Raw genomic sequence first — 58,715 nt, forward strand, 5'->3', positions numbered from 1 at the left:
CTTCAAGGTGCTTCCAAGCTAATCATGGAGATGGACAGATACAAAAAAGGTAAAGTCTGTGAGTTCAAAAAATAAACAGATGGTACCAAAGACTAAAGTGGACTTATTTCCTCTCAAAAATTTATTTGTTTTTACTTTGTTCATTTTTTAAATTTCCCACTTCTCTGTTCTGGATTAAAATGGAGTTCAGTTTTAGAAACAGTAAGACTTTGAGGCCCAGAGTGAAAAGTGAGCAGGAATAAATAAAGTGTGCTTGAAATGTGAGACTAAGGTGCCAGAGCATGAGATACAGATTGGAGAGTCACATGGAAAGAGGTGGCAGATGATACTTTAGGTCTGCAGAGGATGCTTTAGTCAGCAGAAGATTCTGAGCATCACCAGCCAACAGCAGGGAAGCAGCAGCCAGGGAAGGATGAGAATGAGAGTGATGTCGGCTCCCCCACAGGAAAGGGTTGCTGGAGGCAAAAGGGGTCAGGGCTGACTACGATGAGTACTTGAAGGGACCGCCTCCACGAACACATAAGGGCCATGCAGATGGGCACCATTCTGGTCCTGCCCACTCCTGGGCCTGCACAGCCCGGGCACAGAGTAGGCACTCACAACTCACTGTGCAATTAGAGAAGGTCATTGGGATTCAGACGTAGGCTCAAAGCTTCCATTCAAAGAAAGGGGAAAATATACCTGAGCAGTTGGCCTTCTCAAGAGAAATGTGTTTCATCCTACACAAAGACAATAGTTAAATACACTGATAAGTAAGAAGGGAATTTTTAATTCAGAGTAGTCTTGACTTATCTGAGGTATACTTTTAAAAAGAGAGACAGAATTTTCACAGACTCTAAATACAAAAACCAATCTCACTGTCTCCTCAAAGGTGTTGAGGAAACTCTAAATTTGGAAAGCACATAAGGGGATAAAGTGAGCCAGGGAAGGCTACAAGTCTTTGATTTTGCCCTCTGTGAAAAGTGGAATTTGGACTGTCAAAGTGGAGAAAGAGGGTCCTTCCAGAGGGGAAACTAGATGACAGGGTGGGGACAGGGCATCGGAAGGCAAACTTCAAGGAGGTCAGCATAAGCAAAGGGCAAGAGGTCCATCCGAGAGGCATAGGGTCAATCCTCACAGAGGTAAGGAGGCTTCAGATCTGCATCCCAGCCCTAGCTTAGCATATCCAAGTCATGTGTAAAAACCTCACAAAACCCAAGCTTCTAATCTGATAAGTGATGATTATATTAGATATTAAGGGAATGTGAGGATAAAGTGAGACCATGTGTGCAAAACAGCATTTTTCTAGTGCTGTTAAACCCTTGATAGATATTTGTCATGTGACAGTTACTGAGCTGAGAGAGGAATGGTTGTTTGTGAGGAACTGGTTGTTGCCTTATCCTACATCACTGTGGTTTCTGGTCTTTAGCACTATTCACAACATGGAAAGCAGAGAGTAAAGTCTATTTTGAGTGAGAACTAGACTAATCAACAAGGAAAGGAAGGCCAAATAGAGAGACACGATCCTAGGACATGAAGGAGAGCCAAGGCTAGGGAAGAACAGGGGGACACTTCTTGCTCAGTCCAATGCTCATATTGCTAATCATGCCACAAAGAGATCAATGTGAATGGGGACATGAGTCCTAGGAAGGAGAACAAAGGAGGAGGTGGGAAAGTTGGATGTGGGAAAATATGAATAAAAGGCTAGACAAGGTGTAGATCCTTCCAGAAAAAAAAAGTCTCCATTTAAATCACTGTATGTTTTGGACTGCCCTTAGGTGTATACAAAAGTTTCAGATTGGTTTTCTATCAAAAGCAGCATGTGGCAAACTATCTCATTCACCAAAAAAAAAAAAAAAAGAAAGAAAGAAAGAAAAAAGAAGAAAGAAAAAGCCAGGGGATATCATGCTATTGTCCAAAGTCCACAGGCCTTATCAAGACAAACCTTGGTACCTTGCAATGTTACATTTGATCAAGCTATACCTCTTTATATGAATCGGAAAAGTTATTCTTTCCTTATAGATGGAGGTATGAAGAGTAAATGAGATAATGTATGTAAAGGAGTTTGACACACTACAAATGCTCAATTAACTAGTGTGAGTTGGTTTAAAAAGGGAGCACATTATTAAGTGCAGGAAGCAATTGCTTTGGTTCAAATCCCGGCTGTACAATTTTCTGGATGTCTAGTGCAAGACATCATTAATTACTTGGGACTTTGGTTATTTCGCCTACATAGTGGGCATCATATGAAACTTACCTCACAGGAATTTTATGAGCACTAAAATGCAATCATACTTATAAAGCTTTTAACATAAGAGGCAATGATTTGTTAGATGCCAGATCTCAGCGAACTTAAACTTTTTTTGAGATGAGGAAAAAGTAAGACATACAAGGCAGATTATGTGGAACAGAACTGTAAAACACATTTCCCCACAATAAAAATTTTACAAGGCAGAGATTCACGAGGGGGGAATTCATGAACATTTATGGTCACATTATTCTGATTGGTTGAGGGAAACAGCAGGCCTCTAGCCAATTTCCTTTCTGTTCACAGAAATAAAAGCTCAGTGTGTTTCAAAATGAACTAAGTTTTGTGGGGTTTTTTGCCTTTTCTTTTTCTTGATACGGAAAATTTATTTATGTAGTCAAGGTAAACTTATTTTTGCTAAGTGAAAATTTGGCATCACCAGGCATAATACTAAGCTAAATAGAAACTGGATAAAAATGCTTGTTGTAAAATTGTTGAGTTTGTTGATTTTCCTATATTTTTTTATCTAATATCAATGGAGATGGAGAGATGCTCAAAAAATGATGCAACTGACAAAATAATGTTATAAGTAGAGGTAAAGTTGGTTTGTTTTCTTCTGTATGAAATCAAACAACTGGATTGATGGGTGGCTTCCCCGAGCTAGCTACATTCTTGTCACCCCTTATGTCCTACTGATGGTGAATCAATATCAAGGGTGCTTTGGGGAAGCATAGACTTTCACACTTACTGAATTAGAATCTGATATTTTTTTTTATTACCAGGGATTGAACCTAGGACCTTTGCATTAACCTGCTTTTCCAGCGGCCTCCTCCTCTGCATGCTTTTAAGTTTGTTTGTTTGTTTGTTTGTTTTGGTACCAGGGATCAAACTCAGGTTCTTCCGCTTGTGAGGCAAGCGGCAGAACCACTGAGCTAAATCCCCAGCCCTGAATGCTTTTAGTTTTTATTTTGAGGCAGGGTCTTGTTGAGTTGCTAAGATGCCCATGCTGGGTTTGAGCTTGTGATTCTCTTGCTTCAGCCTTCCAAAGAGAGAACTGGGATTACAGGCATGTGTCACTGAGCCTAGCCAGGATATGAATTTTAATACTACCACTAGGTGATTTACATCTATCTTGGGGCTTGAAAGTCAACAAATTAGAATGTATAGTTATTGCCAGGCCACTTTATACTGTCTTTGTTTTCATCCACTTTGCTTGGCTATATATAAACCATGAATTTTACAAAGGAAGATGGGCATAAACAAAAAAGTTTCTTCCTCAATAGAATTACTCAGTGCAATGAAGAGTTGGTGTAGCTCACTGCATTATGACCTTAATAAAGCCTGTAATTTAAGAACATAAAATGATAAAATTATACTGTTAGTCAACAGGAAACCACGTGTTCAACAAAACAACAGCTGTGTCTTGTACTTCCATAGAAGGCACATATCTTGATCATAAGGCTACTAATCATTGTTAAGGAGGAAGTAGGTTCAGCACAGGCTTTAGAAGTTCACCTCTGCAGTTCATCCAATCACTGTGTGACCTTGGCAAGTCATTACAAGTTTCTGTTCTGTAAAACAGGATGTCAACAACAGCAAAGAAGGCACATGTATCCATGCCAGTATATATGCACTGAAAGTTATAAATGATATCTATAATATCTAACTCCTTAAACTTTCCTTTCAACATGTTTTCAAGGACTAAATAACAATGAATTTTGAAGAAATTTAAAAATATATTCTGATAAACCCTTTGGATGTCTTGCCAGGTCAAGGAATGCCTTCTTAAGTGTCTTTTCTTGGTGTGGAGCCTGCTATAAAAATCTCACACTTTTTCTCAGTTTCCTATGATCAGGGAGTCAGGCTGCCTCATTATTCCTGTTGCTGGGATGAAGAACTCTCCAGATCCAAGTTTGTGTAGGGTATGGGGGGAGGCCTCAAGTGATAAAAAGCCTCTTCATACATGGGTGGGGAGAGTTGCTATCACCCCACAATACCAGTTCTGTTTACAAGTAAAATTCTTTGCACAATGGGTGATGAGAAAGTACTTATCAAACTACAGAAAGCTGTAAATCAGGGAAAATTCCTAATCACTAGAAGGTATTTTAAAGTAGAATAAACTGCCTTGGGAAGTGGTAGGTACCAGTGTTGGAAGGATGGGATTAGTGGGTTTATAAGAAGAGACCCATGCCTGCATGCTCCTGCTGTCTTGGCGTAGGATGCCCTCTGCCTTTCTATGGCATGGCAGGAACAGTGAAGACTTGGATCTTGGACTTCCCAGCTTTCAGAACTGTAAGAAAGAAATTTATTTTCTTTTTGAATTATCCAGTCTGTGATATTTTGTAACAGCAACATAAAATATAAAAAGACAATTTGTTTTCCAGAAAGCTTAAAACATATAATTCTCTGTGTGGAGGACCCAACATAAAGGTCTTCAGTCAAAGCTTGTGCTTGCTAAGCTTGTACAGAGGGAAGCAGGGCAGGTACAGGTAGGCACAAGAGTACTGATGTGGGTAACTATGGTCAGGCCTACATAAATTGCCACCTATAAGAGGTATTGGTGGTCCACATTGTCTTGAGAGGGCTATTTGCAAATTGCAACAATAAATAAAATTACAAAATGCAAGACAAATTCCTATGCAAATCATTGTTGCAAAGGTCTATTTATATGTACCAGGTGAGAAAGCTGAGGCTCAGACAGATTAAATATTATATAGTTTTGTACAACTAGTGAAGTAACTGAACTATGATTTAAACCCTGGGGTAGCTCCCTCTCAAGACTAGTTGTTAATGTGGGATATTCTCAGGGAGGGGAAAATGTCTCTCACATCAGGTGTACAGATGATCTATCCAAACCAAAGCTCTCTTTCTCCTTTCTCTCCTTGCCCAGTTTTTGGATAGCAATATCACTCTCTGCGTTACTTGACTGAAGCTGCTTTCTACAGAAAACCACTGACCTCTCCTTTTCACCCAAGTGCTCTAACTGTGCCTTTCATGATCTCTCTCTGACTCTGCAGGACTTGTTGTGGTTCTCCCACCTTGCTCAACATCATCTCCCTCAGGCTCTTCTAACAGGAAAGGCTGCCCAGGTAGAGGTGACCCCATCCCAATCCACTGGCACTAGATAGGGTTTGAGAGCAAAGCAACTTCACCCTCTGCTGCTCTGACATCTTACTTTGTCTTTTTTAAATCAACTTCCTCCAGTCTCTTGGGGGAGGGCAATTGGGGATATGGAAAAGACTAAAGCAAAGAGAAGGCACTACCAATCTTTCTGGAACTATAATGCCCTGGTGGTGGTTTGGGAAACAAGTTTTACTGGTATGCAGGCAAATATTTTTTTTCAATAGTTTTGCATTTATCTTTACAGATACGTTTTATTTTGGGCAAGGAATGTTGATTCTCCATTTATGGTTGTAATGCAATGTTTTATTTTAAAAATAAAATGATTGATGCAACAAAGTTGATTTTAAAAATACATATTACTTAGAGATATATTTAATATATACAAGTGAGTCACAGAAAAGCAAAAGGATGACTGAAGTTTATGAAACATTGTCTTCAGCTACCCTACTCAGGACTAAATCTCATCTGCTCCAGATCAACACTTCTTGAAAACTGGTCCCTATCTCTGGTCACCTACACAATCATGGAATATCTATGTTTTCAGTGTACTCCTATATGGAGAAACAGTGAGGGAGGTGTGCTCACTTGGTTGATAAAACTAGGGCCTGTTGAATAGCTATTTTCTCTACCACTGAACCCACTGCTGACCTAAATCAGATCTGCATCCTAATTTATACATCGTCTTTTTCAGGTGATTGCTCAAGAGGTAGGTAAGTTAGCATACCACCAGTTTCCTGGAGGCACAAATTGGAAGATACCATAGCCTGCTCCACATTGCTGTGGCCACTTATTTCGGCCATGGTCAGCCAGGCTCCAAGGCACTTTTCCCTGAGCTAGGCTATCCTTGGGGCACAGGAACGTGCTTATATAGGAGGCAGCTTAGGAAAGAGGTTATGAGCCACTTACCTTTCCTTTCTTTCTATATGAACTGTGACCAGAAATTAACAACTTATCCAGTGAAGGTACCTAATTAGGAAGAGCAGTGTGAAAACAGTAACTAGTATTTAATGAGTGTGCTAAGTGCTTTGCACACATTTCTTTAACCCTTAAACATAAATAATATATTCTCTCCGAGATGAAAATGTCCATATGATCATGATCACAGATTATTTATTAAATCAAAGCCCTGCCTTCTCTTTCTTCCTTTTCCAAAAACCTAAATATATTGCTACTAATTACTAGAAAATTCCATTTCTTTAGTCAATATGGGTTCTGATGCCCTCTAGTGACAGAAAAATTTTTAGTAAGACTAATGTCCCTACATAGTCACTGTCTATTTAAGTCTGTGTAGGCAATTATTCTCATTTGAACTTAAAACTAAACTAGCTAACTTGTAGCAATTAATTTTGCTATCAAAGAATTTTTCTAATGCTGATCATAAGTTCTGACTGAAGCAGGAAACAGGACCCTGGCACAGATAATTCTTTAACATGAAGATAGGAGCAAAAAGTGGCTTTTAATCATGCTGGTGGCTCAGAGAGTGGCTCCTGTGAATCTCCAGAGTCCCGAATAGAAGTCTGCGGTTCCTTATATATACCTCTTTTTAAGTCTACGAGGCTTAATTCCGTTAGGGTTTCCCTGGAAATATAGTAAGCAGGATTCACACAAAGCAGTGGAGAAGGGGAGAGGAAAGAATTCTGTCAGGACTTTCTTGAGTCCGTTATGCTCCTTTGGTGCCAGATTATACAAGTTGTCATGATGGTTCAGATGCATTCTACAAAAAGCATTTGTAGTTAACTCATAGTTGCCTAATGACATAGTTAATTCATAGTTGCCCAACTCCATATGGAGGGGAGGTCTCCTCTCTCATAATGATGCACCAGCTGAGATCCTTTTAATTGTAAGAATTTGGATTAATCAAAAACTGAGAATTCAATAAATTGGGCATTCCAAGTTTCAGTTTCAGTACCACAGCTACCCAGGAGTCAGGCAAGGCTCCATCTCTCCCGTGGCTTCCTCTCAGGGTGAATAGACTTTGCTTCTAGCCCTGGCAAATCTACCAGCTCCCTTCATAACCAACTACATCAGTTCCATATCTCACACATATATTTCTCCTTCAAATTCAGTGGAGAGGAAAAGGGTTCATGTCCCAGTGTCTCTAGCAAAGGTCCCAAGATTTACTCCAACCTGAATATTGGCCCTGTCCCCTTTTCCCAGCCCACATACATATCCAAAGCTCTGAGACATCATGGATTAAGACATTTGTTTAAATTAAATTAACCCAGAATTTTCTAAAACCATTTGATTATGAAACACTTTTATATATAAAATACAACTGCCTATTTCATTGAACTTGCTGGGTAATCAGGTGTGGGTGGGAGGGGAGGGGAAGTAGAGAGAGCAAAGCCCAGAGAACATGAATATCTATTTCAATTCCAGACTCTGCTATTTATTAATTAGCCAATTTTGCCAATGTTGCTTAAACTGTTTTTGACTACAGTTCTTCTTTTTTAATTTTTAAATTAATTTTATTGGTACATTTTAGGTATACAATTCATTTACATTTATCATTGGGTGCTTGTACCTGTACATGATGCATCTTGATTCTTCTTTTTTTCCCCATTACCTGTGTGCCCTTCACCCCCTCCACTCTTCCCTATTGACATAGATTTCATTTCCATTTTTTTTTCTTTTCTCATAGTTTTTCCTTTCCCTCTTTTCCTTTCCTCCTCCCATCCCTTCACGCCTTTGTCTTTGGACCTTTTTTCCTATTTCAAATTATCAATTATTAATTTTTATCATTTTAACTCTTGTTTACACTATCAGTTTCTCACACTAAAGAAACTATTCGGTATTTACACATGTGTGTCCTATTTATTTCACTTAAGAGTATGGCCTCGATATGCACCCATTTAGCTATAAATGACTCGTTTTTCATTCTTTATGGCTGAGTAGTACTCCATTTTATAAGAAAACCCACATTTTCTTTATTCAGTTTCCAGTTGATGGGCACTTGGGCTGCTTCCAAGCTTTAGCTATTACAAACTGTGCCACTATGAACATGGGTGCACATATATCACTGTGGTATGATTCTTTTAATTCTTTTGGGAAGATACCCAGCAGGGGAATAGATGGTCAAATGGGACCTCTAGTCCTAGTTCTTTGAGGTATCTCCATACTGACTGCCACAGTGGTTGCACCAGTCTGCTCTCCCACCAACAATGGAGAAGTAACCCACAACCCCACCAGCATTTGTTATTGGTTGATTTCTTGATAGCAGCCATTCTTTCTGGGGTGAGGTGGAATCTCAGTGTTGTTTTCATCTGCATCTCTCAAATGACGAATGATGTTGAACATTTTTTCATGTATTTGTTTGCTGCTTTTACTTCTTTGTCTGAGAAATGTCTTTTTATTTCAGATGCCAGTTTTGAATTGGGTCTTTGAATTTGGGGGTTCTGATATTTTTCAATTCTTTATATATTCTAGATAGTATTGACTACAGTTCTTTATCTGTAAAGTTAACAACTGTTCTCTTGGCCATATGACTAGCATTAAGTAAGGATGATCCATTTGTGAAAGTTCTGGCTCATAATTCATCTTTAAGAGATGTTGATTTTGTCAACTGCCATTTCTTTCTGTCTCTCTTCCCTTTCCCCCTTTCCTCCCATTCCTTCCCTCTTTTCAGGTATGTTAACATTCAAATGGACTTGTCACTTTTGAACTAGTTTTAGATTTATAGAAAAGTTAAGAAGGTAATACAGAGGGTGCCATGTACCATCCTCTCTTTCCCACTCTTTGTGCAGATTACATCCCCAGGCTGTGAATAAGGTGGTCACAGCCAGGCTCTTCTCCCTGGCTCTTCTCCCTGGCTCTTCCCTGGAAGGGAAGCCAGGAACAAGTAAATCAATGTGTTCAAGCCTGGGTGGTAAGTACAGTGACAGATGCAAAACCTAGGGTGAGTGAAACCACTAAGGAGGGGGACCTACCCCAAATTTGTGGGCCTGAACAGACTTCCACAAGGCAATGCCTGAAGAATGGAGTGGGCCAGGGGCTGGTGAGTGGGGAGGGGAAGGGGGTGGGGTTGCTTAATGAGTTGTGTCCAACTCTGAGGGAGCCAGGCAGAAGTGGGAGGTGCAGAGCGTGGTGGACAATGCACAGAAATACTGAAGTCAACAATGGTGGAGTCAACAAACTGCCTCCAGACTCAGGCTTATTGCTGATATTATCATAAAAACTCACCTTCTGTAACAGGCATGCAAAACTATCTAAAGCGATACCTATCTTTCGAAAACAATAGTGGCTTTCAGCAGTACTGAGAATTATAAGATTTTTTTTTCAAAGAAAAATAGTCAGGAAATAGTGAGTAACAAAGGAAAGGAAGTAATTGTGACCGTTTAATACAGCTGGGACTTTTTGATTTGTCATAAGTAGCTTTGTTCTCTTTTTGAGAAACATAATCTGACAGGATCTCCCTCTTCAGAATCTCATGGCTCATATGTACAGGTACAAATTCCCTATGATGAATGTAATCAGTATGTAGGACAAATACATGCTACTAAAAAAAATAAAATAAAAAAAGAATCTCATGGCACTATGCCTTGCCTTTCTATAAGAGGATTGCTGCTTCATACACTATTGAGGGGTTCCTGTGAGCATTTCCTGTCACAGCCACAGGCCAGGGAGCCCAGTGAAGGAGCGGGCTTCCTCTTAATGTGTCCAGCGACTGGCCCAGGCTCTGCACTCCGCAGGACATTTGGGCTCTGAGCACCAGGGCTGGGTCCAAGCCCTGCCCAGCCTTCCCTGGTTGAACTGCAGCCGCCGCAGAGGAAGGACAGCAATCCGCCCGCCTCTCAGGATCCTCACCCAATCCAAGCGTGGCAGCAGCCGCCTGCAGAAGGGGAATGCCCCTTGTGCAGCAAACCCTGACTCCTTCCCCACCCCTCCTCCCCTGAGCTGGCCAAGTTGCTGAATCAAGGGAGCCCTCCCCACCCCGGCGTTCCCCGCAAAGCTTCCTCCTGAGCCTGGGGCTTTTGGTGAAGTCAATAAGGTCTCTGGGCAGAGCACACTGGTATTTCAAAGACGCGTCTGCAGAGAGAGGGAAGCGTTTGAAAATAAACTTTGCATGAGTCCAGGTGTTGGCCTGGCAGAAGACACACCAAGGAGCTGGAGGTGTGGCCGGCGGGTGACACTTCTCCCGGGGTGAGTCACTCGGCTCAGAGTTGGAGAGGCTCTTTCATCTCCGCGGGTTGCTCCACAGCCATGCCCAGGACCTGGGTTCTTCTTCTTGGGGTGAGCCCTCTAACGCCCGGGGAGCCAAGGAGACGTCTCCCTGCCTCACTCGGGCCACAGGCGGTGGGGGCGGCCGCGGGACGAGCTCCGGGCTGCTGCGGGGACCGGCGCTGCGGGTGTTGGACACACAGGCTCCAGACGGAGGGCAGAGGAGACTTTCTCTCCGGCGTGGGGGAGAAGTGGCTTTGCTCGGGGCTTGATGCGAAGTGCTGACCCGGCGGGGCAGGGGGCAGAGCCAGCTCTCTGGAGACCAGAGTGCGCTAGGAGTGGGTGGGTGCAGGAGCAACCAGGGACTGCGGGCCGGGCCTGGGAAGCTTTGGGGTCGCTGGAGGACCCCAGCCCGAGACGGAAGCGGCTCTTCTGCACTTGTCCTAGCAGGTCAAGCCAAAGATCCGCCGTGGGGGTGTGGGTGGTTGGGGGTGGGGTGAGCCCGCGAGGCCGGGGGTGGGGGCCGAGGAAACCCTCGTCTTGGAGTCCTTGCTGTTTGCCACAGTTCTCCAACGAAGTCAGCCCTAGGCGGTTGTTATACCCAGACTGCGCGAGACAGCCTTTCTTTCTTCTTTTTCAAAGTTATCTTGGGCCCAATGCTCCCCCTGGATGTTTGTTTACTTTCTTAAACCAGCACAGAAAAAGAAACTATGTGCTTGCCTTCCGGGAATTCCTCTCCTTAAGACACTAGTCGCTGTCTCAGTGGGATTGTGTTTTGTTTTTGTTTTTCCGTCCGTGTTCTTCGCTTGTTCGTCTTGTCTTGGTTAGCACTCTGGCCACCGAAATTTGTGAACGCCGGGCGGGAGGAAGCCTTGGCCTTAGGATTCCGCGCAGGGGTCCGTGCCCGCGGCCCCCAGACCCAACGCCCGCTCGGGCAGAGGCCGCAGCCACCTCTCCTGGAGAGTCTCTCGCTGAGAAATTCCAGCTTGGCGACCACTGACAAGGGGGACGTGGCCCCACAGGTCCTTCTGCATTCTGAGAATCCACTGGTTCTTATTTTATTGGCCCCAGTGGGGTGCCAGGCACAGTGCTAACAGTATGTGCAGGTGTGACCCCGGTTCTCAGAGGAGCCATGTGGTGGGAAGACATCCTCACCTCCATTTTACGGAGGGCGAAATGAGGTCCCGAGCGCTTAGATCGCACAGCTAATAAAGGGCGGAGCTGGGCTTGGATTCCAATCTGTTTCCAAGGCCCCGGGGCGGTTTTGCGGATTGCACCTCATTTTCAGAACACACCAAGAGTACAAAGGAAAAGACTATGCTGTCTTGAACCATTTTATGATGGGAAAACCAAAATTATCTCTGTTTCTTTCAGAAAAAAATGTGCAATCGTTTTCCTTAGCGAAAACTCAAGATTCGAAATTGAGAAAACAAAACAAAACAAAGCAACAACCTCAAAGCACTCTCTTTTTAAACATCACCCACTCCACTAATTGAGTGTGCCTTGCTTTGAAAATACCACTCAGCTCTAGGACAGCAGGATTAGCAATGTGTAATAAAACAGTCAAGGCCTGGAGCTATGATTGCTTAAATTATGTACAATTGTATCTTTACCAGAGGATGCGTGCTTAAAGCACCTGGAAACTGCTTTTCTAAAGGAATGCACACACCCACACATAGGCAAATACATTTATATTATGATTATTATATATGATACTAAAATTAAATATAATTTATTGTATGTATTATAATTACTGTACATATGGCCTAGGAAAGTTGAGGCTTATTAATGTTATAAATGTGAAATTTAAAAATCAGATGTAACTCTATCACCTAAATAATCACTATTTACACATTGTAGTAAATTTTCCATTTCCCCTTTAAGTGTAACTCTTAAATTTAGTTACATAGACCTGGGGTTTGCGCCTATCATTTGCCCAATACCAACCTCTGTGTGAGCAAAACTTCCCCACTGTTGTGTCCCTTTGTGTGTTTCCAGAAAATACTTATTTTTAGCCTTCACACTTGGTTGTACATCCTTAGTAATAAATAAAGTGGAGCCAGACTGCTGATTACATAGAACACAGAAGCAAATTTTGTGTATTTATGTCAGAGAGTTGGGAGTAGGTGGGATCTGTTTTAGATACCCTTTCCCTCTTTCCTTAGGCTTCTTGTCTTTAGATAGATACAGCATCATTTGCTTTGCTTCTTTTCCCTGCCTCTACCCACTTGGAAATAGTTGTCTCTCCCCTAGTCTCTGGGGCATTTTCCCCATGCTACCCAGCAATAAATAAGTTTGAAATCCCAAAACATTCACAGATTTCTGTGGGAGTAGTAAAGAGTCTAATTTAATTTATTTAAAAATTGTTTTTTGGAAATACCTGTGGATACTGCTTTTTATTTGTTTGTATTTGTTTTGTTAAATAGTGTATGAACATTATTAGTTTTATGTTGTTCTGTTTAGGAGTGTGGCCAGTCAGTAGGTAGGCTGTTTCTTCCAAATTTCTTACATCAGTTGTTTCAAAATTATGGTTGAAGGAAAGGAGATGGAATTTGTAGAAGAAACAAATAATTTCAGGTAAGCATACAGAATAGTTTCCAGAACAATTGCTTAATTTATAATTTATTTTCATTAAAACAGTCCCAGAAACATGAAATGAGTTGCAATGCATTTCCCTCTATTTTTATTTTTAATAAGCTTTACTTACTTTATAAAACTGGAAAAGTTTTATAAATATAATAAAATAATAAATTGTAAATTAAAACATTAAGTACCAAGAGGGAAAACACAAATTTCTAAATGATGGCACAATTAATGGGAGAAAATTAAATTGATATTCAGAGATCACCAAGAGCCCTGCTACCAGCACAGTTAGACAAATGAAAAGGTTTCTATTGTCCATGTCTGAGGTACAATTATCACACTTAGAGGCAAATTAGAGTTTAATTTGGATAGAGAAATTTAATTTTTATACTGGTTTGGAGGGGAGTGATAGAGCCAAAGAAGAACCGGGATTCAGGATTCAGGTAGTGTCTCTGAGTAAGTCTCTTGGAGACAGTGGCTAAGTAATTTAGTTGTAGATCGTCTTAGAGTAAAAAGTGCCAAAGTTGCAAAGGAATCTCTGACAGCTATGGAATGCTTTCAAAGCCAACCCCTGTAACAGGATTGCCAATTGGAGAAAAATCACCGTTTTCTGAGATAATCAGAAACCAGAAAAAGGAAATCCCCCCCCCCTTGAAAGCCCCTGATCACTTAAGTGCTTTTATTTTGAATTATCTTGAGGCCCAAAAGTCCCTTACTGAGCACATGTTTTGTAATAGGTCTTAAAGACCTACTTAAAAAATGATAAAAGAACATAATTTAAAGTGTGATCCACACGGTAGCCACATGAATACAGACTTCAGACAGTTCAAGTCATTTTTTTCTTCTTTTTAAGTAAGTAAATATAGAAAATCTGACCAGATGAAATAAAACAAAAAATAAATACTGAAAAATAGTCACAAATTATTTATCACTCTAATAGAAGTTTTTGAATTTTACTTATAGCATTGTCTATGTATATATAGATATATATATAATTGCGTATTTTATCAGTGCTATTTATAGTCTACATTTTGTCACTTTGCATATACACAAACATATTTATATTTTGATATTTTGTTATCTTATTTGATATGCTATAGAGGAGGCATTTATTAAACAGAATGAGATTCCCATAAATATTATTTGTTTTAATTTTATTTATTGCTCATTTTATAATTTATTATAAATAAAATATTTCTTAGACACATACACACACATTTATTTATTTATTTATTTATTTATTTTATTTTTCCCCATTAACTTTATTGGTACATTTTAGGTATGCAATACAGTTACATTCATCATTGGGATCTTGTACCATTACTTGGTTCTTATTTTTTTTACCCTTCCCTTGCCCTCCCTTCACCCCCTCCACCCTTCCCTATTTGCAAAGATCTTGTTTCCATTTTTTTCCTCTTCTCATAATTTTTTCCTTTCCCTTTTTTCCCTTCCCCTACCCCTCCCAATTCCCCTGCTCTTTTAGGCCTTTTCTTCCTGTTACACAATATCAGTTATACATTTTTTAAATTGCAATATTAAGATCTAGGAGACATTACCACAGATTTTACAGAATTAAAAAGGATATAGAAAGCATATTGCAAAAATCTGTTTTGAAATAAACTTGACAACTTCTAAGAAGTAACTTAGAAGACAAATTAATGCAACTAACTCTGGAGGAAATATAAAATTTGAATAACACCTATTAAAGAAAGTATATTCCTAGCTTGAAAACCTACATGACAACAGCAGGCTCATAAACATTTTAACTGATAAATTATATCAAACAATTAAAGCAGAAAAAAGAAGGAACACTTCTCCCCTCATTTTAGGAAATCAACATTGTGCTAATCCTAAACCTGGATAAAGATAATAGAAGAAAAAGTATGAACAGAGATAGAAATTTGTTTAACAAAACAAACTATTAGAAGTCAGATCTGGCAGGATGTAGAAAGTGGTTTTGTTATAGGGATGGCAGTGTTGGTTCAGCATTGGAAGATCCACCCCCAAAAGTCATCATTTAAACAGAGGAAAGGAAATAGCCATATGATCCTGTCACTAGTTGGAGAAAAAGTATTGGAGCAAATTCTACAGCTGTTCATGGTAAAAGCTATCAGGAGCCTAGAAGTAGAACAGAACCTTCTCAACAGATCAAAGACATGTACTCCATACTTTCAACAAAAACTCCTTCTATGAATGGAGATGATACAATGCTTTCTCCCTAAAGTGGGGAACAAGGGCAGATATGCCTACTCTTCATCTGTCCATTAGACTTTGAAACACAGGCCCAAACCAAAATAGTCTGGCAATAAAGTGACACAACTAGGATAGGATTGGCACAGCAGAAGCAAAATCTTTATATGTAGATGAAATGATCATCTACAGAGAAAATACTGAGAAATCTCTAGGAGCCCCTAGAACTTGTACTTGAATTTAGCAGGATTAGAAAACACAAGGTATATATAAAAATTCAGGTCTGTGTATACGTGCCATAAATGAAGAACTGGATATTGAAGTTTAAAAGTTATGTAGGAGTACAAAGGACCCAGAAAAGCCAAAAACAAAAACAAAAACAGTGTTGGAAGACGTTTAGCACCCAATTTTAACACTTCTTCTAAAGCTACAGTAATCAAGGCAGATACAGACATATATTTAAAACATTTTTTTTAAGTTCTGGGAATTAAACTAAGGGCCTTCCCACTGAACTACATCTCCAGACCATTTTCAGTTTTGAGCCAGGTTCTTCTTAAATTGCTAAATTGCCTAGACTGGGCTTGAACTTGGACCCACCTCGCTCCGCCTCCAAGAGTGCTGGGATTATAGCCACCACAGCCAGCTATAAACTTTTCCTTATTATGAAACGATCATGTACATCTTGAAATGTCTACATTTTGTCTAGTTTATTAATGATAATTGAGTTCCTTCAATGTATAATTTCAGCTCTGTTTACAAATTAAAATTCATTTGGAAAATGAAAAAAAAGAATTACATGTAGAATCCTTGTAAATTACTTAGGGTATAATTTTGTAATCTTTGGCTATGAGTGTGTGTGTCTGTGTATATACATAAAAGTAGGAAAACAACATTTAACTAAACAATAAATCTCTTTCATTTATTTAAACTTTGCTTTAAAAAATAAAATATCTAACTTTTTATACAGTTGGATTGTTTTCTAACACCAACTAGGTGTCTCCAATTCAGCCATTTTAATGGGATCAAATCATTCAGCTTACTTGTCTGCCTCTATTTTCTTTGAATAGACAGTGTGTAGGCTTTGTAGGCTGTGTTAAACTGTGAACTGGGAAAAACTTGCAAAATTAGAATAAACTTAGTATTGGATTCGCTGAAGACAGGCTACCATTTGGTCTAGTTATACAGTGTTATATATTTATTCACCTCTGGTATGTGAGACCATAAAAATATAAGATGTGTAAAACATTAGCACTTTTGATTTCTGATGGTAGAGACCTTACACATAGATAAAGAGAGAATGAGCTCAGGGTATGTAACTAAATCCCCAACTTCTTGCTGAAGATTGAGCTTTGGTGTTTAGCCATCCTTACAAGGGAGTCTTTGGTCCTAGTCAATTTATTTTTTTTTACATAAATATCTGTAAGGAGTTAGGCCTGATTTAATAAATAGGGCCTATTCTTTACTGACAGAAAGACAAAGGCCACCTGATCTCATGTGTGAAATTTTAAATATGTGAATTCCTAGCCCTCAGAGGGCTGCTCTGGTCTCATAAGTCTCTTCCTTTCTTTATTGTCTATTACACCTGACTGCTTTACTCTTGTGTCCTCTCCAGGTATTGGAGGGCACTGGGGCTCTAGTTTAGTAAAATATTCCTCATATTACCCATTTCTTCCATCAAAAATGACTTTTTTCAGGGTTATTTTTGTTGAGTAATTATTTCCCATAAAAAACTAAATTCTGATTTGCAAGTGTAGAACACAGATGCTATTAGTTTACATTGCTTTAGTTATCTCACATGTAAAGATAGTAGGCTGCTAACTTCAGATTTTGCTTCCTCTAGCCCAGTTGTTTTCCAACTGTGGTGAGCATGAAAATCAGCAAGGGTATTTGTTAAAGATAATTTTGGGGAGGGCCCTATTCTTGGAGACCCTGAGTCCCTGGGTCTGTAGTGACCCTAATCATTTCTTTCTTTTTAAAAAAAATATCACCATTGCATAACTCTGGTATCTATTGGGGTTTTAATGCATTAGTGTATGACTCCAAAGTCTGTCAGGATTTTAAGAATGATTTTTCTAACTCTAGCATTAGACTCAAAAGTCTAATCCCAGGTGGAATTTCATAAACTTCTTCATTTCTTTTTTTGCTTTTTTTGATACCAGGGATAGAACTCGGGATCTTGTGCTTGTGAGGCAGGTGGAGGAACCACTGAGCTAAATACCCAGCCCTTCATTTTGTTTTATTACTTGGTCAGTCATAGACCTAACTCCTGCTGCCTCAACTTGTCTCTCTCAGACTTTCCCAAAACTGGAGTTTAATAAAAAGAAGACATCCCTGGTATAAGATTAATTTGTGTATTTTTATTTATATGTTTTGAAAAAGAAAAGAATGGAATTTTCACTTATCTCTTTCATATAGAAAAATTTCTTTTTTATTTCAGTTTTTCAATAATATAGTAATATCAAATGGCATTATTGTTTCTTTTTTACACAAATCTATTAAAGATGTGTTAAAATCTTCCTAAAACCCACATATGTGCTTTCTTAGGATTTCATTTCTTCTCAAATATTAATAAGTAACTAAAAGTCTAACCAAAATTAGAGAGTGGAATTTCACCTCTTGCTTCATTTCTGTTTTTTGCAGTTGAGGATGGTGAGATTTCAACCCAGTCTAGCAGGTCCAAAACATCTGGGAAGGAGTAGTTCTGAAACATATGGGTCCTGATGATTTTAGCTGTAAGGACCAGGGGAAATCCTCTTATCTGCTTAGTTCAGTAATATTCAAGATGAGAAATCTTTGGGCTCCTCTATGCAGGACCCCGTTTGTACATATCACTGACGTCCTTCAGTCACATTTCCAAGGGAACATGGAGGCCGTGGTGTGGCCTTTGTGTAGGGTGCTAGGGCTGCCCTAAGCATGTACGGCAGGATGGACGATGAACGATGGCGATGTATTTTCTCACAGTTCTGGAGGCTTGAGGTCTGAGATCAAGGTGTCCAGATTAATTTCTTCTGAGACTCTGAAGGAGAAGTCTACCAGGCCTCTCTCCTTGCTTTACAGATGGCCTCTTTCTGCTTAGTGTTTACGTTATCTTCTGTCTCTGTGTGTCCAGATTTCCTCTTAACAGGCCACCAAGCATATTGGATTGGGGCTCACCCTACTGACATTTTTAACTTCATCAGCTCTGTAAAGACCTTATCTCCAAGTACAGTCCCACTTTGAGGTTCTGGGGGTCAGGACATCACCATGTGACTTTGGGAGTGGGGCACAGTGCACCCCATAACAGTGGTGACTGTCTTGAGTTTGCTGCAGCACCTGGGCCAGGCACTTAGCCAGCTTGAAGCACTGCTTCCTCCATCAGAGAAGGGGCTTGATTTCGGTCACCTTTCCCATTCTTTCTGCCCTATCATGGTAACCACAATGAGATACCAAATTTTGGTTCAAATATTGACCATCTTAAGAATTAGGTGGAGGCTTTGCTGGTGGCAACTTTTTTTTTTTTTTTTTTAATTTCTCACTTTCTGTTTGTACCTTTCACCCAAGGGTCCCCGGTCATCTTTTATCTCTCAGCTGAATTCTGAAAGACAATTTGTGTAGTGAACTTTATAACTCACCTGTTCTCATCAGTCTATCCAAAGTTCAGAGTCAGGGGTTAAAAATGTTCACTTTTGATTTGACATGTCAGCCTTTCAAATGTTAACATACATTTTTAAAGGACTTTTAAACTAAGTATTTTATTTTTATTATACTTGCACATTAGGGCAGCTATTATTTTTCTATAATAAGGTACTTTTTAAAAAACATAGCATTCAAATTTAAATTAATATTCCTGATATTCTAAAAAACCCAAGTAGAACTTATACTGTAAATGAATGTTTTCTATACTTCCTGCTTCCAGTATCCTCTATGGGTGGCTAAACAACACTGCATTATTAGATTTTTTTTTCTTTTTTCAGTCAGTTTAAAAACCACACAAAAAAGTTAGCCTCTCTATAGAAAACAGTTTTTAAATAATGTATTTATTTACATTTTGATAATAGTACAAATGCTAAATTATAAGGTACTTTTTGTTTCTCTTATTGTTTCATTAGCAGCCCAGCAACTGGAGTGTTGGATTTTCAATTTAGGAATCCATTAGGATGTGATTAATAGGCATTCTTTTCTCAAAGTATTAAGAAAACAAAAACCCAAATTCATTAGATATAGAATTTACTGCAAACTAGAGTTATATTTAAGGTGATTTGTATAACCAAACTTTCAATTTCCTATATTAAACTGGTCCCTCTAGTATGATATAGCTTTATGTCTTATAATTTTTCTTCAAAAACATTTTTATTCATCATCAAACAGAACTGTTATTGGGAATGATTTATAGTATTAGTGGACTAAAATGAAATAAAATAGCCCTAATGACACTAATTTAAGGAAATTTGTTCAATTAAAGAAAGATTAATATTAATATTTGATTTAGTGAAATTATATGACTGCCAAAGAAACCTAGAAAACAAACAAAGAAAAAAGATATATGGCCAGACATTCTGGCACATACCTGTAGTCCTACTACTCTGGGAAGCTGAGGCAGGAGGATGACAAGTGTGAGCCCAGTATGGGCAATTTAGTGAATTAATGAGAGCCTGTTTCAAAGTAAACAAACAAAACAAACTTTTTAGAAAGGACTGAAGATATAGCTCAATGCAAATTCCCTGGGTTCAATCCCTAGTACCCCACCACACATACATGCCCACAAAAAATATAAACCCATATGTGTGACATGTATCTTATGTATATGAAAGATTAAATAATACTGATTCAAATATTTGGAATTACCTTTCAAATACTAAGTAAGCAGTTATCCAGATTTTTAATCTTCTTTAAAAAATACAAATGATAAATCAATACAGATATTTAGCCTTAACACAATCCTGTGACTAGTAAATTTGCACCTTTTGATTTTTGTTAAAATACAATGGATGGGCCAGGGTTTTAGCTCACTGTTTCCGCCGCCTGCCTTGAAAGTGCAAGGGCCAGAGTTCAATCTCCCAAACAACAACAACAACAACAACAACAAAAATGGACACTGTCCATAGAAAAAACATAAAACAGAAGAGTTCAGCAAAATGAAGTCATTCATAGTCTCCATAAAAGATGATTAAATGCCAATGTTGGGTTGGGGATTTAGCTCAGTGGTTCCGCTGCCTTCCTCGCAAGCACAAGGTCCCAAGTTCGATCCCCAGTACCAAAAAAAAAAGTCACTGTGCAAAAGATAATTTCCCAGCTGGGTGTAGTGGTGTATGCCTGTAATCCCAGTTTATGAGGCCAGCCTGGGTGACAAGTGAGCTCAAAGCCAAGCTGAATCACATAGGTAGACCCTGGCTAAAAGAAAATTTTAAAAATTCCTGCTGAGACTTTTTTTCTTGAAATATCCTTTTATCCCCCCACCATTTTTTTAGTTCTTAACCTTCTAATGTTGAAATGTCTGGATCACTGTTAAAATCCCTCCTCAAGAGAGCACTTTTCTGCAGTAGTTGAGCATTGTATATTAGGGTCTTATTGCAGCAGCTGCTTTGTGGGTTTTGGATAGAAGTGAAACCTCTTCACTGTGACTGCCTTAGAGCTTGCTGCTGCCTCACTGAGATGCCACATCCCCTTGCAGTCAGTGTGATGCCTGAGCTCAGTATTGAAAATCTTACTGACTGCCAGGCATCTGTCGACTCATTCTTGCCATTTGGAGGGCAGACATTTGTAACCACTCAACATTTTGTGTGTGTGCGTGTGTGTGTGTGTGTGTGTGTGTGTATTGCTTTGTAAGTCTTTTCCTGTTTGTTTTGAGCTTCAATAAGAAAAGACAAAAATGATTTTCATTTCACTTCCTGTTCAAATCCTAGATCATCCCTCAAGGCCAATTGCCACACTGTCTTTGGAGTGACCTTTAACAGGAGTCTCAGTGTGATCAGTTTGCTTTAGTCCCTGAGATGTCACTCTGCTTGTAATGGTAATGATAGCAACAATCCATAAATATGGAGTGTGCTGCTCCCCTGAGTGCCTGATCATTTGAAGTGGGAATCCTGGACCTGCTCACAATACTGTCTCTCAGATATTGGGTGAAATTTGCATACCAAGAAAGACAGTGGTCTCTCCCTATAGGGGACACATGTACGCACACAACTGGGCATCAACCTTAAGTAGTTTTGACTTCAATTTGGGCTCGTCCTTGTACATTGTATTCCTTTGAATTTAAATCCGTGTAATTTTCTTGTTTCTGATGAGAAACCAGACTTGGAAAAGAAGGAAAGCAAGTCATATCTCAGCATTAACTTTGGTTTTTCTGTTTTTTTGTTTTGTTTTGTTTTGTTTTTCAGTACTGGGGACTGAACTCAGGGCCTTCACACTGAGCTACATCCCTAGCCCTTTAAAAGAAAGAAATTTTTTTTTCTAAATTTTGTGATAGGGTCCTACTAAGTTGCTAAATCACCTGGGCTGGGTTCAACTTGGAATTCTCCTGTCCAGGCTTCCCAGAGTACTGGAATAACGATCATGTACAACCACCCTGGCTGAGTGTCTTAGTTACTTTTCTTTCAATGCTGAGACAAAATACCTGATGCCCCAAGTTAAAGGGGAAAGGTTTATTTGGCTTATAGTTTGTAGAGGTTTCAGTTCATAATGGGCTGGCTCCATGGCAGAGGGGTGTCACAGAGGAGAAAGGGTTCATGGCACCCACAAAGTAGCAAAAGCAACAAGGGACCTTGACAGCATCTTTCTGTCCTTTTTATCTTATTCAGACTACTTAGAACAGGTAGGATTCACACCCTTCATCCTAGTGCCCTTGGGCCAAGCCCCATCATGAGTCAATCACACTGGATTAAGCCACTTCTGAGAAAGCATGAGCCTTTGGGAGGACATTTAAACACAAGCCATAACACTGGGGTTAAGAATTTTCATGTGATGGCAATGTCTGGAATGCTAAACAGTTATATAATTAATTCCTCACTGACAAATAGAGCTTTGAGGTAGTTGTAAAGAGTCCTAAAAATATGAACAACTTTCATTATCCTATCTTAGCAATTAACCTTTTATTATACTTCAAATCAAATTGCTATTTCCTAGAGCACCCAATTCTATTACCATTCACTACTATTGATTCTGTGATATAAAAAAGGATGAATATTAACGAGATGAGATCATGACCTTTTGTTGCAGACAAAGAAGTGAGAACTGTTATCATGAAAATAGAAATTGATGCCAATAATGATATTTTATTCAAGGCTACATGTTGTATCTTAGAGAAAAGATCATAGATTTGAATGTGTTTAAAAAAGCAAAAGCCATGGGCTGGAGGTATAGTTTATTGGTAGCTCAACTAGAATGCATGAGCTCTGGGGTTCTGCTTTTGGAAATTTAACATTAATTTCCTGTTACAATCAATGTTACTTATCTTTGTATTCAGAACTTGGCTCAATAACTGCCTGCTGGATTGAACTGGCAGTTGTTTTGTAGTGAAGCAAGTGTATTCAGGCAGAATTCTCCTCATCTATATATTAGTTCAATTGTTCCTTACATAGAATTGTTCACCAGCAGAATGTAAACTAAATTCTATGCTAAGTTCATCCATTTCTGGGTGTAGGGAAAAGACAATTATAATAGGAGTTAGGAGACTTAGACAAGTTTTAGCTTTTACATTTGGCTAGTGAGTGACCATGGACAAAACAAACATTTTCTTGATATTTTGGTGTTATTTTCCCTCTTGTAATTCTGGAGGTTAGAAATGCATCTTAACATGTATGGGAAAAAAAGAGTTGAGATTAATTTTTTATGTACAGATACCAGGTGTTCTAGTGTCGTTTGCTGAAAACACTTCCTCGGCTCTTGAATTCAGTTTATATTCTATAAAATGCTAATGTTAAATAATCTTTCAAAACTCAGTGGACCATATATGTGTGATTCTATTTCTAGATTCTCTGTTTTATTCAAATGATCTATATGTTGTCCCTTACACCAACACTGCCTTGATTACTGTAGCTTTAGAAGAAGTCTTAAAATTAGGTACTATAAACATCTTCCAACACTGTTTTTGTTTTTGTTTTTAACTTTTCTAGGTCCTTTGTATTCCTACATAACTTTTAAATTTCAATATCCAATTCTTCATTTATAGCAAGTATACACAGACCTGAATTTTTATATATACCTTGTGTTTTCTAATCCTGCTAAATTCAAGTACAAGTTCTAGGGGCTCCTAGAGATTTCTTAGTATTTTCTCTGTAGATGATCATTCATCTACATATAAAGATTTTGCTTCTGCCGTGCCAATCCTATCCTAGTTGTGTCACTTTATTGCCAGACTATTTTGGTTTGGGCCTGTGTTTCAAAGTCTAATGGACAGATGAAGAGTAAGCATATCTGCCCTTGTTCCCCTCCTTAAGGAGAAAGTATTGCATCTTCTCCATTTATATAAGGCATTCTCGCTGGAAGTATGGAGTACATGTCTTTAATCTGTTGAGAAGGTTCTGTTCTACTTCTAGTCTCCTGATAGCTTTTACCATGAACAGCTGTAGAATTTAGTCCAATACTTTTTCTCCAACTAGTGACAGGATCATATGGCTATTTCCTTTCCTCTGTTTAAATGATGACTTTTGGGGGTGGATCTTCCAATGCTGAACCAACACTGCCATCCCTATAACAAAACCACTTTCTACATCCTGCCAGATCTGCCTTCTAATAGTTTGTTTTGTTAAACGAATTTCTATCTATGTTCATACTTTTTTCTTCTATTATCTTTATCCAGGTTTAGGATTAGCACAATGTTGATTTCCTAAAATGAGGGGAGAAGTGTTCCTTCTTTTTTCTGCTTTAATTGTTTGATATAATTTATCAGTTCAAGTGTTTATGAGCCTGCTGTTGTCATATAGGTAGGTTTTCAAGCTAGAATATACTTTCTTTAATAGGTGCTATTCAAATTTTATATTTCCTCCAGAGTTAGTTGCATTAATTTGTCTTCCAAGGTACTTCTTAGAAGCTGTCAAATTTATTTCAAAAAAGATTTTTGCAATATGCTTTCTATATCCTTTTAAATTCTGTAAAATCTGTGATAATGTCTCCTAGATCTTAATATTGTAATTTAAAAAATGTATAACTGATATTGTGTAACAGGAAGAAAAGGTCTAAAAGAGCAGGGGAATTGGGAGGGGTAGGGGAAGGGAAAAAAGGGAAAGGAAAAAATATGAGAAGAGGAAAAAAAAATGGAAACAAGGTCTTTGCAAACAGGGAAAGGTGGAGGGGGTGAAGGGAGGGCAAGGGAAGGGGGAAAAAAAATAAGAACCAAGATACTCATGTAAAGGTACAAGATCCCAATGATGAATGTAACTGTATTTTATACCGAAAATGTACCAATAAACTTAATGGGGAAAAAAAAAAGAAAGAAATGCATCTTAAGACACAAAATACTTCCATCCTAGGAAGAAAAGTGGACCACTATACCTCTTATCCCTCCTTTCTAATTAGAGGTCCCATGGTGTCCTGGGATCCAAAGGGGATAACCAGCTTTGACAATAAAGAGGGAAGGCTGAAATGGAAGTAGAGACTTCTGTGGCCATAACTTATGTATGTAGAGTATTTAGTTCTCCTGATTCATCAGATAACAGTGTTATAGCTGTACTATATATGTATTAGAAGGATTAAAAAATTAAGACATAACAAGAAAGCTATAAAAAATGCCTTGAGTAAACAAAGTTCAGAACTAATAACTTTAAAATTTGATGATTAGTTATATAATTTACATATTATTATATGAATGATTATTTTAATTTACCTTTAGAGAGATAAAAAATACTTAGGAAACCCAACAAAATGACTCAACCAGGTTACATCCAAATGTGTCCATACTTTTTGTTTGCTTTTTGTTCATTTTCCTAAGGAACTTCATTTAGCCAAAATAAATTTCATACAAGATCACTTGGAGTTTTGCTGAAGAAAAGTATCAAAAGTAAATTAAAGATTGGCTATGTATAAGGAAGAGTCCATTTTTCCTGGACATAGGTGAAGAAAATCCTATGGGATTTAGTAAGATGTTTATTGTATGCTGGCATAACACTGAAGATTTAATAAGAATTGTTGGTTCTGTGATTTGGATATACAAAGGGGGAAGGAGGTACGCTGTAAGCTTAGTAACAGGTTTGATGGAAATTACCATTTTTAAATCCTCATAACAGCCCTTTACTGTAGAAAATATTATTCTCAATTAGCAGATGAAGAAATTGAAGTTCTGAGAGGCTTTATATCTTCCCTAGAGACTCAGTGTTGGTAGCAAAATTGAAATTCAAACCACAGGCTTGTTTTTTTACATTTTTTCCTACTCCACAATACTGCCTCTCACTGGACCTTTATGATATTACTATTAGTACTACTTACCAGGCACCTATTTGTTATGTACCTGGTACTGTTCTGAGCTATTCAAGTGCATGACTCTATTTAATTTTTACAACAGAACTACGAAGAAGAGGTTATTTCTGCTGTACAGATAAAGAAACTGACAGTTGGAGGATTTAAGTGCCTTCACCCCCAGATGCAGGGCAGCAAGTGGGAACCAACTTAACTTTGAGCAGAACCCTGGCTCCTGCCTTGCACGATGCGGTTTCTAGTGTGACTTAGAGCAACTGCTGTGCGGTGAGCTGCTCTGCTCTAGGCAACTAGTCAGCTTGGGAAGGAGCCCCTGCAGTGCCTTTGCCTGTGCACAGCACATACAACTACTCTGGGCAGGTGATACCTGTTTTCCAAGTTTCTTGTTTCAGAAGTCAATAACATTTTCCTCATGCTTTGTTTTTACAGGTATTTACCTTCATTGCTGGGCCACTGTCTAAAACTGTTAATGCTCGAGTGACTGATATCAACTCCAAAGGGTTGGAATTGAGGAATAAAGTTATTAAAAGAGAAGCCCAGTGCTCAGAAGGCTTGTATCGAGCGGGCCAATTCTGCTGTCAGCCATGTCCTCCTGGTAGGTTACTCAAAACATTCAGAATAAAAATCAGGTTGAGGAGTAGCATATACCAATAATAAATACAATGTTTTTATTGTTTTTGGTTCTCCTATAGTAAATAGTATTACTGGAAGAAAAACAACTATGCAATTATTTTCCAAAGACCAGTTTTATTAATCTTTATCACACTTGTTTGATGTGATTATGAATAAGTATAATTTACAAATGACATGTACCTCTAAAATGGGAAAGTTTGTCTATTTAGCTCCATTTCTCATGAGCCAAAAAGAGACTCATTTGTGGGTGTTACAGCTTGTCATCTCAAAACTGACTTGGATATGTCAAAATAATAGTAGTGGTCTGGAAGCCAGGGACTTCTACTATTAAAGAATACATCTAAACACCTTCCTTCAATCAGGTCTTGAAGAAAGCTGTCCTTCCACTGAAGCCTGCAAAGTATATTTGCATTTTGCAGCTGAATATCTAGATGAACTAAGAAAGCAATGAACAAAAACCCAACATTTTAAAAAATCAGTACATTTAGATGCGAACTAATTTCAAATTGGAAATCCTTCAAACACTAGCAAATTAGGAACTAAGAAAAATACAATTGTGCAAACTTTTTTTTCCAAAGGAATTTATCAGTGTTGCATGGGATATAGATCTCTTTCAACTTTTTGTGAAGACAGGAAGATAAAGGAAATAACACAAAGGTTTATATGATAGTTATGCAATAGATTAATAGACACAAAAAGGACTTCAGTAAGTTTCAGATTTGCCTCCCAGGCTTCCAGCCCTCAAAGTGCAACCAAGTCATGTGTACAAAAAATATTCTAATAGTCCCCCTTGGCCTCCTGTCCAGATTTTAATAAACTTCATAGAAAAATCTGTAACATAAACCCTTTTCCATTTACAGTTTTCCAGGCAGCAATAGAGAAAGGGTTCTTGACTTTTTAAAAATAACTTGCCAAATAGTGTTTGCCCTATGAATTGAAATCTTTGTTCATGTATTTAAAATCTAAAACATAATTTATTTGATTTTTAAAAAGAATTTCTTTGTCTTATTTTCATTTAAGAATTGATAATAGCACTGGTGAATTTACTAATGAAATAAGAACTCTCATATACCACTATAAGGATGAAAACAGTTATATATTTTTAAGAAAGAAATTTGGATGTGAGTCAAAGCCTTGAAAATATTTATGCCTACTGAAACAGTAGTTGATTTATAGGAAAATGCCTAGAGAAAATTATAAAAAGTATTGTATGCATGGTATTTCATTGTGATAACTAGTAGTGTGGGATTGCTTAGGTGAATTCTGGAGTAATTAAAGGCTGGACTAGTATGTATCAATCAAAGTCACAGTGTATCAAAGTTGCTTATATGTTTCTAATATAATCTTCAATCATTATTCTTATTTTTTTAAGACAGAGTCTTAGTATCTAGTTCAGGCTGACACTGCACTCAGTATGTAGCCTAGGCTGGCTTTGAACTCATGACAATCCTCCTGCCCAAGTGCTGTGTGCACCACCATACCTGCCTACAATCTTCAATTATATAAATCCCCTTTAGTGATTTCCACCTGGTTTGCTGGGTGGAGTAGCTACTTTTCTATGTTTCCCTAATATGCCCTGTATGGCATCCAGTGAAAGATACCTCCTACTTTTACTCTCGCTTGTTAAATTTTAGGCTTACCAATATTCAAGTTAATTTAATCTGTTTATACTGTTGTTGTTGTGATATTAATATACGATTTAATTAACTATTGTATAAATCAACAGAATATAAGTGAGAAAAGATAAGTTGTACTTCTACAAAACGAAGCTGAATATTTTAAGGAATTTGAGCCATTCAGACTTGATGTCTTTAAGCCTTTTTTAATCAAAAAGAAAGGAAAGAAGAATGGGTGGAAGAAGAGCAAGTAAAAAGGAAGAAAGGAGACACATAAATACAAAATCATAGGTGATATGTTATGGATGTAAGTTTTATAACAAAGAATCTGAAATTCTAATAACTTGGTTCCATGCCACTGACAAATGATCATATAGTGATTGTTTATTAAAATAAAATACACTACTTTCAATAATTCCATATGTGAACTGAATTTTGATTACTCAGAAGTCTTTACCACATCACTATATTCAATAAGGATTCTACAGTATATTGATACACTATATATGTGTATATATCTCTGCATATACATATACTCATATGAGTACATATATCTCTGTGTATGTATGCTTAGCATTGTAACAAAATAATAGGAAATAAATATCTCAAGTTATTTAATGTATATTTTAATATTTTCTTCTCTTTTCCAAATTTTCTACAGTAAGTAGATATGTTGCTATAATAAAAAAATCTTAAAATTTTATTTTCGTGAAAACATCACTCTTTTTCATATTTTAATAAATGTAGTTTGTATACTTCAGAGAAAAAAAGAACCTGTACCTGATTGTATCTCTGTCATGCTGTGTGTGTTGTGTTAAGCATATTCTGCAAGGTATTTCATTAAAGAGGTCAGTTCATTTGAAAACCAGTATAAGACCACTAGCAAGAAATACAGTTGTTCTTTTGCTCTGTTTTCGTTAAAATACTGCTACAATGTTATATAGCCTTGGTACCCTATGACTGAATTTGCTTCTGGTTTCCATGGGTTGTTTATATTTTTCTTTTGACAGATTGTCTTTGTTTACTAAAATATCATATATATACATATATATATTTCATAATTTCCTTATGTAGTAAATGTTATCAAAAAGAATATTAGGTTATTAAGAAAGTCATATACCTACCAAACACAATAGGCATTTAATAAGTGCTTGTTAAATACATGAATTTTCCAGAAGAAACTCTATAATGCTTAATGATAGCAATACAGTGAATTACTTTATTTTTAAAAGTAAATTAAATCAAACCTGAATATTATTTAAAACCGAACGATTAAGATAGTAGATCTGGTAATAAATTTTGTTATAAATATGTTTATGCATGCCCATCAAAACACACTTTGTTCCCAGATGGAAAAAGAATAGAAAGAAAAGAGACAGAAGAGGGAATTGCGAGCATTTAGCAGGCGAGGTGTGCACAGTTCTAATGGCAATGCAAGGGGCAAGTACTTGAAGTCATCTCCATCGTGTGCATGACAAAATTTTGGCTGAGAGAGACTTTGTGCTTTGTTAAAACTTTTATAGCTAGTAAAGATATGACCAAGGTCATTAGGACATCAAATGTTTTCTTTTCTCCAGCTACCCACTTGTTAGGATTTGTAGACTTTAGAAAGTAAAATCAGAAATCGTATTGTTAGTCATCCTATTTCTTCAGGAATATTCCTGCATTCTTTTAGTTTTTGTCTTGGAAGGCTTCCTGGCTCTTGACATGATTTTTACAATAACATTCTTCCCAATCGTATTTATATATCATTAGCCTAACATCCATCTCACTCCACTCCCAATTTTAAGAGGTTTTTTTTTAACCATTCTTGGTTATGTCTTATGCTGTTATATGCCAGCTTGCCTTCAAGTACTTGCCCCCTTTTTTTTTTTGGACAGGCAAAAGAAAAGCTGCTGACTGCAAATTTGATGAAGGTGAACCAGAGTGTGTGTTCTGCAAAGAAGGGGAAGAGTACACAGACAAGGAACATTATTCCCCTAAGTGCAGACGATGTTCATTTTGTGATGGAGGACATGGTGAGTATCTTCAAAAGCAATGGAAAGAAACTAATCATAGTACTTCATGTAGAACGATTTATTTGCAATGCCATTTGAGATTGGAACCTACTCTAGTGCTCTGTTCACATACAGGAAGGGGCTGGACACAGCTGATTGAGATAATGCAGGACCAGGTACTTAGCTAGTCACTTTTTAGGGTTAATTATCACCAAGTCTCCAGAGAAAGCAAATGACTACCAGTAAGTATCAGCCCTATAAAGAGAGGGTATCAGCTCCAACTCAAACCACAGGAAACTATTTTTTTCCTGCCTTGATTTATCCTTGTAAGATGGCAGAGAGAGAAACGCAAGATGAGTATAGAATATTCTTTCTTCTCTGTGGGGTCTGATTTGTCCCAATAATTCTACTTGGGGACCTGGATTTTCAATGTATATCTCAATTTATTCTGAGGCTCTAGGTTAAAATTTAATGGAAGTATTTCTACTTTTGCTTAACATTGGAAATCAACGGGCATAAAGCTTTTCTTGTCCTTATTCACGCTCTGAAGTGAACTTCTTCCATTTAGGCTGAGCATTAAAATTGCCTACAGAGCCATTAGAATACCAATGTTTAGGTGTCAGCTCAGAGCAATTCAGTCATAATCTCTCAGTGAGGATTTTGGCTTTGGTCGACCAAGTTTATGGTGGGACTTGGGATGATTGTGACACTACAAGCTCTGGGTAAAGCTGATGCTTTTGGCTTGTGAACTATGTTTTTGAGTCGTGAGGCTCTAGACTAAGAGGAACAGGTCAGCCATCTGTGCAATGGTGGGGGTTACCTTGATTGCTGGATTGTATGTCACTTAAAACTCTGCAAAATGACTGTTGGCCATTTCAACCTGTTTTACTGTTAAAACACTACTTGTGTAACTAAAACATGGTGATACGACTATTGATAAAAGTAGTGGATCTCAGAAATCCATGCAGTTCTTGGGCATTATTTTCATTGTTCATTTATAACTAGCTGTTATAATTAATGGTTTACAAACTGGTTTTCTAGGCTTAGAAGTGGAAAGAAACTGTACCCGAATCCAGGATACCAAGTGCAGATGTAAATCAAACTTTTATTGTAACACTTCTGTATGTGAACACTGTAACCCCTGCATTACGTAAGTTTGAGTCGTTTGCTGATTAAAACACTCCATGTACCTTGAAAGATACTGTCTTTCTATAGAGAAGCCAAGAGTTAGGAACTAGCACACTGACCAAGAGTTAGGAATTAGGATTTCAGTCTTGTTTTTCCTCAAGAAACTGGATGACCGTTTGCTAATTCCAACATTATCAGGGTTGTTGAACACTTTTTAGTCATTGAATCAAAATTGAACACTTCCTATGTGCTTGACACTCATCTGGCCACTAAGTTAATATTCTGAGCAAACATCATTTCTGTCATGAAGGTCTAGAGACAAAGACAGCCAGAAAAGTAATGGTGATTACATGTCAACACCATGGGGCAAACATAGGAAGAAACTACGTCCAAAGTATTACAGGGTTATACACGAAATTTTTCAGCTCTGCCAGAGGATATGGAAGAGAAGTTTGACACATAGCTTGAGTCTTGAGGAATGAAAGAAATAACATTACCACCCAAATACACTTGGGTGGAAGAACACTTCAAGCAAGGTAACAGTGGTTCCAAATATGTAAAGAGGAAGTTCTGTAGGACAGGGTACCAACTAGAGAAAGAAAAGACTGAGAAGGATTCAGGGCTAAATCACCAAGGTCCTTGTCTTTCATACTAAACAGCTTGGTTTTGACCCAAAGCTAAATAACCTGACTGTGCCTCTCATTTTTCTCCTCACTCATTGTGTTACTTTGAGAAGATCACTTAGCGTCTCTGAACTTCAGTTTCTTTATTCACAGGTGAAGATAATATTTATTTTGTTCTATCTAGTACAATCTTTAGAGATCAGACTGGGTAATATGTATTATAAAAGTAATTTTTGCTTTGTAAGATACTGTTTTGAGTAAATATAAATGTTTAGGATTACTATTCATTTGACTCCTCAGAAACTTATAATCCACCTTGGAAGAATTTGGGAAATTCATCTAATAGGCTTAAAAGTAGGGACCTGCTGCTTATGTCTTATTTGCTATCCTATTCTCTCCTTTCTACCCCCAAGTGTCTGAGCCCCTTGTGGTGATAGAATAGGTAGGGATTGGGATAAGGGGATAACTAGTCAGATAAAAACAAGAATAGTATTTCTAATTACTTTTAAATCTTTATATCATTTTCTTGTCATCATAACTCTTTGAGGTAGATAATATTTTCTCTATATTACTGATGAGGCTCATGAAGGTTAACCTGTTGTCCAAGCTCAACTAGTTATAACAGCAAAGATAGACTGTGAACTCAGAGAATCTGACTGTCAGTATTTGGCTGTCTCAAGAATATCCCCCATGAGCCTCTGGAGTCTCCCAGTCACTGCTTGATGCCAAAGCAGCACTTGTAGGGTGAACTGATTACCTTTCCTAGGCATCATCCTGGGCAGTAGCTGCTGTCTGGCCATTTTAATGTTTTAAAATTTTTGAAATTGTTCTTACCATTATATTATAAAAGATAATTTATTTTAAACTCTAATGTTTTAAGAGGTTGGTTTATTACTAGTTTTTAAGTTCATTTTTGTGTCTATTTCATTCTCTTTTGTATGGTAGAATTTTATTATCTTCCTTTAACTCTTGATATTTTAAGTAACTCTATGAAATTTCTTCATCACAGCACTGAAATTGTGACTTTTACCAACTTTAGGTGCTTATTTATACATACCTAAGAGAAAATATTTACAGAGATGCAAAGATGAGTAAGATGGTCCCTAATTTGTAATGTGAGATGATGAATCAATCTATCCAGGCTTTCTGAATTTTCTGTTTATTTTTTTTCAGGTGTGAACATGGAATCATTGAGAAATGCACACCAACCAGCAATACCAAATGCAAAAAAGAAAGTAATATTCCCATTCTTCCATCCCCACTCTCAGATATGAACAAAAGCCAATTGTTTTTTATTATTTGAAAGTATGGAATTTTGTTTAACATTGAAGATTGCCCATTTTTATATAAATGTCTAATATTCTAAGTTACAGGTTCCAGACATAAGTTGTGGTGGTTTTGTATCCTCATACTCCCGATTGGGCCAGCTCTGGGTGAGTTCTTTGCTTTAACTATATATTTAAATGACTTGAGAAGTAATTGTTCGTAAAAAATTTTCTCCATCTCCTACCCATAAGAAAGCTACCAGGCAGATAGCTCTGTTGTATTGCTGATCACTGCCACTGAATGCACTACTGAGAGCTGATAAGAATTTCTGTGAGCACCAGTTTTAGGGAACTGGGTGGTGTTCCCAACCTGCTTATGATCAAGGCTTCTCTGCAGTGGTTGAGTTGTTCAAAAACCAGAAGCAATATTTCACTATACATTAAGATTTCTCCACACATTTTGAGAGCACAAAAATCAAAGGTCTTGGCTGGAATAGTATTATAGAGAGCAGTTGATCAATTTGTCCCTCCGTCTCCTCTCTCTGTACCAAATTCTGTATTTAGAAAATTATTTTCCTTAATTTAAAATACTATGGCAACATGTTTTATGCTAGAATTACTTAGTAAATTCAGTGGATAAGCCAAAGTTGGGTATAATCATAGTTAATCTGAAAAAAATCCCTTTAAAAAGTCATCCATAATGTAGAGGGTTGCACCAAGCTTCAGTGACTGAGAAGCATCAATCTTTCCTTCTCCGTTGGAACAAGTCATTGTTTCTTTATTTTATATGAAGAAGTCTTAACTTTAAGCGTTGTTTAGCTAAAAGTACATACTCAATATTATGTTTATACTTTCAATATTATGATTGTACTTAGAGACTTAGATTCTTTCTTCCATCTCATACTGTCTTCAAGACGTATACTCTCTGAGTGAGTACATTGTAGTTATCTGTGAGTGTATGTGTCATGATTTCTAGCCATTAAATGCCCCTCCATGGCAAGTTGCCTTCAATTTTCTAGGTCCATTGGCTTTCACGCCTGGCCTCAGCTGTCTCACCCCACCATGCTGGAGTGGGTGTGATGGTGGCCATTTAATAAGTCAAAAAGCCAGCTTCATGCTAGGTCAGGTTAGGGTGATTGGATGAATTAATTAAGGTGTGGCCTGTCTCCTGAACATTTAACTCAGTGGGATGAGATGAGCACAGTGCCATTTCCTGTTGTGTTTGGCCATTTTAAATTTCAATGAATTTCTCCTTCTTCCTTCTAATACTTCTCCTAGTGTGAAAGTATGTTCTCACATACTGAGATTGATTCTGATGGATGTTTCTTTGATCTTTCAGGGCTGTATATGAAGTACTTCAGGAGAAACCATTTTCACCCTGAAAATATGTTCCTACATCCTGTAGGTGTTGAAAAATGCATCAGCCTTTTTGAAAAAATAAAGTAGTAATTCAGTTTTTTGTTACTTTCTTTTAAGAAAAGATGTGCTGTGTTTTTGTGTGCATCACAAATGAATTAACATATGGTTCCTAATTTATAAGTAAACTTTTGCATAAATACTGTAAGAAGCAACAAAGGGGGAAGTGGATGTGTGCTGAATGTGAGTTGAAAAACAGGAAGTGGTGGGTCTAGCCCCATGTTGTACCTTGGTGTTATCCTCACAGAGAAACAACCTTTACCAAAGCATGGATTCAGTATCCAAGCCTGGGCAAAAAAGTTGCTTTTAAAACCTGTCACAAAAAAGCATAGTTAGACTGTTCCCAGCTAACTGTTGGACCAATCTCTTACTATACCTTTTTCCAGCATATTATCAAGGTATTTCAAATAGCAAAACGTTATGTTGGGAAGAAAAATGACTTGTAATTAATTGAATAACAATCTTCTCACTTGAGGCTAGGGCTCAAGAGGCTAGAGTTCTTTAAATCAATAGGATAGCAAAAAAAAAAATTCAATTTGGAATTCATTTCTCAAAAATGTAAATAGTTACAGTGAAGAGAATTTTAGACTGGTTATGTTTAGTGTATAATAAATATATGTAAAAAATCATCTCAGCTCATTTCATGAATTCCTTAGGTTCTTTGCCTTTGTAAAAATGAGCCAATATTGCTTAAAAACTTTCAGAATCAAAATTTGAATGATAAAAGAACCCTTCTTAATCATTTAGTCTAGTTTCTTATTTTTACAATCAAGCAGCTTATTGTACATCCTTCAGAATTAAGGAAGAATAAAAGGTGACATTTATAACCTTCTAAATATATTTTTATTTATCTCTCTCCCTTTTTTCTGCTTCCCAGCCCCAGGAAACAGAAACAGTGCCACTGAATGTCTCAGGTAAGGCTTTTAGCATTTTATTTTATGGAGATAGCTTCCTTTGTAGGAATAGGCCAATTTTAGAGTAAAATAGTTTTACTAATTCAGTGATGCATTGTGGGCCTTGGTATTCCTTGGACTTACAGGTATTCCTCCTCACCATCAAGGGTTAATTGAATGGTTGGTTTAAATCTATAACAATACTCATAGTTGAAAATAAATAACAATGGGACACTATATTCTGTTTTCCTTCAAAACCAGATAGATGTATTACAGAATTCCTGGCTAAAATGATGTAGAGATTAAACTGAATTGCAGACAGTTATTATGGTTGTCCCTACTCTATAACAACATCCATGCTTCTTCTTGGTTCTGGTCTTTGACCTATGGTTCAGAGATGAGACGATCATGAACTCTTGGCCTTTACTTTCAGATTTGTGGGTCTTTGATCATAAAGTCCATAAGAAAGCATTAGAGGTGATCTTTAAACTTGAGATCTTATAGTTGAGATAGGAAGGAACAGTTCTATGTCATGCCCAGGTCAGATAGCAAACTACTAGGGGCATAGAAGGAGTTGGAATTATAGCTCATGACTGTTTTTGTTTTTCCTCAATAAGTTGTTTAGATGTCTATGACTTATTTGTATTTTTAAGTATGATAGGGGAGAAATAAACATAGATTTCAGTAATGGAAATTTCATGTAGAAAAATAAATTTTCAGAGGCTATTTTCTATTTTACAGATGCTGACTTTAGTAAATATATACCTAGGATTGCTGAACTAATGACAATAAATGAAATTAGAGAATTTGTTCGAAAGAATGGTGTCTCTGAAGCCAAAATAGATGACATCAAGAATGACAGTCCCCAAGATACAGCCGAGCAGAAAGTTCAACTGCTTCATAGTTGGTATCAAGTTAATGGGAAGAAAAATGCATGCTCCACTTTTATTAAAAGCCTTGAAAAAGCCAAACTTTGTGCTCATTCAAAGCAATTTCAGAATATCGTCCAGGCAGACATGAGTAATAATCATGAAAATTCAAACTTCACAAGTGAAAATGAAAGACAAAGCTTGGCCTAGAGTTCAAAACAACTAACTCAGTTTTGATTATGTACAGTTAGTAAATAGAAAAATTAATGTGAAAAATGTTTTCAATAGCTGAAGGCTGTAAAAATTGCTTTGATTTTTTTTTTTTTTTTTTTTGGTGGGGAGGGTACTGGGAATCTAATTCGGGACCTTGCACTTGCGAGGCAGGTGGCAGAACGACTGAACTAAATCCCTGGCCCTGCTTGGCTATTTAGTGAGTGCATTTTATTTTTCCATTTATTAGCTTTGTAGAGCCAGTATATTGTATTTACAAATTTTGAAGACATTGTAATTCTGCCAAAGAATGTTCAAAATCTAGGTAAGAAGACAGACCAAGTCAAGAGTAAATGCAATAGCATGTTCAATACTCAAACAAGTTTCAGTGTATGCAAAGGAAAAGAAAAAGCTTAGCATCATGCTCTAAAATCTAACATATAATTCTACAGAAATGAATATAATTAATGTACATTGATACAAATATTTACCGACAAGGTGATTCTGTTCCATGCATCCTTTTGTTGCAACGTCAATCACTGGAGTAGCTACTTTGCCTCTGTATTACCTACCTACACTCCTACCTACCTACACTGTATTACCTACCTACTACCTACACTGATGACTAGAGATTTTACCATATTTGTAAACATTGTTTACATGCCAATCTGAGAGGAGCATATTCAGGCAAAACTTGGATGTATATTTGAATGAGGAATTTAATAAGGTTCTATCTCAAAGATCTTTGCATAGATCATGGTATTTTATTGTGTAATATTTCACTTTTGAACTTGTATGGAAAATGCAGATAAAATCACAATGCTTGAGTATTTTCTATTTGTGTACCATTTTACTTGACAAAATAATCTACCTCTTACTCATCTGTCATAAGCATTTTGAGCAACAGGGTATGACTAGAGCTTTGTTACTTCTCCATTTTCTCTTTGATGTTCATCTTGATAAGCATAATAAACTCCTAAAACCTGTAAAGATTGCCAAAGAAGTATTTAGTGATCCCATACAAATCAAGACTGCCCTTAGAAATTGTGGACCGTCTGGAGAGACTAAACTCCTCTTACTGGAGGTAGCTTTATGATGTAACATGAGTCCATGTCTACCACCGGTAGTAATAAGCTCAGTTCTTATTTTGCCCTTGTCCTGCAGAATGTTCATCAACTCTCCATGTATTCACTTGGCTACAAATGGCTGCTTGTGTCCAGCAAAGCTAACATCAGCATCAGGTTTTGAGAACTGCTCTTGTTCTCTACAACTTAGACAAACAAACTTTTGTGCCCACCACTACTTTGTTGTTTTACATTCAAACATTTCTGAAAGTTTGTATTAAATGTGAATTTCAATAAATAATATTTATACTTAAATAGATGTACAGTGAACTGAAGGTAGTTATAAAATAAAATAGGTATTTAAAACTGCCCAAACAGCTACCATTTGTGGATGATTATTTTTCCCTTATGTTTGGGAATATACAATGTAGGTTAAAATACTTAATTAAAGTAATGTTTTCAGTATTTTGAGTTATCTGGTTTTTGATGGGGATTTGTTTTTTTGTTGTTGTTGTTTTCCTTTTCTCTGACTACTGCTAAACGTAACCTGTCATGAATCTTTAAAGTGTTCTTTGGTCTTTCAGAAGGTACTTCCTTTTTAAAAACCTTTTTAGAAGTTATTTTCATAGATTACTGCCAAGAAAATTTTCCAAATAGTACATGATTATTACACCGCATCACATTAGAAACACTGAAATGTAGATTTTAAAAGTACAAATTTCAAAGGGTAAGATTTGTTGGTAAGACAATTAATATTACATTTTAGCTACTTGTTGGCTGCTGGATTCCCTCCCCCTGAAAACCTTAAAATGTATTCTTTTGTTTTTTATATTGGCAACATAATTTGAACACAAAAGTCTCACAGCCATTGCTTTTATGTTAACTCTAAAATTAGTTAACACTATAAAGTTAAATATAATAAATACGATAGTAACAAGATCTAAGGAACGTGTGACTATAACTCATAAGTTATATCAAGTAACCCAAGTTGATTTTGCTGGTCTAACACTTTAAAGTTAATATAATAAAAACAATTTTTTGTCAACACTAACTTCACTTCCATCTTTCTAAAAATTTAATTTTAATAAATTTTAAAATTCATTATTTTTAATTTATTTAACCCAATATTTGCAAAGTGTTGACATTTTAATAATTTGTATAAAATCTATTAATGAGATAACTTACATTTTTTTAATACTAAGTCTTAAAAATCTAGTTTGTATTTTATTTTTACTTACAATCACATGTCAGCTTGGACTAGCCACATTTCAACAGGTTCAATAGCCACATATACTTAGTGGCTACCATATTAGATAGTTCTGGTCTGTATCATTGTTCAACAGGTTGAAACAAAGACTTTATTAGAACAGCCTTAACTCCATGACTGGTTTAGTATAGTACTAATGCCTTGCCCTTCCTAGGTCTTTTGTATATGGTCTGTACTCTGATTGGCTGGAAGAACATTTCCTGGCCGTATTTTAGCTTGGGGAATTGTCCTGCTTACAGTGAGCAGTAGTTCTTCCCCTTATAATTGTTCTTTACTTGGCTCTTATAGCCTCATGCCCACATAGTATTTATCCAAAGACTCCAGAGAACTTCTGTAGAGATCTGGAGCTATTTTTCCACATAGCTCCCTTTTTGTCAGTACTTGGTTCTAAAAGTCCAGAAGCTTCAACCTCCTATATTTCAATCTCTGCTCTTCATGTTAGCAAGATGGTTGTGCTTTGCTTAGGGGCCCCACCTGTGCTATGGTCTAAAATGTGCCTTAAGGCAGAAAGTCTCAGTGATCATAGTGTCTTCATTAGTTTCTCTTTTTGAAGGATCAAAGTTTGTGCCACTTCATCCAGTTTTCTACTTGTAGACAACAGGGAGGCAAGTCTTACTTCTTCCTAGCCAGTAGTGGATCTCCTCCTTTGCAAGGTGAAACTGACTTAGAGAATATCTTGTGCCCACTCTGATGAGTGCCAGCCAAGAACATTGGGTTCCTGTAGAAGGAGGAAGTTGAAGTCTTTGTACATGAGGTGTGGCTCTTTTCTTCCTGGCTTCACACCATGGCCTCAAGCATGATAACTTCTATATCAAGGATCACAGCATGTTCCTGAGTTGAGGTGACCCTTTGGTTCGAATTTACCCTCATTCTGGTGAATCCGGTGTTGTTTGTAGTCAGCATCCTGGATAGAAGTATCAACCAGATGCCATCTATGAGCTGTAGAAAAATACTATTTATAAACATCTTGGTCTTCCTCACTGATATGCTCATGATATTTTCCAATCTATGATTTGATCAGACATTTTGTAGGTACTGAATCATCAGTTTCTGTACAACTGTTTGAATAATGCATATAATGAATGAAATTTAGATATTTTCCCCCAGCATTGTAAAAACAAACAATCCCACAAAAAACAGTATACCAGGGTTTTGGGTTTTAAAAATTTTTTTCCGACAAGGATCTCACTATGCTACCTAGGCTGGCTTGGAACTTAATGATTTCCCTGCCTTCGTCTCCCAATTGCCTGGGATTATAGATATGTACCATGGTGCCTGGCTTGAAGTCCTGTTTGTTTGTTTGTTTGTTTGTTTGTTTTGGTACCGGGGATTGAACTCAGGACCTTGTGCTTGTGAGGCAGACAGTGGAACCACTGAGCTAAATCCCTGGTCCTTGGAGTCCTGTTTAAAACTGCTTTGTTACCCATTTTAATTGTAGTGATTTTGTCGGTTTTGTAAGTTAGTTTTCCTCAGGTGACTTTCTTTATGTATTTTTGAACTTGGTTTGTAGATTCTTCATAGATTTTTTCTGTCTCTCAGCACTAACCTCTCCATGTATAGTACTTACATGGGTTCTTTTACCAGATATTCCATAGTCCCTATTTGTGTGCCAGAAATTAATATAGGCATCTTGGGACTTGTATCCCTTGTGATATCAGGGCTATAACATTCCATCATGTGCCTTAGCTCAGCTATTGGTCATAAGGTTGCACTTAGGTCTTCCCAGTTCTTAAGGCCATGGCTTTATGTAAGCCAGAGAACCAGGCAGTAGCTTGATTTATTTTCATTCTTTTTTTGTGTGCTGGGTGTGGAATCTAGGACTTTGTGCAAGTGCTCTGCAATGAACTACACCTCTAGCCCAGTCCCACATTTTAGGTAGGGAGCTTGGATGCTGTTTTCAGCTTCATGTGGGGCACTTTGTTCTCTCCTAAATCTAAGACCAGGTCTCATTGCTTCCCAGGTATTGAATCACTGGGAGTCTGGCTTGTGTTGAAGTCATCATTTTACAGTTGAGCAGACTGCTGAGATGTCCTGGCATAGAAGGACTAAGCAGTTTGATAGGAGAACTTATTCTGGTGGAAAAGATATAGGCATGCTGAATTTTATTTGGTAAGAATGTCTTGGTTGGCATCTACTGCTTAAATTTCTTACCAGCTTGTCTGTGGCTGAATACTTGGGTCCCAGGCAAAAAGAAGCTGATAAAGCATGTTGAGAGTTGTTTTACTACGTCCCATAAAACGTTTGCCCTCTCATCCTTGGGTCAAAATGTAATCAGATTTGTCTGAGCATCCACCCCTCCTTTTCTCTAAACACTCTTGTTGCCCAAACCACCGTCTTGTGTTGGTGCAATGAGGGCTCCACTGTAGTCAGACTGAAGCCTCTGGTGCCTGGTGAGGCAGTGGGGAAGGACTTCCACTAGGGGGCTCCCATCCATTAGAACAATAGGGGAACCTCCTGGTGCCTAAATGAAAGACCACAAAGTCTGAGAACACAGGGAGGAAGGCTGTGCAGATCCCTGAGGCTGGGATGGATGTTATTGGTAGGCTGTTAGGACGTTTACTTTCTAACTGACAAGGCAAGCTTCACTAAATCAAAGGTTAGTAAACCCTGCCTTATGAGATATTCAGTTTACTGTCTTACTTTCTACCACCATCTCCACATATCCTGGGGTTACCACCAAAATGACCTTCCCACACCTCGTCTCCAGTGTTCTTTTGAAGGAATACAATTGAAGACACTCTCAATTGCCATCAATAAAGCTCTAGTCAATCTCTATCTCCTTTTCTTCTATAATAATGCTTGACAGGAGAGATTGTTATTACTATTTTGGTTTTTTGGAGATAGGGTCTAACTATGTAGTTCAGGCTGGACTTAGACTCATTATGTAGCCCAGGCTGGCTTCCAACTCACTGCAATCCTTCTTATTCATCCTCCTGAGTTCTGAGATTACAGGCATGCACCACCACACTTAGCTTGAAGGTAGAGATAATTACTTTTTTAAATAGAGAAGACAAATCTTTGGTAACTCTAGGTCCCTTGGAAAATCCTCTCATCATCAGCTATCGGTATCTATCTGAACCACAACCTCAAAAGCACAGAAGCTGGCTTACACAGGTGGCTCCCAGACCAGGAGAGTGGAGAGACACTTTCCTCTTCATGACATGCCTTTTCTTTTTCTTTCTTCTCCCTTGCTTCTCCCCTCTCAAATAGGGAAGGCATGAAATCATAACTATCTTGCCCTCAGCATTCTTTTTCTTTCTTTATTCCCTTTTCTTCCATCTCACCCTTGTGTTGCATCTCTTCCCTTCTCTTCTACACAGGCTCCCATGAGAGGAAGTCTTAGTGATAGGAGTGTGACTCTCTCTACCTTCCATATCCAGCCTGTCATCAGGTCCTGTTGATTTGACTTCTTAAATGCCTCCTGAATCCACACATTTTTTGTCTGTATAATACCTGTCAACACACTATTCCTGGCCATCTTATCTCAAATTTAGTAAGATGCAACTGCTTCTGCCTCTTCCTGTCCTCTTTTTCTCCTCCACCTCTTCCTCTCCTTCTTTCTCCTCCTTTTTCCGTGGTACTGAGGATTGATCCTAGGGCTTTCCCAGTGAGCTATAATCTTAGCCCTTTTCATTTTTTGAGGTAGGATCTCACTAAGTTGCAATCCTCCTGCCATGGCCTTCCAGAGTGCTGGGATTACAGGTTTATACCACCATGCCTGAGTAAGATTTAGCTTCTTGACTGGTGCTCTTACATCACTTTTGCCCTACAGTTCACTCCAAACAGAAGCCATTGTGATCTTGCTAAGTGACAAACCTGGTTATTTCCTTCTTGAATTTCTCCAGTAGCTTCCCATTGCTTCAGAACAGAGCCACACCATTAACTGTAGGTCTCATGAGACCCGGTGATATGTATCTCTCTAGATCCTTTCTCAGCACTTGCTCTCCTCCAAGTCTAGAGCCACAGGCATGTCAAACTACTTTTTGTTCTTTAAAGCTGTTGTACTTTTGCTTCCCCCCACCCCATTTAGCCTAGCTACCTCCAATTTATTCCTGTAGTCTTAGGTTCTATGGAATTCCTACCCTATGCCATCTAAGCCATGCACTTCTGGTATCTGCTCACATCTATGGAGTTTCACAGATAGTTTTTTGGTATCTCTACCTCCACAGGCCATAAGCCATCCAAGTTAGAATCAAGATTAGCACAGAGTAGGTGTTCAATCTGCATTTCTTGAGTGAATCAGTTAATGAAGAACCGTGTGTTCAGAAGTCATTTGTGTCACTTTGTGATTGGTAGGAAAATTACAGGCTGATCTTTTTCTTTAAAAATGAGAGGAATTATTAATGTGATATGACTTAAAGATTATGTTAAGGTAATACACTCAGTTACCATTAAGTTATCATGTATGCTCCAAGTCCTTTGAGATTTCCTGACCCTTATCCTAGATCATTCCAGCCTCATTTCTTGTTTCCTCGTGCCTTCGCCCCTCTGTATTCCCCACATCTCTACTCTCAGTTCAAATCTTGCTCTTGTTTATCTATACCCTGTCCTCTCCTCCCCCTCTTCTCAAAAACTCACAGGTTCCCAGGGGGCTCTCCCCAACTCAGCAACCTTGCATCTCTTCCACAGTCTTCTGTCCTTTCTGGGAAGCCTCCTCTTAGCATTGCCTGAGCCACTCCTTCATTAACTGACTTGTGTAGATGCAGACATCTTGTCACCAAAAGGCCTCTCTCTCTCTCTCTCTCTCTCTCTCTCTCTCTCTCTCTCTCTCTCTCTTTCTAAAGCAGCCATTAAGAAATGGTTGAAAGGGCAGGCTCTGAAAAGCAGTACACTTGAATTTCTGTTATTTCTAGATTTAGGATCTTGCCACCATGGGCAACTCACTTAACCTCTCTGGTTCTCAGTTTCCTCACCTCTAGAAGGGGGATAATAATATGATATCTGCCATGTGGTGCTGGTCTGAGAATTAAATGAAATACTCTGCCTAGAGTCCAGGTGTGAGATTTGGGAAGTGCTAAAGATAATGATGGTAACTGCAGTAATCTCCAGGATTCAGTGGCCCTGGACTGAAGAGATGCTGATGTTGTGTGAAGTTGGTTGATGGGGGAGATCACATGAAGAATGAATGATGTTTGAATATACATCAGACCTCATACACAGCTTTTGACTTCACCAGCCATGGGATTTTTCTGGCTACCTGTTTTAAAAATAACAAATATGCTATACCTTGTCTGCAGGAAAATGGCCAGGACAGGGCAGTCAAAGGCAATAACAAATGAAATGGTCTCAAGTAAAATACTGTCTCCCCAAGATTCATGCTTTTCTTTCACTTTCTTGATAGGAAAGAAGGGTCATCAGTGCGAGAAACCTGTCCTAGCTATACGAACAAACCACATAGAGAGCATCAAGAAAGTTATTTCTTCTAGGTGATCTCCTCCCACCCATCACAACCCTGTGTCTGAACTACAAAGAGCAAACTCTGAATTGTTCAAACTTTAGATTTGCTTCCTAAATCTGGGGCCCAAAGATGTCTCTCCCTCAGTCAGCCTTCAGTGTAGTTTATCTCACCTGAAAGTCTTCCCAGAAATTCTAACGAACTAAGTGGTTCAGGAAGTTGGCCTCATAAATGCCTCTCTTCTACAAAGCCCCTGGTTGGATGTCTTTTGACCTACAGTTCTTTACTCCTAATCTATGAAGGTCAAATACTACCCCTCTTTCATGGTTTAGTTGAAGGTCACCTCTTTAAGAACCCTCCCCTGGTGTCTCAGGCTAGGGACAGAAGTTTTAACACAAAATACTTGAAACCCCATTTAGAAAGACTGTGCTTTGTGTCCAGATTGCCACAAGATGGGAGTGTTTCTCCAGTACTGAATTAGACCCTGCTTATATAAAAGACATTTCTATAGAAGTACACCCAAGTCATTTCATATTTTGATTATTATTTTTTTTTGCAACAGAGGGACAGTCCAGTATAGAGTAGGTCAAGGGTTGCACCCAGATTCAGGCAAGTTTAGGTTCAAAGTCTAAGCTCTTCCAAGAATTAACTATATAAGCTTGCATTAACATTTCTAAATTCTGGTTTCCTAATCTATAAATGAAGACTCACCTAATTACCTCTTCATATAATTATGAGGCACAAGAAAAAGATACATGTGCGACTTTAATAAATTGTAGTGCATTGTGACTCTGTGTTCTAATCCATAATGTGAACATTTTTAAATCCGTGTTCCTTGACCCAGCTACCAAATATGCTTCAATAAACCCAATGCTGTAGCAGGGAATATGAATATTGCTACATATTAATCTGTAGTTATCAAGACATGGAAGACCCTCAGACCCCAATTTAAGAAACAGTATAATGCAAATACCAAGGCCAATAAGTTATTCTTAGTTTCTCTTATAATGACATCCTTTTTTTCCTATTTTGAAAAAAAGTTATACAAAATCTATGCTATATAAAATTAACTGAGGGCAGAGATCTGTATTTTATTTATCCTCTTATGATTATAGAAAGTGCTTGGAAATGTTTCTCAGATGACAAATCAGATAATGATCTTGGACAATTCATAGCACATCCTCAGTGTGTTAGCCCACTTACAGGTATATTTGGGTAATAGTACCCAACGGACTCAGAATCATCCTGGAATTTTCCCTTGGACCCCCAAGGGTTCATCTTTGGTTCAAAACCTGGGCCCCAGTGCCTTCTGGTAAAGGTTAGAGCTTGGGTTTCACTCTGTTGACACAGCCAGATGTGCAGGAAGTTTAGCAGTGAAACTCCATGAATATCCTGGGTTCTTCATCACCAAGGCTAATTCCATACAACCAAGGCTTGTTGATCAACTCTGGCAGGATTTTTCCCATCTCTAGGCAAGACTGAGACCTTCCACTCCCTGCTGGATTGTTGTCCCAGAAGAGAAGTTCTGGGTTGAGGGTGACTGCAGCAGGAGAGACAGGCAGTTGGCTGTGGTCAGGTTGCAGTAGCTTAGATGCAATATTCTCAGCACCTGATGTGGTGTTCACACCCTGCCTTAAGTGAAAGCAGACAGGGATGTTACCAAATTTTGCAGAAGCTGCTACACAAACTTGTTTTTCTAGGATTGTGTTTCAAACTGCATTTTGGTAGAGAAAGGAAGATGTTTATATCGAACAACAGGATTTTTATTCTTTCCACAAATTTTTTTTAACATTTCTTATTTTTGGAGCCAATCACTATACTAAGCCCTTTGATTAAATGTTAATTAAATATTCATGTCTGGGAGTATAGCTCAGTGGCAGAGCACTTATCTAGCTTGTGTGAGGCCCTGTGTTCACTTGCCAGCTCCACCAATAAATAGAGAGACAGAAAGAGAGAGAGAAAAACACAGAGAGAGAGAGAGTTGAAATTTTAGCAGTAAAATATATTATAAATGTATATATTATATATTATATTATATATATTGCACTTTGGAGGGCTGGCAAAGACCATTTACTGAATCAATCAATGAATTAATAAATAAAGGGGTCCTACTGAAGCCTTTCATAACCTAAATCCTTCTGTACGGACTATACTCTGCCTGTCTACCCTGGCTGCTGCCCCCACCATTTAACTAACATATGCATTACACCTGACTCATCCTTCCACTAAGAAAGGTTTTCCTAAGAACTTGGAATGTGGAAAGTCCCTTTCTTTTCTTTTCCATGTGAGATGAAACTCACATAACATAAAAATTAACCATTTTAAAATATACCGTTCAGTGACACTTAGTACTTGGTTATATTGTGCAATTACCACTTCTATCTAGTTCCAAAACATTTTAAAAATTTTTAAATAACTTTATTATCAAGCACACACACATACAAAAAATTAAAACCATTCAAAGAGGAATAATGCAAGGGGAAAAAAACTACAATAATATTCAAATACAGTAGAACTCAACCAAAGCAAGACTGAAAAGCACGTAAACATTTTCCCATATAACTTAAAAAAGCCTCTCAAGCACCAACAAGACACCAGAGGATGTGATTTGCTTCAGAAAGATCCCCCAAACCAACACTGAACAAATAATGATCTGGAAAAAAACTCCAATTAGCTAGCAGACTCCACATAAGCCAAACTTCTCCTTAATTTAAATTTCGGTACAGTCATATGACACGTGATGGAAACACAATCCAAGAAATATGTTATTAGGCCATTTCATCTCTGTGTATCCTTAATTACACTTTCAGTTTCTCACACTAGAGAAACTATTCGGTATTTACACATGTGTGTCCTATTTATTTCTCTTAAGAGGATGGCCTCAATATGCATCCATTTAGCTATAAATGTCTCTAGTTTCTTGCTCTTTATGGCTGAGTAGTACTCCACTTTATAAACAAACCACATCTTCTTTATCCAGTCTCCAGTTGATGGGCACTTGGGCTATTTCCAAGCTTTTGCTATTACAAACTGTGCAGCTATAAACATGGATGTGCATATATCGCTGTGGTAAGATTCTTTAATTTTTTTGCGAAGATACCCAGCAGGAGGATAACTGGGTTGAATGGAATCTCTAAGCCTAGTTCATTGAGGTATCTCCATACTGATTTCCACAGTGGTTGCACCAGTCTGCACTCCCACTAACAATGGAGAAGGGTTCCTTTCTCCCCATACTCCTGCCAGCATTTGTTATTAGATGATTTCTTAATAGCAGCCATTCTTTCTGGGGTGAGGTGGAATCTTAGTGTTGTTTTCATCTGCATCTCTTGAATAACCTCCAAAACATTTTTATCACCACAAAAAAGAGCTTGTACCTATTAATTAGTCTCTGCCCACTGTCCTCTCCTGAGCCCTTAGAACTATTGATCTTTTTTCTGTGTCTACAGGTTTACTTATTCAGAATACTTTATATAAATGGAATTATATTCTATGCAGTCTTTGCGGCTGGCATCTTTCACAAATGTGCCCTTCTTGAAAGTAAGAGCAGTCATGTGAAGGTGCAGATTTTAAGTACTGCACAGACACAGGAAGAGGGCAATGTAACAGTTATTATTGCAATGTAATGGTTATTCTCTGACAGCAACAATCAAAGGCTTCTCAGGATTCTTTGGTGTCAGAAAGACTTGAAAATGAAACACAGACTTCTGTTTTTCTTAGGATTATTGGCTTCACATAAAGATTCAGAAAACTGATACATAACATTGGTAATACCTTGGGTAGGTCATCTCCCAGTCCTATTACACTTTCTGTCAGTAAGAGCACAGGTTAGAATCGGGAAGTTGACCAAACTCCTGTTCCTTTCCTGTGGGAGGTGAGGATAAAGAGAGGTTTGAGGTGGTCTTACTCTTCAGTTTATGATGGAATGTCACTGATCTATAAGAATTTTATAAATTTTACTTTCCTGAATGCATTTTATTCCCAGATTCATCTTTCATTATCTTTTCTAAGTAGCCATTGTAATATGTGTCCCTTAACTATAGGGATATATCCTGATATATGTTTCATTAAATGATTCTGTTGTGTGAACACCACAGAGTGTTCTCACACAAATTAAGAAAGCTGTGATGTTGCTGGTCAACATAACCTTATGGCACCACAGTTGTGTATGTGGCTTGTTCTTGACCAAAGCATTATATGGAACATGAGGGTATTTACAATGCACCTTCTTGTTTGTATACAGTCTTGCAAAACATCCTGTTTTTGTACTTGGGTTTTAATTTATGTAACTGATGCAGTGTTATGTCTCATTGTGTTTCATCTAAAATTGTGCTTTGAAGCTCAGTCCATATACATGTATACAAATAAATCAATAACATGTATACTCTATAGCCTATGTGTACCATCTGAGAAAAAATGACCATACAAATTTGCAATTATTTCTGCTAAAAGTTCAGCCTGAGTTTTTATGCTTCAAGGAGATTTTAAAATAACAAACACTTCATTTGTAGAGTATTGGAGTCGTGTACTCATGGGAAGCCTAGTGAGCTTTCATTGAAAGCTCCAGCAGGTCTGGCAGAGATAGTGGGTGAGGGGAGGAATCTGCCATTCAGAGGAGGTACTTGAGCAACTTTATAAAGACGATCAGAGCAGGCTCGAGCTCAAGGTTTTCGGGCATTTGCTATCCTCCTCTTGCTTTTTATAAAGTGTGCACACGTGCACATGTGTGTGTGTGTGTGTGTGTGTGTGTGTGAATTCTCTACTCTGTTTCAAGTTTACAAAAGTGTTGTAACAAGAGCAATAGTCATCATGACCGTACTTGACAAAATGATCAAAATAGCCACTGGCTTTAGAAACACACCCACACCCACACCCACACACACACACGCACGCACCACACCCTTAACATTACATTGTGTTAACAAATATGTATTGAATATATATTTGACTATAACCTAAAGCTTAGCCAAATGCTAGAGATAGAGTAATGAATAGGCTGGACATTGGTCTTTCCACATTGAGTTTTCTCTAGATGACAATGTATATCAGAAAATATCTATAATAATTAACTAATCTATAATGGAATATGAAATATACAAATAAAAAATACACATTATGAACTGATGTAAAGGGAAGCCTGATTTAGTCTGGCATGGTGTAGAGGGTCAGGGAAAGCCTTCCCAAGGAAATGATATTTGACTATTTTCTTTCCATATATAGTTGTATCTCTATATAGATATAAACTGATATTAATAATTAGTATCTCCAGGCATGGGGCTAATGTAGAATTATTCTATATAGCTCCTAAGGTAAAATGCAAGTCTATAAATACCTATATAGAACTGGAAGAAGGATTTACTTGACCTTTTAGGTCCCTGGCTATGTCTGAAAATAAACCTAACAAAGACAGACCAAGAAAGTGTACAAATTGATTTTATGTAAGTTTAATGTGATGTAATGAAGAAATGAAGACCCAAAGACAGTGGTAAACCTGTGTACATTTTATGCTGAGCCTGATGGAGAAGTGGATACCATGGAGATGTAGGAGTGGACAGAAAGGGTATGATCTAGTGGGTAAGAGGTAGGTCAGTTTCAGCTTTTATAACTTGCTTCTGAGGAGAAGGGTGAGGAAGGTGAGACTGACCTTCCTGCTTCTGCTGTTTTCTCAAAGGCCAACGTGCTATTTTTGAGTATAATGTGTTCTGAACCCCATCAATATCTACAAGTAATTTTTAAAGGCACTCACTGCACAGGTAAGGTATCTAGGCATTTATTGAAAGTTAAATTCAAGCACAATCAAATCAAACCTGCAATAGAGTTAAACTTTGTTGATTTTGTATCTTTGTAGGTCTGACTCAAAAATAAAGTATCTGATAGTCACCAATGGGCTTACACGATTTCAGATGCTTCATTTTCCCGAAGAATAGATTGCAAAATATTCATTAGAATCTCAAACTCAGGCAGTGTCTGCCAACCTACATGAAGACAGCACTCAAAGCTTCTTTTTTCGAAAGACCAGGAAGTCAGTCTTCTTTATGAAACACCCACTTAGTCAGAGCATCTGCACTATGTGTGGATCCAAAGGAAAACAGTAGAAGGAGTTCCCACTGCTTGGAAGGACAAGCAAAACCTGTAAAACACATGCTGCATAGATGTGGGCAGCATTTTCTCATTCTTGCAAAATAACCCAGGATGCCAGGCAGGACATCACAGCTGTGGTCCTTTAACCTCCACAGAAGTAAGTGTGTGAATCACCTGACAGGGAAAGTTTAAAAAGTGGAGGATTGTGCTCACTACCTCAGGGTATGATGTACAGGGGCAGCACAGAAATTTAAATTCTGAAAGATTCTCTGAGAAATAGTGATATATTAAAGTGGGATGTTAATGTAAATATGTCTGGGAAATAATCTGTTCTGTTCATCAGCTTCTCTAAACCCATTTTGGAAATGGGTTAAAAATCCCCTCCTTGGAGAGTAGATATTGCTATGCATGTACCAAATGTTCAGCCCCAGCTGGGTACTTAAGCGGTATTGTGGTGGCTACTTCAATTCAAACCATTTACTTTCAGTGATAATTTTGTCTTTGGGGAAGAGTCAGAAGACATATGATGCCAGATCTGTTGAATAAGTTGAATGGGACACAACATAATGTTTTTATAAGAATGCTTTTTCTTTGGATAACATGCAGAAACAGCACGCACTGTATTTTTAATTACAGCTCACAAACACACTCACAAAAGCAGATTTCCACAACAGCTTCAGAAAGTGGCAAAAATGGTGAGACGAGCATGTTCAAGTGACGAGAGAGTATTTTTAGGGAGATTAATGGGAATGTGTCTTTTAATGTGTTTTTTTTTACAAATTTAAACCTTTACTATATATTTCAATCACACCTTGTATAATGTTCCATTTCAGTAAAACTCTGTAAACTAAATATTGATGTCTGTGCCTTACAAATGATAAAACTGAGGCCCAGGGAAATTGAATATCCTCCCTTCCCCAGCTCCCTCCTCATCTGTGAGTTACATATCTCCTAAGGTAAAACTAGAATTTGAACTCCAGCCCTTTGTGTTTTTACTTAGAGTATATGTGTGTGAAGTTAATTTTGTAAACAACTTTATTATGACAAAATTCACATACATGCTATTCACACATTTAAATTGCATTTAAATCATAGAATTTTGCAACCAATACGGTAAAGCTTATAATATTTTCATCACCTTCCCCTCCTAAACTCTTACCAGTCACCAGTGACTCCCCTCCCAGACCCAGGCAATCACTAATCTATTTTCTTTCTGTATTCTGGCCATTTCATGTAAATATAATCATGCAATATGTGGCTTTTAGTGACTGATTCATTTTTTCATTTAGCATGTTTTAAAGTTTCAACAATATTGTAGCATATTTCTAATCCTAACAATAACTGTAAGTCTAACCCTAAACTTAGACTGTGATATTGGTTAACTGATTCTATGCATGTATTAAAGAACTTTGAAGTACACACATTAAATGGATGAATTGAAAATGTATGAATTATATTATCTCTATGATGCTGAGAATCAAGTGAAGATTTTCCTTGAAGCCTAGAAATTTATACTGGAAACCTGTAAATTCTCCCCAAATCTTTCCTCCTTCCTCCTACATCTACTAGGACCACCATATAAACTTATTTAAGCTTTTCTCAACCTTCTGTTCTCATTTTTTTCTTTGGCCCAAGAATACTTATTGACTTAAACCTTATTTGTTTTGTCTCTCACACACAATTCCACACTTAGAGAAAAAAATCTGCAGCTAAGTGAGTCCTTAGTTTGTGTTTTCTCCAAACTTTTATGATTTATTTCTCTTCACAACCAGATTGAAAAGATAGAAAATTAAAAAATAAAAGTGTAACAGTCATTTTTAGTTGTAACTCTGTTTTCAAAATTTTTCACCAAATTCCTCACCCATCCCATATTATTACTACTCTTTATATGGATTTTCTGCTCAAAACTATTGATTAATAATAATAGAACCACCTAGTCAGGCACGGCAGTTCATGTCTGCATCCAGTAGCTATGGACAAAGTCAAAGGGATTCTTTATCTTGAGTATTTCCATAAGAATACCCCTAAGCACAAAAGGCTTTTAAGCATATGATTTTTCAGGTCAAATTTAGGTTATACTTGAAATGTTTATATTAATTTTTCTTTAGCTTCATAATTATTTGTATGTACATCTTATTATAAAAGCAAAATTTATATATTTATGTTTCTTATTGTAACTCTATCTTCAAGCAACATTAATGATTCAGGAAACTACACTATAGTATATCTTATTTGCATAACCTCTAGTGTCTATAATTTTGATTTCAGTTCTGTTAAGATGAGAGCCATTACAAAGACACTTCTGTCAGGTCCTCTAACTGTTCCTTGAACTTTCTTTTTCAACATTTTCCTTTTGCAGCTCAAAGTCATTTATGTTTGGAAAGAAGTCATCAATGCTGGATAGTTGTCAGAGATCACAAACTAAGGCAAAAATAAGGCTCACTCGATGTATAATGTGCTTGTCTATGCTTGTGTGTGTGTGTATTTGCGTGTGTGTGTGTTTGTGTTTTATACTGAAATTTCCATGGAATAAAAAGCCTGGGGGGAAAACACAAGTACATAGAAACATAGAACTGCATAAAATAGTAAGTGAAGTACTTCCTTAAATTTGTGGGCTCATGTGAAGTAAATTAAGGTACTATTAGTTTATACCTAATAAGCAATAAGCAATAATTCAGTGGTTTATAACAGTAGATTATGGAGCTAGAAAGGAGGATTGGTAGGTGGGCATTAGGTATCTTATGCATCATTCACTAAGTTTAAAATTTACTTATATGACCCACTTCTGTAATAAAAGTTTTGGAGAAGGCAGGTCTGCAGACGCGGTCCGGTCCCAAGGTGGCCAGTCATGCTGAAAACACCGAATCAGCCTGCACCCTGGCAGCAATCCACTGGACCCTCCCCCCCCACACTCCTTTGGCCTCTTCTCTGTACAGCCACCTGGTTCCACACTACAAAGACGCAGAGGACACAGGACCACCAGATCACTGTACTGGAGCTAATCAAGTTCTCAGCATTTAAAGAATTACTGCCCAGAGGTAGGGTGTTCTGAGCCACTGTGCCACTGCTCCTGGTCCAGAGGAAGGGGCTGCCCAGCCACCATCCTTCCCACTGCTCCCAGCCTAGAGGAAGGGGCTTTTGGGCTACTGTCCATCCTGTCCCTCCCAGCCCAGAGGTAAGGGCATCTGAGCCGCTGTCCCACTGCTCCTGGTCCAGAGAAAGGGGCTTTTGGGCCACCATCCCCACCACCCCACCCTGCCCCTGGCCCACCTCTCCCAGCTCAGAGGAGGTGAGACGCGTGGATGCCAACAGCACTCCCCCTGCCCCCCCAGTGGAAATGAGAAAACACATAAATAAGTCTCAAAACCAGACTCCAGATCACCTACAGCAACCCCAAAGGGAAATGAGACAGAACACTCTGATACTCAACCACCTGGACCCACTGAACTGGCAACAAAAGGGGATCTGGAAAAAATGAAATCAGAAATAATTTCTCAGATTAACAGGAGAAATTGTGCTCCTAGTGCAAGACATGATTAATAAATCTAGAGAGGAGCTCAGGAACATGATGGAATTCCAACATAGGAAATAAATGAAATCCATAAAAGAGATGCAAATAGTTTCCAGGAGATGAAAAACTCCATTGAAAGTCTACACAGCAGAATGAGCCAATGTGAGGACAGAATTTCAGATATAGAAGATAACATTGCAATTAATGACCAGGAAAAGAAAAATTGTTTCAAAATTATAGGGAACATGAGAAATCAATCCAGCAGCTGCTAGACGACGCAAAGAAGAATAACATAAGACTGATGGGAGTCAATGAAGAAACAGGAGAGAGTGCAGATGGCATAAAAAACTCTTCACAGAAATAATGGCAGAAAACTTCCCAAGCAGGGGAAAAGAACTTGACACACAGATAAGTGAGGCATATAGGACTTCAGCAAGTCTTGGTCAAAAAAATCTACACATAGGCATATAATTGTTAAGATTTCAGAAACTCAACAGAAGAACAAAGTTCTATAAGCAGTTAGAGAAAAGAAACAAATCACCTACAAAGGAAAGCCCATCAGAATCACAGCAGACTTCTCAACACAAACCATCAAGGCAAGAAGAGCTTGCAGTGACATATTTCAAGCCCTAAAAGAAAACAGCCTCCAACCCAGATTGATGTACCCTGCAAAACTATCTTTCAAAATGGATGGAGAAATAAGATACTTTCATGACAAAGAACACCTTAGAAACTTTGTGAATACCAAGCCAGCACTCCAAAGAATTTTACACAATATCCTAGGAACAGACATTGAGGATCACAACCCCAGGAAGCAAAGCAGAATGAACCCATCTGGCACGACAAGAAATTAAATGTAAAGGGGGAGAACCCAACAAAAAGAAAAAGTCATGGCAATGATAAGTTAATACATTTCAGTTATAAGCATCAATTTTAATGGTCTCAATTCACCAATCAAAAGAAATAGACTGGCAGAATGGGTCAAGAAGCAAAATCCAACAAGATGCTGCATACAAGAAACACACTTAATTCAAAAGGAAACTCATAGACTGAAAGTTAGAGGGTGGAAAACAATACTTCATGCAACAGGAACCCCCCAAAAAGCAGGAGTAACTATCCTCTTTGCAGATCAAGTAGATTTCAAACCAATACAGATTAAGAGAGATGAAGAAGGACACTACATCCTTGTAAAGGGAACAATCCAAGAGGAAGAGATGACAATCATAAATATCTATGCACCAAACTCTAGTGCACCCAACTATATAAAACAAATACTAATGGACATGAAAAGTCATATATGCACTAATACAATTGTAATACAACTGTAGCGGGGGACCTCAACACCTCACTATCACATATAGATAGATCAACTAGACAAAAAATAAGTCATGAAATACTAGAACTCAATCGAGCTCTTGAACAAATGAACTTAACAGATGTTTACAGAGTCTTCCACCCCATAAAATCAGAATACACATTCTTCTCAGCTGCACATGGGTCATTCTCCAAAATAGACCACATACTCAAACATAGAACATGTTTAAGTAAGTGCAAAGGAATTGAAGTTATCCCCTGTATATTATCAGACTGTAGTGCATTGAAATTGGAGATCTATAGCAAAAGAAACTCGAAAATTTTGATAAACATGTGGAAATTGAACAACACACTTCTGAATAACCAATGGGTCACAGAGGAAATTAAAGAAGAAATCAGACAGTTCCTTCAATTTAATGACAATGACAATACAAAATATTGGAATCTATGGGACACAATGAAAGCAGTCTTATGAGGGAAATTCATAGCAGTGAATATGCCTATTAGGAAAACAGAATGAGCCCAATTAAACAACCTGATGCTGAACCTCAAGCTTCTAGAAAAAGAAGAACAGGACAACCCCAAATTTCATACAAGGGAGGAAATTATAAAGATCAGAGGAGAAATCAATGCAGTGGAGATGAAGAGAATGATACAAAAAAAAATCAATGAAGCCAAGAGTTGGTTCTTCGAAAGAATCAACAAAATTGACAAACCCTTAGCCAACCTTGTCAGAAAAAGGAAAGAAAAGGCCCACATCCATGCAATTAGGAATGAAAAGGGTGAAATTACAACAGACCCAGCAGAAATCCAGAGGATCATCAATACCTACTTCGAGAACCTGTACGTCAATAAGATGGAAAACACAGAAGAAATGGACAGATTCCTAGATACATATTAATTACCAAAGTTGAATGAAGAAGGCCTAAAAATTCTAAACAATCCAATATCAACCAATGAAATTGAAAATGTAATTAAAAACTTAACAACTCAGAAAAGCTCAGGCCCTGATGGCTTTACTGCTGAACTCTACAAGACATTTAGTGAAGAACTATTGCCACTACTGTTTAAACTCTTCAATGAAATTGAAAGGGAAGCAATACTCCCAAATTCATTCCTGGAAGCAAGCATCACCTTGATCCCCAAAGCAGAGAAAGACCCAACCGAAAAGGAGAACTATAGGCCAAGCTCACTAATGAACACAGATGAAAAAATCCTTAATAAGATAGTGGCAAACAGAATGCAGAAGATCATCAAGAAGATCATACACCCTGATCAAGTGGGATTCATCCCAGGGATGCAGGGATGGTTCAATATATGCAAATCAATCAATGTAATACACTATATCAATAGAGCCAAGGACAAAAACCATGTGATTATCTCCTTAGACGCAGAAAAAGCATTTGACAAAATACAACATGTATTTATGATAAAAACCCTACAAAAAATTGGAATAGATGGTCTCTACCTCAAACTGATAGAAGCCATCTATGAAAAACCAACAACCAATATCATACTAAATGGTCAAAAACTGAAATCTTTCACACTAAAATCAGGAATAAGACAAGGATGTCCACTATCACCACTCTTGTTCAATATAGTTCTGGAAACATTAGTCACGGCAATTAGACAAGAGAAAGAAATAAAAGGAATAAAGATAGCGAATGAAGAAGTCAAATTTTCATTATTTGCAGATGACACGATACTCTATATAGAAGACCCCAAGAACTCCACCAAAAGTCTTCTAGACTTAATAACCAAATTCAGTCAAGTAGCTGGTTACAAGGTCAACACACAAAAAATCAATAGCTTTCCTCTACACGAATGACAGACTCACTAAGAGAGAAATAGGGCAAACAATTCCTTTCACAATAGCATCCAAAAAACTGAAATACCTAGGAATCATCTTAATGAAAGAAATCAAAAACCTCTTCTCTGAAAACTATGGCACTCTGAAAAGAGAGATTGAAGATGATATCAGAAAATGGACAGACATCCCCTGCTCCTGGGTAGGAAGGATTAATATAGTGAAAATGGCCATACTTCCAAAACTGCTATATAGATTCAATGCAATTGCAATTGAAATCCCAGCAGCATACTTCACAGACCTTGAGAAAACAATCCAAAAATTCATTTAGAACAAGAAGAGACCCAGAATAGCAAATGTAATTCTAGGTAACAGAGACATGGCAGGGGGATATCACAATCCCCAACCTGCAACTCCACTGGAAAGCTACTGTGATAAAAACAGCATGGTACTGGCAAAGAAACAGACCTAAGGACCAGTGGAACAGATTAGAAGATGCAGCAACATGCCAGACACACTCAGCCATCTCATCTTCAATAATGGACCAAACATCCTCACTGGAGGAAAGATAGACTTTAATAAATGGTGCTGGAAAAATTGGGTTTCAATTTGCCAAAGATTAAAACTAGACCTGTATCTCTCACCATGCACTAAACTAGAATCAAAATGGATTAAAGATCTAAATATTAAAATAGAAACACTGAACCAGTTAGAACAGAGGTTAGGTAGAACTCTTGAAGACATTGGTGCAGGAAAAGATTTTATGAACAAAACCTCAGTTGCCCATGAACTAGCACAAACAATCAACAAGTGGGATCTCTTCTTATTAAAAAGCTTCTGCACAGCAAGAGAAACCACCAGCAGTGTGAAGAGAAAAACCACAATGTGGGAAAAAATCTTCACCTGCTTTTCCTCAGAGAAAGGTCTACTATCTCAAATCTATGAAGAACTTAAAAAGATCAGACCTCCCAAATTTAAAGACCCAATCCGAAAATGGGCATCTGAAATGAACAGACATTTCTCAGACAAGGAAGTAGAAATAGCAAATAAATACATGAAAAAACATTCAACATCACTGGCCATTTGAGAGATGCAAATGAAAACAACGCTGAGATTCCATCTCACTCCAGAAAGAATGGCTGCTATCATGAAATCAACCAATAACAAATACTGGCGGGGCTGTGGGGAAAGAGGAACCCTGCTCCACTGCTGGTGGGAGTGTAGACTGGTGAAACCACTGTGGAAATCAGTATGGAGATGGCTCAAAGAACTAGAATTGGAAGTCCCATTTGACCCTGCTATTCCACTACTGGGGATCTTCCCCAAAGAATTAAAAGAATCATACCACAGTATTATATGTGGGCCCATGTTCATAGCAGCACAGTTTGTGATAGTTAAAACTTGGAAACAGCCCAAATGCCCATCAACTGGAGACTGGATAAGAAAATGTGGTTTTTTTATAAAATGGAGTACTACTCAGCCATAAAAAATGAGAAATTAGAGACATTTATAGCTAAGTGGATGCACATATTCTTAAGTGAAATAAATAGGACACACATGTATAAATACTGAATAGTTTCTCTGGTGTGAGAAACTGAAAGTGTAAATAAGGACTAAATGTATAATAGGTCATGTGAAATAGGAAGAAAGGGGGCAATGGGGAAGGAAGTGGGAGGGGTAGGGGAAAGGATGGAAGGGAATGGAATTAATATGAGAAAATGGGAAAATAGGAGCAAAATCTTTGTAAATAGGGAGGACTGGAGGGGTTGAAGGGAGGGCTGGGTAAGGGTGAAAAATAAGAACCAAGAGAGACTATGTAAAGGGGCAAATTGCCAATGATGAATGTCATTATATTGTAGTCCTAAAATGTACCAATGATTAGAATGAATAATCGATAATGCAAAATAGGAAGAAAAGGTCCAAAGGGGTAGGGGTAGTGGGAGGGTCAGGGGAAAGGAAAGAA

At 37.8% G+C, this 58,715-nt stretch overlaps 1 protein-coding gene across 2 annotated transcripts; it reads left to right on the forward strand.

Annotated features, from left to right (window-relative positions):
• The first annotated feature begins 10,425 nt into the window (after positions 1–10,425).
• Positions 10,426–37,845, forward strand: Fas (Fas cell surface death receptor). Of its 2 annotated transcripts, none has more exons than XM_021239153.2 (9): positions 10,426–10,579; positions 26,096–26,261; positions 29,796–29,933; positions 30,954–31,062; positions 32,837–32,898; positions 33,031–33,096; positions 34,268–34,329; positions 35,222–35,258; positions 35,979–37,845. In XM_021239153.2, exons 1-9 carry the CDS (start codon positions 10,550–10,552, stop codon positions 36,314–36,316), a joined length of 1,008 nt encoding a protein of 335 aa, XP_021094812.1. In that variant the 5' UTR covers positions 10,426–10,549; the 3' UTR covers positions 36,317–37,845. The 2 variants fall into 2 exon arrangements, with proteins under 2 accessions (XP_021094812.1, XP_021094813.1); XM_021239154.2 differs by having other exon boundaries at positions 33,037–33,096.
• The last annotated feature ends 20,870 nt before the right edge of the window (positions 37,846–58,715 follow it).

Source organism: Heterocephalus glaber, unplaced genomic scaffold (assembly GCF_053883595.1).
Source record: "Heterocephalus glaber isolate CG9 unplaced genomic scaffold, H.glaber_assembly_v1.0 deba00001497, whole genome shotgun sequence".
NCBI lineage: Eukaryota > Metazoa > Chordata > Mammalia > Rodentia > Bathyergidae > Heterocephalus > Heterocephalus glaber.

Excerpts from the sequence above, each read along its gene's own strand:
- Fas (XM_021239153.2), top strand. The coding sequence starts at position 10,550 with ATGCCCAGGACCTGGGTTCTTCTTCTTGGG. Across the intron at positions 26,262-29,795 it reads CTGTCAGCCATGTCCTCCTG|GCAAAAGAAAAGCTGCTGAC; the intron begins GTAGGTTACTCA and ends TTTTTTGGACAG. Across the intron at positions 32,899-33,030 it reads TACCAAATGCAAAAAAGAAA|TTACAGGTTCCAGACATAAG; the intron begins GTAATATTCCCA and ends TAATATTCTAAG.